This window comes from Marmota monax, unplaced genomic scaffold (assembly GCF_021218885.2).
Source record: "Marmota monax isolate L192 unplaced genomic scaffold, Marmota_monax_Labrador192_F-V1.1 WCK01_AAM20220418_F8-fsc00001, whole genome shotgun sequence".
Lineage (NCBI taxonomy): Eukaryota > Metazoa > Chordata > Mammalia > Rodentia > Sciuridae > Marmota > Marmota monax.
In genome coordinates this window covers 60,603,070-60,673,681 of record NW_026693777.1, presented here as the reverse complement: position 1 = coordinate 60,673,681, position 70,612 = coordinate 60,603,070, and the positions used below count along the sequence as shown (strand labels likewise).

The window sequence follows — 70,612 nt, the reverse complement described above, 5'->3', positions numbered from 1 at the left end:
CCATTTAAACCTAAAGGCACAGTGACCACTCTTAACTGGAAAGTTGCTCACTCTTGTCTCTTTGGTGCCTAATGAGCCTGACATATTTGAGAGAATGCAGCTAGGCCAATGAGGCTGACAGCACAGATGGCAAGCACATTGGAGTGGGTTGTGTAACAGGGTGGTGAGTCCTGCAGATCCTCACGCAGATGGGTCAGATGTCTCTCCCCCCTTGAGGCCCCAAACCTAAATGGATTCCGGGTTCCTTTCAGAATTTTTTCTTTGGAGAATAAAATTCCAATTTAGAAGGGAATACTGAATCTGGAAAAGGATCATTCACCACACAAGAAAGTTGCTTAAAAAATAGTAGTTGACTCTGTGATACACTCTTTTACCAACTTGGTCTTTTTCCCATTCTTTTAAAACTTGGACTCTAGTATAGAGGGAAGAAAACTGAAATTGAATCAAGCAACTGAGCCCAGTTGCCTAAACCTAAAACCCAAACTGCCTTCCCTGAGGGGCTCAAGATCACAGACCTGACCTGAGCTCCTCAGGGGACTTCAGCATTTATTTTATATTTATGTTGTTGGTTAAATGTTCATAGTACATGCTGCAGCCTTCAAAGGGAAACTTGGGAGAGAGAAATTTTCTTAGAGCTTTTTTGAAGTATGTGGTATATTATTGTTTTCTATCATTATAACTCTATGGTGCATTTTTTTTTCTTCTATCCACACATAACTTAGTACCTGTTGACCAATCATTTCTCACTTTCAGTTGAAAGATACTTGCAGCAGTGAAAGAAAAACTTCCCCAACCATTTTTTTTTTAAAGAGACAGAGTCTCCCTGTGTTGCCCAGACTGGCCTCCAACACCTGGATTCAAGCCATTTTCCCACCTCAGCCATACAAGTGCCTGAGACCATAAGCATACTATGTCTGGCTTTTGTTTTGTTTTGCTCTTGCTTTTTTTTTTTTAGGCAAGTGCTCTACCACTGCGCCACGCCCTTGGGATAACCCCTTTCTAAAGGACAAGTACCTGGGGCTGATGTCTTCATTGGAAACTGCAACACACTTGGCTATTCCCTTGCTCCAAAAAGTGCTGTTCTGAGACTCTTGTTGGTATATGTGTTCATTTTCATAGACATGTCATCATCAAAGATTCCATTTCTCCATACATTTTTGAACATTTTCTTCCCTTCCAAACAAATTAACTTTTAGATAGTGTTTTGAATATTTAGTATCTCAAAAATTCTAAAAGTTTGATCAGATTGATAGATTTCTACTTCAAACCTCATACCAGAATAATCAAATTTTCTTGAAACGAAAATTCCTGCTGAGTTCATGGAATAACGTTATCAAGTAAGGGCCTAGTGGTGGCTTTATGTAGCTACCTTTAACCCCAGTTGGACGGTATTCTGTCTTCCTACTAACCTTTGCCCTATTAGTCACCAGCCTTAGCTCAGAATGACCGTTAGCTTTCCTTTGCCTTACCCATGTCCATGCTAGGCAAGTTCTCTACTACTGAGCCACAGTCCTACCCCTTTTTATTTTAAGACAAGATCTCACTAAGTTACCCAGGCTGTCCTCCAACTTGCCTTCCAGGTAGCTATGATTGTGTGTACCCCATACCCAGCCACTGTTAACTTTTCCTCAAAACTCCTATTCAGTCACTAGGATTTGTCTTTGACTTTGAGGGAAATACTTAAGTAAAGGAGTTCCAAAAATGTTCACACAATGGTGGCATAAATCATATCTTTAGGTGCCAATCTTTACTAGTTCTTATACCAAATGGTTTGTTTAAAAATCAACGGTCATACCTCTCTATATTGCCACTCCCTACCCATACATAATAAATTGGTATATGTTACATTTCCTCTTTTATGATTGCACAATGACTTCAAATAATTCAGAGAAACCGGGTGCATTGGCCAAGATGGAGTGGCCTACTTCCTCTCTCTCTAATGATTAACTACCCTAACAGAATTAGTCTCTCTCCTATTGTGCTCCCCTTGCACTCTTGACTTCATTTCCAATACCTTTGTCAAATTATACTCACTTATTTAATTCCATGAGACCTGAAGGGTGAATTGCAGTGTTTTTTCCTATTTTGTACCTGCTGTACAGCCCTGGCAACATTCTGGCCCTTAGTGGAAACTTATTGTTTACTAAATTGAATGAATTTGTCTTAAGACTTCCTTGATTGTTATATTCAGGTAGATCCTAGCAGCTTTTTTAGATACGTGGATGATCAAAACCAACTAACTTCCATCTGTACCAGAATAAGCATTTCCCTCCATATTTCATTAAAAATTTTGTGAAACAATTGATAAATATGGAAGTTCATATAATTGATAATTAAAGAGGAAAATAGGGGATACGAGATATAAGGAATCCTGCTAGGAAATATTTCTTGAGTTAGGCGCATTATTATTTAGCTTTTCTCATGGTTGGTCGGTTTGCTGTAGTGCTGGGGATGGAACCCAGAGCCTTGGCCTTGCTAGGCTGGTATACCACCCCGAGCTACATCCCCAGCCCCCTTTTTTCATTCTTTAACAGTCCTAATAGTTTTTCTGATTCCTTCCTTTTGAGCTGAGAAAGAACCTGAAGATTAGAATTATGTTTTTTGCCCCACCCTTGTTGCTATAGCTGATGAATCATAGAAACCAGAGAAGGGAAAGACCAGTGAAATCATCTGGTTCATCTCCAAATTAGGGAGTGGAACCCTGGGATTTGGGGAAGACTGAACTGGTTTTAAGAGAAAATAGAAAAAATTGCAGCTAGAGCAACCCCATCTGTTTGCCTTTTGCTCCTAGTACAACGGTGAGACCCACCATATTAGAAAGCAGTCAGGGACGCACCCAGGAAACCTAGATGCCTATGTGGTAAGGAGTTAAAATGAGATATGTTGCCTGAGTAATAACAATGGATTATAAATTTTTCAGTGTTTGTTTAATAAAGTTCTATAATATATGAGATTCTGTTTTAGCAGTTATCTTCCAAACTTAAGAGCTAACAAGAAACTTATAAGATTTGGACCAAAACATCCAGTTGTAAAAAGTTCCAGAAGGACTGAGGTTGGGAATATGGATTTTCTCTGTCCTTTTCCCTCTAAATCATAATCTGACAGCATCAATCTTCCTGACCCTCTCTACCACTGTTGTCTTCCCTTCCCCTCCCCTTCCTCCTCCTCCTGTTTTTCTCTTTTGGCATTGTTGTTTGAAGAAGTGGCAGAGATGATTTAGTATCCACACCAGCTATTCCCTCCAACCACGCCTGCATGGAGGCAGAGGACTCCGCCTGTTTACCTTCCAACTCTTGGTTTCTGTATTCTTCTGCAGAGTCTTAGTTTCATTGCCAGTTTTGAATCTGCCCTTGTTCTTTAGACTTTTTTGACAGGTCATAGTGCCCTTCTCTCTTTCCTTGGTATGAAACTTAGCTCTACTCTAATTTCCCATGTCCTCCTGTAGTATCCCTATATCAACTCTGGCCTTGTGGGTTACAAACCTGGGCTCCATCTTTCCCAACACTATCAGAGGGGAGGAATATTTGTACCCCATGGATAGTGGCAGCATAAGTATGTCTTCCTTATACATATGTTATCATGGGTCCACACTATTAAAAATCAAAATTCCTTTGCCGCATTAGGGATATTTAACAGTTATCTGTTATGATTTTAATAACAGTCTGCACAACTTCACTTTACATTGAAGTGATATTTCTTCATCATAGCTATATGTTTGAACAATCTAGGGATCAAAAACATGCTGGGGTCTGATAATCCAAAGAGTCTGAATTAAAGAAAAAAACTTTATATGGATATAAGTCCCCTCAGTATCTGGGGGGACTTGGTTCCAGGGTTTTCCTTCCAGCACAAATACAAAAATCTGAGGATGCTCAAGTCCCTTATATAAAATGACAGTGTGTTCAGATAACTGTGCACATCTTCCTGTGTACTTTGAATCATTAAGCTGTTTATGATATATAATACAATGTGAATTCTATGTAAATAGTTATGCTGTATTATTTAGCGAATAATGACAAGAAAAAAGTCTGCACATGCTAAATACAATTTTTTTTCAAATCTTTTCAATCTGCAGTTGGTAGAATCTGTGGGTATGAAATCCAAGAATGTGGAGGGCTGACTATATCAATTACACAAGGAATATCCTTCCTGATTTGGATAAAAAATGAATATACAGATAAAGAAAGGTCAATTGTATATGATGATAATGATCTATGATCTCCTTGTAAAGAGAGAGACTTTGTTTATATTCAAATTACTTCCATTTAGAAACTGGGCCTTTTCAGTGAATGGATAAAACTTGCTTCTGTTTAGCAGCATTCATCTGCATGACCATGATTACTATGCCTAAATCTATTACATTGGCATATTAAGGATCTAGTTTTAAAACTAAAGGAGAACTTGATGATTTTCTAGTCAAAGTTCCTATTTTCCAGAAAAGAAACAGAACCAGAGGGTTTAGATGATTTGTCCACATACCCCTAATTTGTATAGGATCTAGGACCAGAACCCCACCTTCTTGAGTTTTATGATAATTATCAGATTACCCAGCAACAGGGTTTACTCCAACAAAGTCAGGTCTCAATATGGAGAATTGCTGAGGCAGGAGGATGTCAAATTTGAGGTTACCCTTAGCAACTATTAGGAGCCTCATTGGGCGCAGAGGTTCTAAGGATGAACACAGAGTTCCTAAAACAGTCATAGTACCATGAGATAAAAGACATCATACAAGCAATACAAAGGTTATATGAATAGATGAGTCTATCCCATGCCACCAATTTATTATATTAACTTGCCTAGCAAACATTTTTTCTTCATATATTGTAGATGTAAGCCCCACCTATGTTGTGTAATCATAGATTATGATTAGAAGAATCAAAATCAAATAAGATTTTATAGTAGCTTAAAATTTGTATTTTTATAGTGTTTATCAGTGGAAAGGGATATGATGTCCACCTTTTCCTCTATTTATACATTTTCTTGTTGTTTTCTTAAATATAGATGAAAATGCCATAAAGAAAGATTTGAGTGGGGTGCAATGGCACACACCCATAATCCCATCAGTTTGGAAGGTTGACGTAGGATGATCTCAAATTCAAAGTCAGCCTCAGCATCTTAGCAAGGCCCTAAGCAACTGAGACCCTGTCTCTAAATAAAAAATAAAATGGGCTGGGGTATGGCTCAGTGGTTTTATCCCTGGTTTAAAAAAAGAGAGAGATAGAGATAAAGATTTGAGTTTTTCCCCAAATCTGGTATAGAATGTCAATTTTTTTTTTACTTTTTATCATATTTATTATTGTTATGTGGTGCTACTGAGGATTAAACCCAGTGCCTCACACATGCTAGGCAATTGCTCTACCCCTAAGCTACTGCCCTAGCCCTTCCCAGGCTGTTAAATTTTAATATGAAAAAGCATTCGACAAAGTACAGCATCCCTTTATGTTCAAAACTCTAGAAAAACTAGGGATAACAGGAACATACCTCAATATTGTAAAAGCAATCTATGCTAAGCCTCAGGCTAGCATCATTCTGAATGGAGAAAAATTGAAGGCATTCCCTCTAAAATCTGGAACAAGACAGGGATGCCCTCTCTCTCCACTTCTGTTCAACATAGTTCTCGAAACACTGGCCAGAGCAATTAGACAGACGAAAGAAATTAAAGGCATAAAAATAGGAAAAGAAGAACTTAAATTATCACTATTTGCAGATAACATGATTCTATACCTAGCAGACCCAAAAGGGTCTACAAAGAAACTATTAGAGCTAATAAATGAATTCAGCAAAGTGGCAGGATATAAAATCAACACGCATAAATCAAAGGCATTCCTGTATATCAGTGACAAATCCTCTGAAATGGAAATGAGGACAACCACTCCATTCACAATATCCCCCCAAAAAATAAAATAATTGGGAATCAACCTAACAAAAGAGGTGAAAGACTTATACAATGAAAACTACAGAACCCTAAAGAGAGAAATAGAAGAAGATCTTAGAAGATGGAAAAATATACCCTGTTCATGGATAGGCAGAACTAACATCATCAAAATGGCGATATTACCAAAAGTTCTCTATAGGTTTAATGCAATGCCAATCAAAATCCCAACGGCATTTCTTGTAGAAATAGAGAAAGCAATCATGAAATTCATATGGAAAAATAAAAGACCCAGAATAGCAAAAACAATGCTAAGCAGGAAGTGTGAATCAGGCGGTATAGCGATACCAGACTTCAAACTATACTACAGAGCAATAGTAACAAAAACAGCATGGTCCTGGTACCAAAACAGGCAGGTGGACCAATGGTACAGAATAGAGGACACAGAAACCAATCCACAAAACTACAACTATCTTATATTTGATAAAGGGGCTAAAAGCATGCAATGGAGGAAGGATAGCATCTTCAACAAATGGTGCTGGGAAAACTGGAAATCCATATGCAACAAAATGAAACTGAATCCCTTTCTCTTGTCATGCACAAAAGTTAACTCAAAATGGATCAAGGAGCTTGATATCAAATCAGAGACACGGCGTCTGACAGAAGAAAAATTTGGCTACGGTCTACATTCCAATGGGTCGGGCTCCAAATTCCTCAATAGGACACCCATAGCACAAAAGTTAATAACTAGAATCAACAAATGGGACTCACTCAAACTAAAAAGTTTTTTCTCAGCAAAAGAAACAATAAGAGAGGTAAATAGGGAGCCTACACCCTGGGAACAAATCTTTACTCCTCACACTTCAGATAGAGCCCTAATATCCAGAGTATACAAAGAACTCAAAAAATTAGACAATAAGAGAACAAACAACCCAATCAACAAATGGGCCAAGGACCTGAACAGACACTTCTCAGAGGAGGACATACAGTCAATCAACAAGTACATGAAAAAATGCTCACCATCTCTAGCTGTCAGAGAAATGCAAATCAAAACCACCCTAAGATACCATCTCACTCCAGTAAGATTGGCAGCCATTAGGAAGTCAAACAACAACAAGTGCTGGCAAGGATGTGGGGAAAAGGGTACACTTGTACATTGCTGGTGGGACTGCAAATTGGTGCAGCCAATTTGGAAAGCAGTATGGAGATTTCTTGGAAAGCTGGGAATGGAGCCACCATTTGACCCAGCTATTCCCCTTCTTGGTCTATTCCCTAAAGACCTAAAAAGAGCATGCTACAGGGACACTGCTACATCGATGTTCATAGCAGCACAATTCACAATAGCAAGACTGTGGAACCAACCTAGATGCCCTTCAATAGACGAATGGATAAAAAAAATGTGGCATTTATACACAATGGAGTATTACTCTGCATTAAAAAATGACAAAATCATAGAATTTGCAGGGAAATGGATGGCATTAGAGCAGATTATGCTAAGTGAAGCTAGCCAATCCCTAAAAAACAAATGCCAAATGTCTTCTTTGATATAAGGAGAGTAACTAAGAACAGAGCAGGGACAGAGAGCATGAGAAGAAGATTAACATTAAACAGGGATGAGAGGTGGGAGGGAAAGGGAGAGAGAAGGGAAATTGCATGGAAATGGAAGGAGACCCTCAGGGTTATGCAAAATTACATACAAGAGGAAGTGAGGGGAAAGGGAAAAATAATACAAGGGGGAGAAATGAATGACAGTAGAGGGGGTAGAGAGAGAAGAGGGGAGGGGAGGGGAGGGGAGGGGGGATAGTAGAGGATAGGAAAGGCAGCAGAACACAACAGACACTAGTATGTCAATATGTAAATCAATGGATGTGTAACTGATGTAATTCTGCAATCTGTATATGGGGTAAAAATGGGAGTTCATAACCCACTTGAATCAAAGTGTGAAATATGATATATCAAGAAATTTGTAATGTTTTGAACAACCAACAATAAAAAATTTTAAAAAAATAAAAATATAGCTCTTCCTTTTACTGCAAAAAAAAAAAAATATATATATATATATACACACACACACGTATACATGTAAAATTTAATTGATTTTTTAAAACTATCAAAGTAATTTATGTTCACTGTTAACAAAAGTAAAGCAAAATAGTACATATTAGAAAAGGTGAATTTTGTCCTTTATATATATATATATATATATATATATATACTCCCAAAGCTAATCAGTATCAATTTGGTGTATATTATTCTTTCATACAGTTACATATGTGTGTACATATACATAACTACACTCATACATATGTGTATAAATATTACATAAATAGAATCAAATTAATTGTGGCTTTTTTAAACTCAGACAATATTATGTGGTCTTTAAAGTTTAAAAAATATTTAAAGCACTAAAAAACATATAGTGGACATTTGATAAAGATGAAAACAGTCAAAAGGAAGGTATCTTTTTGTATGTTTTCATACTTACTAAGAGATATTTTATGAAAAATATTGTCCAATTTATGGGATGTATATTGTGCTGCAGAATTAGTCTTTTCTTTCAATTGATAAAAGAGACTTAGCACCTGTATTTACATGCATTTTATGCAAAATTATGTAGAAAATGCTTCTTAAAGAGAAAATGAGAGGGGTTGTGTGTGATGGTGCAAGACTGTAATCTCAGAGACTCAAAAGACTGAAGCAGGAGGATGTCAAATTGGAGGTTAGACTCAGTAACTTAGACCCTGTCTCAAAATAAAAAATGAAAAGGACTGGGGAGGTAGCTCAGTAGTAGAGCACCCCTGGGTTCAATCCCCAGAACAAAAACAACAATAAAAGAAAGCATCCAACAGAGGCTGATAGAGTTTGAAATACTCATCCTTTTACTTGTCAACCTATAAAAATGCGGGGAATGTGCTGAGGTAAGGACCAAGATGCTTCTAGCTCAGGAAGTGTGCAAATATCCCAGTGAGTTGATCTAAGAGTGATCTTGATGGGTGGATATTTGGAGTCAAATCAGTTTCCGTAATGTTTTATAGGTTGGCATTACAACTTAGTATGCCAGCAAGACACAGTTTTGCACTGACATTCAACTCATTCCTTCATTTGTGTCAAAACACACTTGTCTATTACATGTTTTTCAATATCATAGTAGAGATATTCCATAAGCAATTTAGCCTCACTAGTGATCACTTAAAAGTGTTTCAAACTTAAAATGCTGCCATTGACGTCTGTATGCACATATTATGGTCAGGAGAGTTTGCTAGAAATGACATCACTGAATCAAAAGTTATGAGTATTTTAAATACTGATAGACACTACCAAATTGTATTCCCATCAGGAATATGTGAGAATTCCCATTTTGCCCATACTTTCAGCCTTTTAATTTTGACTAGGTGAGTTTGAGCATGAATAAAGGCCAGGTAATATATTTATGGAGATAAATCTGGTTGTAGCAGGTACAGGGTTAGACATTAACACAAAGAGGAAACAACCAAAGGCCTGTCCTCAAGTAGCTCCTGCCTAGCTGCAGAGACCAGAACAAACAAAAATAAAACAACAACAACAACAACAAAAAAAAAAACCCAACCATTGACAAAGCAAAGCTGGGATCATCAGAGAGGGGAGGAGATGATATAAGAATGCCAAGAGAAGCAGATTAGAGCCAAAAGGCCTGAAGTGTTTGGGAAGGCCTTTGCTTGAGAGAAAATAATATCTGCCCTGAGAATGAAAGAATGATGAAAGTTCACCACTGAGGAAAGTAAGCAAGGGCCTCCAGCCATGAAACAGGGAGGAGGACAGCAAGGAGGCAGTAATGTGCTTGGCTAGTTTGAGCCATGACGTGCTGCACGGAGGCATGAAGAGAAAGACATGGGAAATAAGGCTGGTCAGGCAGGTCAGAACCCTACTGGGAAGAGGTTCTGGAGAGGGGTCATATAATCAGAGGAAGATCATTCTGGCTGCCTTGTAGAGGATGAATGGAGGCCAAAAGTGTCTGTTACAGCAGAGGAGGACATTGGTTTCACTACAGATGTTTCTCTGAAAATAGAAATTGTGGTTTGTCCACGCCAAGATCACTCTGTGTGGTTTGGATCATGATACCTGACTTTAACCAGGATTTATGGAGGTCTTCCTATGAGTTCAGCAGGGCAAGATGCTAAAAAGACTTAAAAAGCACCTCTGATATGCCAGGCATTTTTCAGACATTTTTCTAATCGTTAGAGTAATCCTGCCGATGAGAAAACCAAGGTTTCAAAGGTTTCACCTAGCTATGTACCTTTCCTGATACTTCCATAAGTGGCCATTTTTCTGTAAATAAGGGCTTTCTTTATCCAACCTTTTTGTGGATTTTTAAAAACTATCAGTTTAGACTATTCAATGTGATATAATAAATTCCTATCACTATTCATTTGATGATCAAATTATCTCAAAATTTTACCAGTGAGAGTCTTCAAATTGACCATTATGTCTTTTTGATGTCCCCATCAGTTGTTCAAAGCTCACCTGGTATTTTCTTTGCCACAACCCTGGAAACAATCATTTCTCTAAGGAACCCTGGCTCCTTTTACTGGAGAACTAACTGTATTTAGAAATTCAGATCCGGGTAGTGAGTATAATGCATTCTTTTAATTTTTTTTTTACATTTTTTAGTCACAGATGGACACTATTATTTTACAATAATGTGTGAGAAATGGTATTGATATGAATATTACAAAGACTTTATAAAGTTTGCTGGGCATGGTAGTACATGCCTGGAATCCCAGTGACTTGGGAAGCTAAGGCAGGAAGCAAGAACTTCCAAGAATCTTCTGTGCATTGTCCCACTGCAACCTAATATGTGAAATATATAGAGAGAGATTTTAGAAAGAATAATGAATATGAACCTTGGGGCATAGAATTAAAACTCAATAAGATTTAAAAACACCCATGAAGTTTAAGAAAGTTGTATTGGACATGAATATTGGATAGTAGAGTGAAAATAAGATTTATAGAAAATCCACATGTTTTTAAAGATACTTGTATTGATAAAAGAACTGTTAGCTTGGACAGAGAAACAGTTCAAAATGAGTTTTCTAAGCTTTTTAGTTTTTAATGGCATGAAAATAATGACTGAGAGAATTTCTCAGCTACAGGTCATCCTGCTCTTTGTCATTCTAGCAACTCCAGGTGAGACACCAGACAAATGAGTGAAGCTACTTTCAATCAAAAACCAGCATCATGTGGAGCAAAGCCAAGCTGTCCCTAAAGTCCTTCCCAAATTGCAATATCATGAGCAAATATCAGTTAGGTTGTTTATGCTTTAACCACTAAATTTCAGGGAGTAATTTGTTATGTTGTAACTGATACAAGAACCAAGGGTTCATTTACTGAATCCCTGGATGGGACAGGAGACTTATTTGGTCTTTGAGTTTCTTCAAAAATAGGAGTAGAAACCCGGCACAGAGGTGCACATCTATAATCCCAGTGGCTTGGGAGGCTGAGGCAGGAGGATTGTGGGTTCAAAGCCAGCCTCAGCAAAAAACAAGGTGCTAAGCAATTCAGTGAGACCCTATCTCTAAATAAAATACAAAATAGAGCTGGAGATGTTGCTCAGTGGTTGAATTCCCAGTACCAAAAAAAAAAAAAAAAAAAGGAAAAAGAAAGAAAGAAAGAAAAGGGAATGGGGGCAATATAGCTCAGTGATAGAGCACTTGCCTAGAAGCCCTGGGTTCAATCCCCAATAATAAATAAATAAATAAGTTTATCCCCAAGTCCCCTCCTTGCTCTCATATTCTTTGATTCTGTGAATAATTCTGTTCTATAACATTTAGTGAGTGTTCATCATTACTAGCTAGACATGATCAGTGAATCAAAGTCAATTGTTTTGAGGACAAAATGCACAACAACAGACATCATCTGCAGTTTTTCATGTAGAAAGCATTTTCCCGAACAATAGAGAGACAGAAAGAAGGAAGAGACTTCTTGGTTAAAGATTCAAAATTCTTTTATACAGGCAAAACTGGTCTCCCATTCCTTAGAAATAGTGAACCATGACTTCTAACCACTTTATTTTTATAACATCACTGCCAAGTTCTTTAGCATAGATCAAAGTCTTGCTAGTGCACAGATCTATAAGTTTGGATTTGCCAAATGCCCAAGATAAGCAAAAAAAAAAAGAAAGAAATCACTTGGGATATTTTATGACTTTTATATATGATTTGAATTTAGTCTTATCTCTGTAGAGGGTCTCTTACAGCACAAGTGGGAATTAAAAAACTATGGAAATTTAGCAGTCCTCAGCACCCTGTAACAAAAGAAAAAAGGGGTGGGGGGAGGGGGACGGTGAGGGAATGTAGCTCAATGATAAAGCCTCCAGACCATTGGACCTGCCCATGAGAAGTAAGAGAAAGGAGGTTGACTCCCGCCTGCCTGTGTCCTCTTATGTTCCAAAATGTTCCCACCAAATAGACAGATAAACAAGGTTTTTTTTTTTTTTTTTGGTCAAAGTTTAAGAAGTATAAATGTAAATGAGAAATTGTATCAAAAGTGTTTATTTATATTTGTCCTTCTGTTAGGGCTTATGTATATGTTATTCCTAGTGAAAGCACTGGATCACAGGGAGCTCTGGGCTCGGTATTGAGACCCCAGATGAAGTGGACTTCGCAGCTATTTGACTATGTGCAATGAGCACAGCACCAATGTTGGCTTTGCTATCATTCTCCCATTTCCAGGTGTGCAATGATGGCCCAAGTGGAAAGTGAAAGTGGATGTTAAAAATATGTGGAGGATAAAACACAGAAAAATCAAGAGTAGGAGAAAGAGACTCCAGAAGTTAGTGAGGAAGGTGAATTCAAAGACTTGGAGAAAGGTCTTGCAGATGCTTAGCACAGCATTTTTTCTAGTTTGAGGTTTGAATACAGTATTTGCTCAGTCACACATCAGTGTTTTTGCCCACGTTTCCAGTGTGATTTGGCAGCAAAGCAGTTAGTAAAGCTAGAAACAACAAAACCCACAGAGAGAACAGTTTAAGTTAAGAACAGTTGCGAAAAACCCCAGCAGTCATGAAAGGAGGGGAGAAATGTTCTTTCCCGAAACTTGGGTTTCAAAGCTGTGGGCCCCACCCAGCTCAGGACGTCCTGCCACAAGGCCACTACAAGCTGCCCGTTGCGCGGAGTGGGCAGCCAGGTACCAGGAGGAGCAGAGAGGACACAGCACAGCTGTCTCCGGGGAAAGGGCGCCTCCCGAGGTGGGACTGGGACGTGATCCTGGCTCCTGACTTCTGCCTATCCCTTACCCTAACCCCTCCCTCCTGGTACTGGGTTGGGGCCTCCTTGCGCCCTGGTGTTTCACGCAGATAGATTTTGCTGAGCAGGACGGGTGAATCCAGCTAGCTCCAACTAGCGACCAGAGGTTAACTAATATTTGCGGACAGTAATGGGGCGCCGGATGCCAACATCATCCAACCCGGGGAATACAAATTCATGTTTCTTGGAACAATTCTTTTCTCCATTGCTTTGACACCTGAAAGCTCTTTTTTTTTTTTTTTTTTTTTTTAAGTGACTAAAGCAAACCAGAGTCTGCTCATTTATTAACCCAAGCCCAGACTGAGAACTCTACGTGGCACTCAAGAAGTAAAATGAGAAAGAAAGAATCTAAGCCCTTAATGGGCCTCGGGAAAGCCTCGGCGGGGCTTTGACCCAGGGCAGGGAGGTGGGTGTGGGGCCGCTCTGCGCGGCGGGATCCCGGGCTGTTTCTGGGCGCGGCTGCCCTGCGGGCCGGCTGACGGGGGTAGGGTGACTCACCCTGACTCGGGATGGGAGCGGGCAGGGGAGGGGGTACTGGGGTGGGGCGGGGCGGGCCTCGCCTAGAACAGAGAGGATGTGGCGGGTATAAAAGCCCCACCCAGGCCATCCGGCTCCGTTCGGCAATTGGGGACGCTCGCAGCTCTCGGCGCCCGGCCCAGGTAAGCGGGGCGCACCCCGCCCGCCCGCTATGGCCTCCGGCCCGCAGCGCTAGCGGGGCTCGGGGAGGCACGAAAGGAGGAAACCGCCTTGCAATGAGGCTCGGGGGACCCGGACCCTGAGGCCCCGCGGGGCAGGGAATTGGAGGGACTGTCCGCACCCGTTTTTGTGAGGGTGGGGGAGCAGAGGCGAAGAGTCCCGGGCAGGGGAGAGGGGCCCATATGTGTTCAGGCCTGGGGGTGCAGGACAGAGATCGGGAGTCGTGCGTCCCCTTGGAGTCCTCGCAGGAAGCCCAAGCGAGGCCATGCAGGAAGGAGAGCCGAGGGGGCCCCCGCATTCCTGAGGTGCCAGGCGCCGGTGGGGGACAGGGTGTGGCCGTCCGGGAGTCTCCCGCTGCAGGCCGTGGGCATTTCCCTCCAAGTTTAACAAAAGCTTTACGCCTTCCGCAAAGTAAATCCCCAAGTGTTTCCAGTTACTTTCCTTTCAGCTGAAGCGCATTTGTGGAGCTTGAGCAGACGACCAGTAGTAGCCGAGGAAGAGGAGTGGGAGTTTTGAGTTGCCAGCTCACATCGCCAATAAAACAAAACAAAAACCTCAGCTCATTCTTTGTCTAGATTATCGTGTAGGGTGGCGGCTTCGGATTTCACTCCATCTGGGCAGTTTCCTACTTGCTTGAACACATTGGCAATGGGAAGGAAGTGTCCCCCGTGGTCCTGTGGGGAGGGTTGCCTTGACTGTTACTCGATGAGTAACAGTGAGTCAGGGACTGAGGGTAGAGCAAGGGCGTGGCTCCTGAGCCGCAGGTCCCAGTGCTGGCGTGGAGGAATTGGATTCCACGTTTTCTTATCTGTGAAAACGATTTCAGTATGCCTGCACCGAAACAGGGTTGTTGTTGAAGAGTTCAAAACATAAAAATGTAAAGAACACCGAAAACACTAAGTGCCATACAAATGTCAGAAAAGTATCCTTTTTGTAGTAAGATTTGCCGTGTTGAAGCTGTGGGTAAAAGTAGTGGCCACATAGGTGCACTTGGGGTCTTTAGGCGCGACTTTACAAGAACTCTTGGAATCCAAGGGCCTGAGTGTCAGTCACACTCTACTGATGACTTCAGTCCACAGTTGTGGATGCTGCTCTGCCTGTTCTTAGCTTGGTAGTTTGGAATACAGTATTCACTTACACAGGAAAGATTGTTATCGCAGTTGCTTAGGCTCCCAGGCCAGCCCAGAGAAACTTTTATTTATTTATATTTTAAAACATGTACTGTATTTCAGCGCTGCCCTATTTCCCATTGGGGAAGAGGAGGTGGGAGGGTGAGGGTCCATATGTGAGTAGGAAGAGTAACTGAAATATTTTTCAGGTTTTTTTTCTTGGTTTTAAAAATTACATCTTGATTAAATTATTTTAATTGGAAAATTGTGTCTTTGCCACCTCTCCCATTTCCCCTCCCCCTGCTTCTTTCCCCCGAGTGCTGGGGAGTGAACTCAGGGGTGCTGTGTCACTGAGCTACATCCACAGTGGTTTTATTTTCTATTTTGAGAAAGGATCTCTCTAGGTTGCAGTCTGGCCTTGAACTTGTGGTTTTCCTGCCTCAGCCTCTCAAGTTGCTGGGATTACAGGTGTGCACCACTGCATCACCTCTCCATTTTCTTTTCTCCACTGATCTGCTTCCTTGACATGTTAGAATCACCATCCAGGGAATCATCATTCAGGCTTGTTCAGGTTCTGTGGTATTATTTCCTCTTGCCCATTTCAGTGAATGTACTCATACCAGACCAAATTAGAACAGTACTAGGTTAAAAATGGTTGGTGGTCCTAAAATCCTTAGCAATCCAGAGGAGTTAAATTTTTGAAAAAAGAAGAACAAAACCTTGTTAACCTAAATGGATCTGCTATTTTTAGATTTGGAGGCCGTGGAATTAAGGAACCATACTATTCAGGAAAGGTGAAGGAAGATTTTAGATGAAACCAGGACCCCAGAGGTGCCCTGCCCTGGGACATTCCTGCTCGAAGTTTCTAGCCCTCTTCTAAATACACCTATAATCCTTTCAAGGGTTTCTACAAAAGCATCCATTACCTCTGCAGTGGAAGGGTGTGACCACATATGCACATTTTTAAATTTTTCATTTGGAGTTTTATGATTTAGTGACTTGCCTGTTTTAGATGGCCAGCAAATATTGCTGACTCACTGTCTAGATCAGTATTGGCCTGGAGTCTTGATATTTAGCGTCTTGCCTCTTGGAGCTAAGTACCCTATTGATTGACATTAGGCTTACAGTCATGGCCATTCATTTCTGACTAATTTCTGATTTAAGTAGTTTTCCTGGCAAAGTAGATACTCATCTTTAATTGCAATTGATTTGAGGGGTGCTGTGAGTTCTTCCTGCATCTTTGGGTCTAGAATCTATGCTACTGAATTGTCAGCTGTCTTTGTTCTCACTTTTTGCTCTTGCAGGGTATAGGGCCTTCGGAGTCCTTTTTTATTATGGGATGGTGGGTGTGTCATAAAAGGAGTTCCAGGCTCTAGTAGGCAGCTTTAAACATCCTTTTTCCCACAAACTGTGTATTAAGCACCTACAATGCTCCACTCAGTTATAGGCTTTAGGAATACAACAGAGGACAACACACACACACACACACACACACACACATACACACATAGTCCATGCTCAAAAGACTATTGGGGAGAGAAAGAAAAGTGACAAAATAAATGGATTGTATAGATATTAATTGGATTTTAATGTCATCTTTTCCCAAATTAATGTTCATTTTCAAATTTCTGAGCTCTTTCCTCCTTTAATGCATCTTTTCCTAGACCTGAACTTCATATTTTGTTCTCCTCAGGATGTATTGTTTGAAGTGATGGCAACTTAAGCTGCCTTCCTGATCTGATTGTGAGAGTTAAATAGGAATTGGATATTTCTCTATTTTTGCACATGGGAATCATCTTCCTTCATTTTTCCCTGGTGCCACACCCTGTTCCAGTTGTAGGCCACACCAGAGGAAATTCCAGTTCTTAAAAAAAAAAAATTCTTTCCGCCCATTCACTGTCTGGTAGATTTTTCCTTCTTCTATTGCCAGAGGCAGTCCTCTACTTATATTTAGGGGACTGGTCATAAGTAGAGGTTGGGAGATGCCTACACTTGTGATCCTAGGTGGTTTCGTTGGAGATTACTTCCAAATCTGCCTTTTAGGGTACACCCCTGAAGCTTTTAAGCCATTTGAGCTCCACCTTGTTAGAGCACAAGCCCATAGCACACAAACAGTCTGAGTTCTGATCCCAGGTCTGGTGTGGAACACTCTGAGTCTAGGGAGTGGCTGTGACAGAGTCCTTTGTCTATGCCCCTTGTCTCCTCACCACACCCAGACTATATACTCCCAGCTCAGAGGAAATCAGAGTCTTAAGGCCACTTGCGTGTCCTATCTCCTTGCTGCCACCTCGTTTGCTTCATGCCCAAAGGAGGTGAAAGTTACATTCCCAAGCTGTCCTGTGCTAGGATTCAAGCAGCTGCTGTGTACTATCAGTCATCTGCTGGGCTTTGCAAGATTCTCAGACGCTGGAAATTGGTACCCTCAGCTCTGAATATATAAAACTGGACCTGCATTTGAATGTTTAGTCTGAAGGAAAGATAATTGAGATAATTGAGCAGGTATGTTAGAAAAGAGGGAAAAAAATAGACCTTCTGAATTGGAAAGACCCACTGTGTGTAAACCCATCCCAAGATGCAATTGATTCCCTACTGTGTGTCAGTGTGCTCAGACCTTGGAGGATGCACAAATGATTGAGTCAGAAGCCCCATTTGCCAATATAGTTGAAGATCGCCTTCACGAGTTCAACTCTGATGTTTCATAGATCCACAAGGAGCAGCAGGAGTACAAAGCAACAAGGGTGTGTGAAAAGATGACACTGGTTATGATTGTCTGTATCCTAAATTTCATTTGGTTGTTGTCATCCCATCCACATACAGCCCTGGTTGGAGGGAACTTGGAGAAGTGCCTGGACAGTGCTGAGCAAGTTTGGAGGAGAGTTGACAGTCCAGTCTGATTTTTTTTTTTTTTTTTTGTAGGGAGTATGTGTGTAGGAGGTATTTAAGGAAAGGTGGGTGAATTCCAGAGTGTGGAAGATCTTGAATGCTGAAGTTTGAGTTTTTTTCTGTAGGCAGCTGGGCCCTGTTGAAAGAACAATATATGGGCCATAAGACACTGAAATTGAATTGTAAATGTGAAGGACTATATTTCCCAATCCTGACAGCCCTTCATGCCAAGTGACATCATTCTTCTTACCAATCACTTCCTGCCCCCTCCATCCTCATGAGACTGGCAGTGAGAGGCTCTGAGAGAGAGAAGCTGCAATGGGTCTTTGGGTCACAAATATTGAAGCCAGCTCAGGCAGCAAAAGGGACAAGCTAGAGCAAGTGCTGCAGGGGCTTCCTGCTCAGTCTGATCAAGGCTACTGGGCAGAATTCCAAGAATTCTGGGGAATGACTTGGCCTTATGACTCAAGCATTAATCAGGACCGTAAGAGCAAGGAGAAAAGTATGTGCTTCCAGAAGGTTCTATTAAATAAAGATGATTTAGGGGGATGGAGGGTGGAGTACAGTGGGAACTCCCCTTCCCCCTCATTCATGCATTTCGTTGTTTGTTTTAAAATTCGAGTGTGGTCTTGCCTCCTGTAGTGTCCAGGACAGACTGTAGTGTCCAGGACAGGCTTTGGTGGGGAAACCCCACCCTCCACATTCCCACCCCCATGCATTTTTGTTTTAAAAATCTTCTTTTGTGTCATCCTGTTCCTGATTGATTCATCTTGGTTGCTAGGGATCTGTTTTGTGGTAACCCAATAACACTCCACGTTTCAGCTACAAGTGGGTGTGTTTCTGAAACTGCTGGGTTAGACTCAAATTTGCCTCTGTGCACCAGCCCTGTGGAAACACGTTTTTGTTTGTGTGTTTGTCTGAATCAATATTTGGGCTTTCTGGACCTGGTTCTTCTTGGTTCCAGTTAAGTGAAACTTGTACTTAATTTGAAGTGTTGACAAACAAAAGCTTTACTGTTTGTTTCAACATTTTGCAATCTTGTTTTGCTTTTCTTTTGGCGGGGGGTGGGGGGGGGAATTAAAACTACTTAATTTGGAAAAAAAAAAGAACTTTTTTGTTGTAACTATGATTTTGGAGGGAAATAGTAAAGTCCAATAAAACCTGTGGTGTTCTCTTTTAAAGGACATACCCTTAAATTATCTTTAAGGTAGTCTTATGGTAAACAACTTGCTCTTTAATAGCTGTACAAATTTCATTACTGTCCAGTTTTGAGCCCTAAGAACTTATGAGGCAATTAGCAGTCTCATTTATTAATCTTTTCAAAGCCAGAGGAAACTGTGAGTTCCCTTCATTAGGGTGGAGCCCAGTGAGTCTGTTTTCCCACTCCAGTGGTAAATCTTTTCAGACCAGGGTGAGGTGGGCGTGGTTCTTTCAGTAGAGTCTCCTTGTGCCTCTCTGGTTTATTTTCCTAAATAGAAACACTTTCCCTGATAAAGGGCCATTTTAACAATGTTGTCCAAGTACTGAGCCTTCCCTGGGAACAGAAGGCCCTGGTATGCAGAGGTAGGCATCAGCAGATCTCAGCAGATCGATTTGCTTGATATTTCCTTCTTGTTTGCAAGTTGAAACCAGTTGGCCAACTGGGTGAGGTTGAAGTGTTGGGAAGAGTGATTGATGTAGACTGAAATTTTCATGTTCTGGGGAGAAGTGTGCCAGATAGGAGGGCTGGCTCTGCTTTGCATGCATTCATGAATTGTACACAGTGATAAGGAGTTAGTAGAGGTGGAATTATCTCTCATGGCACATTAGATTTCATTTTAATCATATTCACAACAATAGGTACACTAAAGGCAGAGGGATTGTTTTCAGTAAGAAAATCCAGGATCCAGGGCAAGGGTTTTGGTGAACAGGTAAATGCCAGTATTGAGTCCTAATACTTTGATCTTCAGGCCCTCTGGTGTGTTTCTGTGTCCTCGCATAACTTTGCCCCATTCAGGCACTTCTATTTTAGGCTCCCCACAGAGCACCACATTGGACACGACTCCTTTGCAAACCTGCACAATGTTCTCCTGCCACTCTGGGCTGTTCCTCCCCTTCCCATCTCCCTAGGCCTTCCCTATATTTCTCTGGCTGGATCCTCCCATGATGAGTCACCCCTCTTGGGAGGCCTGGGAACCTGGGCCCCCTGGCCTCACCCCTTGAGCCTGAGCTGATCTCATTCTATTCCTTTCATCTTTCTCTCTGTATCTTACTCTTCTAGGAATGAAGAGCCTTTGAAGTGAGGTCTAAAGGACAAGGCCCAGGACTCTAGGTTCTGGCCTCTCCCTCCTCTTCTCTTACTGGTGATCCTGGGCTAGTCTCTTAGGTGTCCACCAGAGGGACAGGAGGCTGAGTCTCATAATTTTGTATGTATTTCTCACTGATTTTAAGGCAGTGCAGGTCCATTGTGTGCTTATTATGGGTTTGTGGATTGATTCCTTGAATATCACCAGTGTTTGTAACCTAGGGCGGCACTGCCAAGACTTTCTGTTTCCAAGGGAAACTTTCTGTTTCCAGCATATGGACACATTCTCACTAGTTAAAGGTACCATATTAAACTAATGTTTTAACATACAGTGTGAGTGGCAAAGCCAACTGTTTTTTCCAGCAACGAAGCAGTGGTACTTGGAGTGATTTTGCATTGCCAGGGGAGTTGATGAAGTGAAGAAGCCAAGGTGAAAATGTGTTTGCCATTAAACTTGCATGGAATTGGAAATATTTATACAGATGGGCACTTGTCTGGACTATTAGCAAGATTCCTGGATATTGCTTTGTGGTCAGTGTGACTTTATGGTTATTGTCACATTTTCATTTTTTATGCAGAATGACGATAAATAATGTCAATGTTACACAAAACAGCAACTCATTGTTTTTAGACTCTTATTTAGCACCTAGAGTGTGCAAAGATATTCTTAAATACGGGTGGGGAATGGGACTCTGAGGGGAGATGAGATAAAACATGCCCCTTACTGCTTTGAATCATACTTAGGTATCTGCCATTTGATATTGCCACACAGAGATGGGGGGGACTCAATATGCCCTGGATGGAGGAGGAAGTAGTATCAAAAATTGTTTCTGGCATTGAAGTCAGGAGAAAGCTATGTAGAGTGGGGGCTGTGGTGACATCATTGGAGCAGTTGCCAAAGCAATGGTGTTGTAAGGAGAGAGGAGGTAAGGTGACCTGGAGGAAGTGAGAACCAATTTGCTGTTGAGGAAAGAAGTCCTGTATTTGGGAAGAGGCAAGGAGCATTTTGGCTTGGCTTTCCTTTCGCAGCGTGGAGGAAGGTGAGGCTGGCTTCTGATGTAATCTCAAAAGGCTGGGTTCTGCTGGAGTAAGAGGAAGCCACAAGGATTGATTCTGAACTGTTTGATAAGATGAAACAGATTTAGTTGATTGTGTCACGGCTGGACGGGGTTGAGATTAGAACAGCACAATTTTAAATGGTGAAACAAAGCACAGTTCACAGGGCTTTAAAACATCCCTGTTATTTGTCGCCTCAAGGTTGTGGCTATGGGAGAAGAGCTGGGCAAATGGAGAGTGTAAAGAAGTGGATCAGATTGTGTTTGATCTGTACAGTGGGGGAGGGGGTGGGGATGCGGGACAAGGTTGGTCATCTGCAAATGCAGTGCTCTGAGCGAGCTGGAAAGACATCTTGAAAGAACAATCCAATGAAAGCTTACTGGGCCTCTGTCATTGAGATTTCCCGAACATCAGAACCAATGTGAGGCTCCACTTTCCTTTTGCTGAGGAGTAGAGGGTTTAATAAATAAGTGGAATTTAATCTACACTTTTTTTGAGAGAGAGAGAGAGAGAGGGGAGAGAGAGAGATTTTTTTTTAATATTTATTTTTTAGTTTTTTGGTGGAGACAACATCTTTGTTTGTATGTGCTGCTGAGGATTGAACCCGGGCAGCACACATGCCAGGCGAGCGCGCTACCACTGAGCCACATCCCCAACCCTTAATCTGCACTTTGTACATAGAAACTGTTCTGCCACTCTAACTTTCTGGTCCTCTGTTTTGTTTTTGTTCTTGTTTGGCATTTTTACTCCTTCGTTGTTTACAGCAGTGGCTAGAATTCTGCCAAGCCTGCTTTGTTAATTATCAGGCTGAAGGATACTATTGAGACCCTCTTCTGAGTCAAGTTGAAGTTGGAGCTTTCTGGCTCCATCAAGGAAGACTCTAGTTTGTCTGTCTTTGCAAGAAATCTCTCAAATTGTGGCTTCATTTGACTTGGCTTCTGCAAAGATTTTTGGATTAAGACTGAACTATGGGTCTCTGGGATCCTCTAGGTCAGTACTACCCAATAGAAGCAGACTGTAAGCTGCTTGTACAATTGGCAAATTTTCTAGTATCCACATTTTTAAAAAGTGAAAGAAACAGGTAAAATTAAATAACATTTTATTTAATGTAGAATATTCAACATGCACCTATAATATATAATCAGTATATAAGGTTTTGCTTTCTTTTTTCTCCATACTAAGTCTTCAAAATCCAGAGTATCCTTTATACTTATGGCATGTGTCAGTTTGGACTGGCCATGTTTCAAATGTTTTGGAGCCACATGAGGCTGGTGGCTAGTATACTAGACTGTTGAGCTATAGAACAAGACTTTAAAAAAATAGTCTTTATTTTTTTTTTTTTAGGGCAGTTTTATATTCACAGCAAAGTTGAGCAAAGAGTGTAGGGAGCTCCCAAATCCATAGTCCCCCTCCTCCCCACAGGCACAGCCTGCCCTCTTTTGGCATCTTACACCACAGTGGTAGGTTTGCTAGAATCAGTGAACCTACACTGATGTGTCGTTAAAACCCAAAGTCCATAGTTTATGTTAGAGTCCACCCTTTGTCTTGTTCCTTCTGTGAGCTGTGACAAATGTAGAGTGGCATGTGTCCGCCATTACAGTGTCTAACAGAATAATTCCATGGCCTTAACAGTTTTCTGCATTCTACCTCTTCATCCCTTCCTTCCCCCAACTCTTGGCGACCACTGATCTTTATACTGTCTCCACAGTTTTAACCTTTTCCAGAACATCATAAAGATGGAATTATAACAGTTGGTGTCTTTTCAGATTGTCTTCTTTCACTTAGTAATAGGCACTTAGAGTTCCTTGATGTCTTCATGGTTCAATAGCTCATTCCTCTAGAACACTGAGTACTATTCCATCTTCAGGATGGCCCACAGTGTGTTTATAGAGCTGAACTTTTTACAAACCAGAACTGTACCCCAGTGCAGAGACACACTGGGGAGAGGAGGCAGTGAGAGGGTTCAGGAGTGGGACAATGGGAATGGCTGTGATTGCCTTCTTCACCTGACTTGAAAAGCTTGTGTGGGCATCAGGAGGGGAGGAGTGGTCTAGGAGAGCTCCGAATGAAAATCTTGCAGAAATACATGGATAACCACAGGTGAATCCTCTCCTCTGTACTCCTCCACTCCCTCCACAGAGGGCCTGGAATCTGCTTAGTCCAAAATGCTCCTGCAAGTTGATCAATGTCTATGTGAAGTGCTCTCTCCAAACTGGTTTTATGAAAATATTTAGACTAAGCAAGCCATTTGAAGAGACTAGAAAGCTGAATTTCCGTGTGCATCATTCCCTTGATCAGAGAATATTAAGTAAAAAAAACCAAAAACAAACAAACAAACAAACAAAAAACCAGAGTAGTAATTGCTGCGACTTAAATGTCATTCCTGCTTATTCCAGGATGCAGCTCTGCTCTGTTTTTATTTTGGAATGATTATGCAGAATGACCTGTCTTGTCTCAGTTGAAATAAATCCACTGCCAATCGAGCACTCCTTGTGGCAGGGGGTGGGTGTATCAATTCCAGGAACTGTCTGACTGCAAAGCCATTTGTTGCTGCCCAATTAAGTGTATTAACTGGAAGAGAAGGATGTCATTGCCACCATTTTGAATCTTAGATACAGGTTTCAATCCTCTATGGCATGAGTTCATGTCAGAAAATCTGTGTTTGTCTTTTTTTAAATAAACAGTTTAATATCTTCTAAGCATCACTGAACTAAGGAAAGAATTGTGGACCTAGTAATTTGGGGCTCCATTTAGGAATAGGCCAACATGGAAATACTATGGGTTTCAGTTCATATCATAGTTTACAGTCCTTTCTCAAAATGTTAAATTACTTGTGAGAAACAGAAAAGTAGTGATGGGTTGACAGCTTGTCACTTTGGATGAGAAGTGAAAGACTCCGCTCTAAGCCCTTTGAACAAGTTGTATTAGCTTATGAATAGATGGTTTTGCATTCACAGGTCACTCTCCCCAGGTTCTGTTTCACTAGAACATGCAATGTCGAGATTGGTCATCCATTCCAAACCTAAGGCATCTCTTTGAAAAAATTGTTCTAATATCTTCAGATGAAATGGTCCAAGAAGTAGAAATTAGTATCATGAATCACTGTGCTTCAGGGGAAAGAAAAGCCTCTTTGTAAGACTTTGTTGTATTTTTTTTTTTTTCCAGTTTCCTTCAAAATGTCTACTGTTCACGAAATCCTGTGCAAGCTCAGCTTGGAGGGTGATGTAAGTATATAATTTTTCACGTTGTGTAATTTTTCAAATTGGGTATCTCTGCAAAATGGTGCTATTTTTTCCTTCTGCATTAAAATCTTTATTGGTATCAACATTAAAGTTGGACAGTATTAGGGAGATTGAGATGACTGGAATTGTATTCTGCCATTCTTATCATATCAATGGTAATCATTGTTATGATGTAAAGGATTTTTTAATGTTATGCTCCAGGATTTTACTCATATTCAGCATAAGCTTCAACCACATCAAAAAACGATTCTGCCACTTTGGGGCTTTTCTTTTTTGGGATACTGGGGATTGAACTCAGGGGCGTTTGACTACTGAGCCACATCCCCAGCCCTATTTTGTATTTTTTGTTTAGAGACAGGGTCTCACTGAGTTGCTTAGGGCCTCGCTTTTTGCTGAGGCTGGCTTTGAACTCAAGATCCTCCTGCCTCAGCCTCCCTAGCCTCTGGGATTACAGGCTTGTGCCACCACACCTACCTATTTTTGGGCTTCTTAAAGTGAAGTTATTCCAGACCTATACTGTTCTCTTTTTTTAAATTCAGCACCTGGGAAGATTTTTCTCCAAAAAACCTGGAGTTTTTTTTTTCTTTTTCTTAATGAAATAATGAAATTATAATTTACCATATTTCACTTTTTGCTTTGGCTATCATGGAGCTCAGAATTTAATTTGACTTTCACAGGAAATGTGTGACTCTGGACTTCTGATACATTTGCTTCTTCCTTTAATCAATATCTTAAAGCTATCTATAACGTGAATAAAAGCACAAACATTTAGAATCTAGTGGTATATACATTATGAAATGTGAGACGTCTAATAATGCAGACATCTTTCAGGCCATCTTGGCAGAATTGCCTTTTATGAAGACTCAGCTCTGACCCTGGTTTTTAGCTATATCCTGGAGACATTTCACAATGTGCTCTCATTTAAATTAAAGTTCAAAGAAGCATTTAAGAGGATAGACAACAACTTGGGTTATGTGGTACAAATCCTCCAGATTGTGGTGCTGGCCATTAACACATTCCAATGAACATGGGCCAAGCCCAGGTTATGTGGAGGGAAAGCCTGTGCAGGGTTGTTCCTTTTGGTGTTTAAAATCTTTCCTCGTCTCGGAACTTGTGCCTGCTGTTGTTGGCCACATCAGCTGGGTGTTAAGGCCCAGACAAGTCCAGGTGTTATGTAATTTGTTTCTCTAATGGATTTGCTCCTTGGATGGTTTTCAGCATCAAGTTTCTTGAGAAGTAGTCTTTGAAGTTACTCCAGAATAACACATTTCTGTGGGCAAAGAATGGGACTGAAATAGAAAATGGCACATATTACCTGAAACCCCAATAATTTAATTTTCAGACAAGTCAATTTGATAAATAATAGGTTCAGTTATCTATTTAATTTTGTTTCTAGAGATACTTTAAAATCATGTAAACCTTTTCCCCACTCACTGTTCTTTGGGACTAAGATGATGTACCTCCTGACAAAAGCTATAGATAAGGTGGCTCAAAGGCCAGGCTACCTGCCTTTCAAATAAATACCTGATGGCACTCTTGATAAATGGGAAGATAATTGTCCTTACATTTCCATCTGCGTTCCTGTAGCTTTCATAGCAAAACCATATGTATTTCAAAAAATGCATACAGTCTTCCCATTTTCCTGCATAGTTGCTCCATTTTTTATTGAGTTAATCTTACAGGAAAGTTTAAGTAGTGAAATTAGATGAAACATGCTTTACTAATCTATTTGTGTTCCAGAATTTTAAATATTAACTGGATTTACTGTTTGTCCAAGATGCTTCTTCCAAGTGTATTTTGTCTAATCCTGAACTTAGTCCTAATGTGTCATGGGAGACCAGTTAAGAGGGTGGCATCTCGGTTGCTCACCTGAGTAACTTCACTTCTGATAAAGTTAACTGGTGCTGGTGTTGGCATGGTTCATGATGCGATGGCTGTGGGTGGAGAGGTAGGCAGGACACCTCTGTGTGTTGATCATTCACGGAAACTGCACCAAGGCCCTGTCATACCATTATGTGGGCAGTGTGTCCTAGGGAGGGGGTGGCAAGGGAATTGTAAGATGGGGAGCCTTGGCGTGGAGGGTGGGGCAGTTGGTGGAGGGCTCTGTGGCCATCAGCTGACCAAAGCCACAACGTCTGTCCTCTTCGTGTGTGCTTTGGGACTAGGTCACATTTCAAAGAAGGAAGGAAATTAAATCCTGGAAAAGGAGAACTGATGGAGGAGCAGGCTATCGTCCTTCCCTCAGTCTGGGGTGGGGTGGGGGTGGGTAGGGAGAGATCTGCCATCCATCAGTTCAGGGAGAGTCATGGGCTTTGAAAAATGTTGGAAAAGGAAGAGGGGATGATGGCTTAAAAGGCAATAAGAAAAAAAATGCTAGGCAGAGTGGTAGGCAGAGCAGACAGTGTGGAGGTGGAGGAGGAACACTGAGATGAAGGAGAGAGAGAAGCAAGAACTTGGCAAGCCAAAGAGGATGTGGGCCGGCTTGCCAGACCACCTTTGTGCCACAGTGGTGTTCAAAGCGTGGGGTGGTAGAGGAAGATGCTTTTCTTGCTTATCTGATAAGAGACTCCTGGGAAGGCATTTTACATTTTCTTTTTAAAGAACTGGGAGCTCAGCAATCTAGGCCCAAAAGACACTCATGTGCCTGTACCAAAAACTTGCAAGACACACTTGTTGTTTGGGCTTATTCATTTTCAGCTTATTTTGAATTTTTGCTAGGTTAGTTTAATGTCTTCTGAGCCTTCCAGAATAAATGCCCATCTCAGGTTCCCAGTTTGGCCTAGTCTACCTTTGAGATCTTACTCCTGGTAAGATGGCAAGTGGAGATACAGACAGCGTATTCTAAACTGGCTAAACCTTTGAGGAGGGAATTCTTATTAGAAAAAATGAACTTTGTTACCCAGTACGTGGTATCACAGCACGACTTTCCTCGATACCTAGTAGAAGAAGGATTTGAATCATTAAAAAAAATAAGAGTAAAAACATCTGTTTTAGGAATTGTTATTTCAGCAGGAGGGTTTTAAATGTGTGTTATTTGAGTGTGTTTGTGTTTTAATCTCAGCAATCTACACCTGCAAGCGCCTATGGGTCCGTCAAAGCCTACACCAACTTCGATGCCGAGCGGGATGCTCTGAACATCGAGACGGCCATCAAGACCAAAGGTAGGCGACGCATTTGTCCTCTCGGCAGGGTCTCACCAAGACATTCTGAGTCGCCTCTTGATTCTCTGCAAACCTGCTCAGCCCGCATCCCCAACTCTGCTCCTTCTTTCCTTCCTTCCCCACTCCCCCTTTTTGGAGAGAAATGCTATGACATGAGGTGATGTTTAACCAAATATTATGATAAAAGGGAAACCCGTTAAGAGTCAGGGCTGGTCCAGGGTGTGTGCTTTGGGCTGGGTGCTTCACTTTGAGTCCCCAGTCCCTTTTTCATAAGGAAGGAGCTTGTCAGGGGTCCCTAAGGGCCTTTCTTGTTCTGATTCCCCTGCCTTTCTTTATAATTGTTGGGAAATTGCTGCAAAGACTTCACAGCTTGGCTCTTAGGTGGATGTAATGAGTGAACAATCCGGGCTTCTTTCTCTCCCTGTGAGGGACACTCATCCTCAGACCTGCAGCTCGGGTTAGAAGGGCTGTCTGACTAAGAGCATGCCCTTGAGTTCCAGGATGAGTAGGAGGGGACCAGGCCATGTAAAAGCCTCCTTTTCGAAACAAAACAAATAAAACACTTAATTGGTTGGAGTTGAGCAAGAACTCTGGTCATCCTGTTGTTTCCTGATCTGCAAAAGTGCATGTTCAGACTTTTCTGCTTATGCTAATGAATGAACCACTGGGGATTGGCCCATTCTGTGAACCCTTCAAAGTAGTAGTTATTGTAGGAATTTTTATGATTCCCCTCCCTGCTTTGGACAAAGCACTTCCTTCTACCATGAGGCTACATGGAAGTGTAGATGAGACCCAGCAGTTAGAGCAGCTGCTGGTCCACAGCCCTGCTAAATAGCCATGTCACATTTCCCTATAAGGAGAGGGTTTTAAGTTACTGACCCATAATTCACAGCAGGAAGACTGCTTCCTCATGGAAGGACTGAGAAACAGCAACCAGGAGGATCTGGGTACCTTGAACTGGGGCGACAGGCATTAGTTAGTGCCCCGTATACTTGCCACTGTGCCTTTCACTATCAGAACTGCCTGATGTTGGAGGATGAATTACATTCGGCTGTTCCTAAGACCCTTGGAGAAACTGGTGACTGTGTTCTGAGAGACAGAAAGAACAGTAGAAAGGGTCATTGATGTCCTGCGGCTCTAACAAGATATAAGGGGGTACATCATCTGCCTCTTCAGCATCCTTTCGTTGTGGGGACACTATGGGATACCCTTACTTAGAGTGGCTTCCAGGACAGGTGAAAGGAGAGTAGTAGGATCCTAATTAGATCTTTAAAAACGTCATCTTCTTTTTGCTTTAAAATTACCCTTCTTGTCAAGAGTCACTAATCAGAAACTTTAAATCTGCAGGGCTACCTCACTATAGTCTGTTCTTGTCACATTGGCACATTGTGGATGAGAGTATGTGCGGTCCTGGGTTCAAGTCCTGCCTCTGCTGCTCACTAGTGATCTAACTGAGCAAACACTGGACTTGCTTAAGAGTCGATTCCTTACTGTAGAACAGCTGAAGCTCCCACCCCCAGGGCTGTTGTGAAATCTGAAGCACTAAGCGTGGTGCCTGACATAGAGAGTGCTCGAGATACACGTTCCTTAAACCTGTGGACAGAAACGCACAAGGCCTGCTTTCCTAACATTCATCCTCTTTCACTGTTGGGTGTGCCTAGGTTCTTGTGGTTTCCCAACTTGCTGTTGCAGAAACACCCTCGAAGTTTAACAGTTAACTCATTTGACAAAGATGGTGCCTTTTTACAAGCTTGGGATAAAGGGTCCTTTTATCCTTGCATGAGAAAGCCTTCAGCCCACTGGAATGTAAGGATTGCGCAAATGAACTCTGGTCACAGCTGAAACTCTCATGTTAATAAAAATACCTTCAGGCCCTTTCTGGGTTACTAGGAAAATACTGTAGTCCTCAGTAGAAATGTCTGGAGGTCTGAGATGTGGATTCCTGCATTCCAGTTTGGTCCGAAGCAGCTGATCATCATCAGTTATTTATTGAATGTTCCTGGTGGGCAGACACTGCCCTTCAGGCACATTCAGCTTAGGTGAGCTTCAGAGTCATTTGGATGGAATGTCCCAGTTTATGGGTGACATAGTTCAGGATGGATATGCTCCACGTTTCTTGGCCTTGGTTCATCCTGGGATTTCAACACTGCTCTGCCTAGCCCTGGGCATGTGTTCTTAGGCATTACCATGATTTGGCACCCAGCTGTTGGGGTCAGATTTTTTTCTTTGTCTTCCTCTATTTTCAGGCATGAAAAACATGATCCTGTAGTCATTCGATAAGTTTTACACTTGTGGTCCAATTTTAGTTTAGGTACCATCTCTCTCTCTCTCTTTTTTTTCCCCCAGATTTAATGTTTAGTAACTTTCATGTAGGACCACTTTTTAATTATTTACTTATTTATTTTTGGTGCCTAGTGGTTTTAGAGAGTAACTGTTTCCTTAAGTCCGTTTAGTCCTTTAGAATAATTCCTATATTGGCAGTAGTTTTTTTTTTTTTTTTTTTAAACCTTAAATCTATCAAGCTACCTGGGAGTCTGAGGAAGGAAAATCACAATTTTGAAGTCAGTCTGGGCAACTTAGTGAAGCACTGTCTCAAAAAGGGCTGGGGACGTAGCCCGGTGGTAAAGTACTTGTCCAGTCCCCAGAACCACACTACACACAAGCATTAGTGACTGATATATAAAATGAATAATTAATTCATTTTCTTTCTTGTCTTTTCAGTAAATTCTCTATTTTCTAGATATTCTCTGACATGTATCATCTTCCAGTGGAAGACAGTAAACTTAATAAAAACTAAAATGATTTTGTTTTCCAGTGCATGGGATGTTACTATTTTGTTTCTTTCTCCTCCCCCTGATGTTTTTTTTAGATAACTAACACCATTTAGAAAATGAGCTAATTGTGATCTTACTGTAATTAAGAAGTTCCTACCACACCTTGACCCACTTCAAACTCTATGTGGTGTTGGCCTTTCCTTAACATCAAAGGGTACAAAGTGTAAAACCTCAAATGCTGATACAACAAACACAAGCCCAAAGACCAAAAGATAAGTATCTGCACCTCCTTCTCTCCTAGATAAGGTAGGCTGTGTGCCTACCACCTGCAGAGCAGGAAGGGACATTTCAGCTCCATCTGATGTTCCCTATCATCTGTGTGCTCTGGGAGGGAGAGCTGGGAGCAGGTCACCTGTGGCAGATTACTTAATGTGTTGCCGTTGAACACAAGGACTGTAAGCAGGAGCAATGCTAGGAGGGGCAGAGTTGCCTGAAAGTCCAGCTCTTACCCTCCCCCCTCCCCAGCCCCGCTGGGTCCCACCTGTGGGCTGTGTTGGCAGCTGTCTTTAATGGGCCCCTCTGCCACACCCAATGCACATTCTTTTTCTAGCTTCATCTTGAGCTCTAGCGGATGCCCCCAACAGATGGGCCTCTGCCTTGGCTCCTGCAGGACTGCGTGCAAGTCCCCCTTCCTCCCACCTCCTGACGCCCACACAGCTGCTGCTCACCTCTCTGCCCTGAGTGCTGCTGGCTGTTCTTCAGGCCTTCTCTGGGGAGGCAGCAGAGTCGTCGGTGATTCCTTGATGTGCTTCTTCTTTCTACTTTACATCCTCCTTTATGGCTCTTGTCACATCATGTTGTCATATTTACCTCTGCATTTGTCTCTCTTTAAGGGCAAGGATTTTATTTCATAAAAACTTTTCAATGCCCAGGCTCTTGGATTATGTGAGATGGTAAAACTTTAACCCCAATAGTAGTCAAAAAGTGTCCATTTACCAGTGCACACAGGTGAATGCGGGTGAGCAGGGACACCTGAGAGAGCAAAGGTTGTTCCAGAGTCTAGATGATATCCAGGAAAGATAATAGTTCCCCAGTGAGCTCGGGTCTGTTTTTAGGGTCTGAATTCCATTCTCGATCCTAAGTCGGCTTTGTTTGTGGTTTGAAAGGATTTGATTGTGTCACCTAAGCCAAAGCATGGTTGTTCTGTGTGTGCTCTGGCTTGAGGTAGACTATGCAATTACTTATGTTAATTCACGTCTAGTTAGAAACTGAGTTAAGCCATGCAAAAGTAGTAATATTGCTTAATTAACAAGAGGTTTCTGAGATTTAATCTGTAGGAGTCTCTTGGTCTACATTGGCCTTGGGTTAAATATATACTGTGGAGTGTACAACACAGCTGTGAATGGTTTACCATATGGGTCCAAATAACTAGAAAGGAAAGTCAGCTAAATTAGAAAAGGATGAATCTAGACTACATAAAATAGGTTGTAATTAGCAGCAGCACAACCCCCGAGTTAGTGTAAGTGCCAATAAACTGGCACAGCTTTGGTCTCTCTGGAAGGGGAGGGTGATGAATTGCTCTATTATTATTGCCACTTTTGAATTTAGCAGTATTTGTGTTCTCCGGAAGGGGTGCAAAAGCGGGTGATTTCCCCCCACCCTTCTCATAAGCACAAATATAGAAGCATAACTGTGGCAAGTTTTTGCACTTATTTTCTTCTTATACTTTCAAAATAGAACTGCTTAAGATTTCCAGCATGGTCAAAAGAGTAACATCCCATGCACTGGAAAGTGAGCCAGCACCTGTATTTTGGGTTTCATCTGCACACCTGGAGCTATTCATTCCTTTAGCTGAGCACAGCAGCGAAGCATATATTCTCTTGAGGGTACCAGGAGGCAGGTTGGCTGGGAAAAGAGCCTTTCACCTGTGAGATCAGGGTGATGAGGAGCCAGACCTAGGAGAGGCAGCCATGGGAGTGAGAGCCCAGTGTGGCCCAGTACCTTCTCTCCTTTTGGAAGGAGCTGCCAGAAGTCCAACCTTCCCCATTACTGAGGCCTTCGTCTTCACGTTCAAATTTACTTTAGACCCAGTTCCCATCTCACAGCAGTGGTGGGAGCCTGAGGCCAGTTTGAATCATATCACCTTTACTCTGTGAGCACAGAGTTCCTTTGTAATGGTATTTGTCTGCATAGCTGTGTAGGTGCCAGACCCAAGCCAGGTGGCTATAACACACAGGGAAAAGAGTCCCCTGGCCTCCTAATTGTTGGCGTCAGCTTTCATTGCTGCCTCTCCTGGCTGCTTTTTCCTTTGTGAGAGCTGTAACCTCTTTTCCCTGCAGAAATCCCAATACTGGCTTCACCCAGGGACTCTGAAAGTAACCAGACTCTTACTGGGGTCAGCACCTCTGAGTAACCCCCAGGTAAGGGCGGGCCTGCTGTGTTCCCTGGCTTCTGCTTTTTTCCCCTTTTCCTTTTCGTGAGAGAGTTAGAGCAGCAGAGCACAGGATGGTGCATGTATTTTATGTGTGTTCCTTCATTTATAATTTGAATCTCTTGCTTTTGTTTTCCTACTGGTCCTGGGAAGCAGACAGGGTTCTTCTAGATCATTCAAGTATCCAATGGAATTACCAAGTAGATGATGTCTTAGCTCCTATCTAAGGAGCTCAGCTGAGGTGGGATCAGAGCAAAATGACAATAGAACACATTTTATTTCTGCACCAAAATTTCTTGGGCACTTAGCTCAACTAGACTTTTCCTGAGTTGGGACTGTGTCCCCGGCTCTGCCAGACTTGGCAGAGGCCCAGGGCTCTCCCATTCTCGTCCTGTCTGGTGTTTGTTTTCTCTCCATCCCTCAGGCAGCTGTCAGAGTTTATCCTGTAACTGGATTATTCATCTATGTGAGCTAATGGCAAAATTGTTCCCCATCTCCTCTATACCCTATATTTTTGTAGACAACCCCTTCCCCAAATTGAATGCACGCAGGAGCCAGAGAATACAGTCGACACGTCGCCATTCATTCACTCAATTAGTCTTTTTTTTTTTAATATTTATTTTTCAGTCGGACACAATAGTTTTATTTTGTTTATTTTTATGTGGTGCTGAGGATTGAACCCAGGGCCTCGAAAGTGCTAGGCAAGCGCTCTACTGCTGAGCCACAACCCCAGCCCTCAACTAGTCTTTTCTGCATCCTGGAAAAATAAGTATTTTTGTCGTCTCTGTCCCAGAGTGAGAATGCTGGGAATAGGGAGGGAGACTGTGCCCCAGGATCTTGCCGGTCTTTGTCCTGTGTGCTTCCCAGAGCGCTCCTGTCACTGCTGCTTATTCAGAGTTCTCTCCTTTTATCTGTTGCCCCTCCTGGTTGGATTCTCTAAGTTCCATTTTGCCAAATGATTGAGAGGGCAGGAATTCCAGGCTTCCTAGCACCAGGGCTGATGGCAGGAAGGTTCTTTTGGGCAATGATGTGTGTGTATTGGGTCAGGGGCTTCTCTATCCTAAAACCACACCAGTAGATGGATGAGTAGCCAGCATAACAAGCTTAGTGCAAAAGATCGCCTCTCTCCACCAAGTTCTTAATGGCTATATCTGGAAGAGAGTGTTCTAGCCCCTCTGTTAAAAAAAACTCAATTGGGTTATTTCTTCAGTAGCTACGCATTGTTACTGCATGTCAAATTATCACCTACAGGTTGCTAACTGTGAGTGCATTTGTATGACTAAATAGTTCTATACATGTACAGACATATTACCATTCCCAGTCCTTTCTTAGGACCTAGATAGAGGAGTGTGATATGAAGAAATATCATAAGTATAATTTCAAAAAGGTACAGACATGACTCATACATATAGGATAAACATATGTTGAGCATTAGCAACGGGGATAATAATCACATCCACTTCATGTGGATGTAAGAAAAATGACAGGATATATGCAAAGCACTTAATACAATGCCTGGCACACAGTAGGTGCACAGGGGAAGGTTGTTGTTCTAATGAGTAAAACATGTTCATGTGAATATATCCTTGGATCTGTGGTCTGCCCTCTTTGTGTGGCATGCCTCTGACCTTAATATAAAGATGATATCTTCCAAAATTTGATACCACTATGCCTAGAAATCTGAGCTGAATCATGATTTCTCCCATGATCTAGATAAGGAGAGGATCTGGGCAATTTTCCTTTACTTTTCAACCCATCACCACCACCCTACGGGCTCCTGAGCTTTTCATCAAACACAAATGAAATCCATTTTCTTTGTGCAGTCAGTGTGTCTCCACAGCTGTGAGTCAGCATCCTGTTCCAAATGGCTGTTGGTTCATTGCCATGAACAATAAAGACACACATTTTCCATGGAGCTGACTTGGGGTTTCTACCCACAGCGAGGAGGAGGAAACTCCAGGAGGCAGATTTTGTGGTTTTTGGACTCAGCCATCATTTTAGACTGCAAGTCTTCTTTGTCTTGAAAAATGTGGTGGGTGACTGAAGACACCCAGGACCCCAAAGTTGGCTGCTTGAGCCCGCTGACAGCGGTGCCTTCCTGTAGCCTTCAATGCAGAATGATTACTTCAGGTCTACTGGCATTTAGAACAGTGACTGACCTTTGGATTCCCCCAACTGGAGTGTTGAAAACGCTGTAGTTAACTGACTAGATTATCTGACTATTTTCTTTCAAGGAGTAGATGCTTTTTAAAAACCTCCTTGTTCTATTTCCCATCAGGAGCCAAATGAGTACATTTGTGTTTTGTTTCCTCACCAGTGTTGCAAAAGCTTAACTTCTATTTGTTTAGTTCTTTTTAAAATTTATTCTTTTTAAATGACATGACATAAATTTATTCATTTACATGACAGTAGAGTGTATTTTGACATATCATACATACGTGGAGGATAACTTCCCGTTCTTGAGGTCGTACATGATGTGGAGCTACACTGGTCGTGTGTTCATATATGAACAAGGAAAGTTACGTCCAATTCATTCTACTGTCTTTTGTTCCCATCCCCCCTTCCTTTCATTCCCCTTTGTCTAATCCAGTGAACTTCTATTCTTCCCTCCTTCATTTTTATTAGTTTTTGAAAAATACATTTTAAAAAGTCTGCCTGGATCCCAGCATTGAGCATGTCATCCTCTACCCTTTGTGGAATTCTCCCCCACATCACTGTTCCCCAGTGTGAGTCTTTGCTTAGAGGACTTCGTGACCACCTGTATCAAACACAGGGGGATGGGATGGAAAAGAAAGCCTTGTTCAGGTTTGTTTCTTCTTCAAGTTTTGCCCCACCCGCCCAGTTTCTGTTAGTCCCTAAATCCTTCTGTCCAGCAAACCCTTTCCTAAGCACTGGAAAATGAGAAGTCAGAAGGTACAGATTCAGAGGCAGAGCCTCTTCTCACAGGTATCTGCAGCTGTGTTCACTGTAGAGCTTTCCCGGCTCCAGGCACTGGCCATGTGCTGTTGGTGGTTGTGCTGAGGTAGCTCGGCGTTCAGCTGCCTCCTTCCTGCATCTTGGGCAGCAGTGGAGAGGAACCATTTGACCCTTGGAGCTTTAACCTGTACCATGTATTTTCCACAAGAGTAAACTGCTTCATCCATTAGGATAGCAGGTCGAGGGGAAGCGGCGGTGTCCTAAAGATAAGATGGTTCAGTCTCACTGGCAGATACACTGTTCTGGTGTTCCAGTGTAGGTCCTGCCTTTAGCAGCATTGACCAGGCAGATGATCCTGGGCTCCATGAATTTTTCCTCTTTCCAGTTCAATTGGAAACATGCATGCAATGGTATGGGAGAAATAGCTGATGTGGGTGGAGTTTTGGGAAGGAGTCTTCCACTTGCTGAAACTCCATTTAGTTTCTTTATGGTTGCTGGCATTAATTAGCATGTGTGTAGTGCATCCGTGATCCCATCTCAGTGGCTGTTTGCTTGGTAAATAATTCAGGTGAATGCATTGGGATGCCTTCAGACTACAGTTGGTGCTGCCTCTTAGGTGAAATTCAGGTTAATCATCAGGGCTTTTATGGGGATTTCCAATAATTGGATTGAATTCCAACTCTGCTGGCTGGTCACTTAACTGTTATACAAAGGCAAAGAACTGTTTCACTGAGAGCAGAGAACTATACAGCAGTCTGTGAACTGAACTCTTCTTCGGTGTTTTTTCTTACCTGGGTTGTTTTGACAAAAACAAGCAATAAAAAGGGAATAACCTAAAATTACAGTCAGCCCCATGCATCATAGAAACAGCTGGTAGAAGTGAAACAAGTCATACACAGGCTGCTTTCCAACAGCCTTCCCACTCTCCTCCCGTAGTTGTCCATCTCTGTCACTGAGTCTCACTCAAGGGGTTGCCTGGGTGTTATTGAAATGCTGCTTCTGGGGTCCTACATTCTAGGTAATCTTAATCAGTAGAGCTCAGATAGGATCTAGGGGATTGTGTTTTTAATAAATATTCCTGGGGATTTCAGTGGTGGCCAGTCAGGGACCACATCTGACACAGACGTACCCTTTGCTTTTGTTTCTGAGAAAATCATGTATTATGGGTCAGTATTCTATGTTCAGGTCAGTGGCTGGTAAGTTGATTTCAGGAAATATTAGAATTGAGGTTAGAGAGTAGAATTGTGTTTCATTGTGATTCTTCATTTTCAGATATGGATAATAAAGTTAAATATAAGGCAAAAATACATTAATAAGAGGATTACACATGTATGTGGGTAGGTGTGCACACCACTAGTCCATTAAGTAGCCTCAATACCAGCTATGTGGGCATATGTCTGTAATCCCAGTGCCTGGAGAGGCTGAGGCAGGAGGATGGCAAGTTTGAGACCAAACTCAGCAACTTATTAAGACTCTCAGTAATTGAGTGAGACCTTGCCTTAAAAGAAAATAAAAAGAATTGGGGATGTAGCTCAGTGGTAAAATTCAATCCACGGTACCAAGGAAGTGAGTAAATGAATGAATGAATGAATAAATAAATAAAATAGCCTTGTAACCTTATTGAGTTTGTGATTAAAACTTCCCAGCCCATTCCTAATGAAAACTAAATATAAATTTAGACATGATTCTGTTCTGTAGTGTGGAGATGGAGGTCATTATTCATGCTCCTTCCTTTGTGTGAGTGTAGACACTGAGATCCAGGGGGACAGGTGTCTACACAAGTAACAGATGCAGAGCTGGGTCCCTGTCTCTGAGCACTGAATTCCTCATCTATAAATAGAAAGAGAAATAGCTGTGCCCACTTGATTGTTTTGAGGATTAAGTAAGATAGCATGTGTTAGGATGTTGGGAGACAGAAAGGGAATTACATGGATATAATTCCTTGTTATTATGCATACTGTGTTTTATTCTAAAGGAAGTATTTAGAATTACATTAGGGATCTCTTGAAGTAATTTGTTGACTCTAGATCAGTAACTGCACATCATTTACTATGTACTTAAAAAATGCTTTTTGTGGTCATAGTCATCTCACCCCTCAGATGATCACTATTCAAATTTTGGTATAAAGGCTTCTAGATATTTTCTTACACATGCACATGAATGTGTAAATGCCTACATAGTATTCCATTATTTGAACAAGAGAACATTTAATCCATCTCTTTTGGACATAGGGGTTTTTCCCCTTTATTTTTTTGATATTGCATACAAAACTGAAATAAGCATCTTTGAAGCTGACTCCATGCAGTGATTGGGTTTCTATGTTTACTTTGCTTCTCTAAAAATCAGAACTAAAGTTATAGATGCTTCAGTTAAGATAGCAACATATTAGTATGAACTCCCTTTGAAATAAGTATGTACATTTTAAAAAGTGTTGTTTTTATACCCAGAAATTCTAACTTCGTGATTTTTGGACTAATACACTTGAGAGTAAAGGTACCACCTCTGTGAGTCTGCTCATTGCTTTTGCCTCAAAATATTACTTTTCTGGCCTCTGTTTCTTTCAGATTCCTCTGGTTCCCTCTGGGTCAAGCTGTTTGCAGTTTGCCAGTGACCTTGTGGGTTTAGCAGTTATGTCCTGTCATCCAGAATTACCTATCCAGTTATGGCAGAGACTTTCCTTTTATTAAACAAAGTTCATAATCACCCAGGAGAGGGACGTTTCGCATTCTGAATCCTTAAAATCATGCTTTCTTAAGTTAAATGGCATGTTAGGAGTATTTCTGATATAGAATTGGAAACTCGGATACCAGAAGGCATTGCTTATCTTTGTAAATACACATGTTCCAATTAAAATAGGTACTAAAATATTTTGGTGGCACTTCAAAACTCCCAATTTAGATTTAATTTAGATTAAAACACTTACTCTTTTTAATAAAGTTATAAAATTGATTATTAAAATTGCCTATTGGAGATTAAAAGCAGCAGAACGTTTATTTTCCTTACAAAACAATTTAGTCTTCAATAAGTCTGATTATATTAATCAATTATGCTATTAAAATACAACTGCCATATTAAATCTGACTCATTTGTCATGACAGTTTCTATAATTATAAAAATTACACCTAGCTGCTTATATAGTCATAATCCTGCAATAAATATAAATAATTGCCTCTATTAATTCATTTTTGCAGTTACTGTCTATTAAATTCCCAGTTACATAGCAATTTGGCGACCTTCACTTAAAATCCTCCTAAATCTTTGTTGTTCCATTTGACTGCCAAAGCTCCACAAATGCACCTCCTACTGTTGATTCCAGAAACCAATTTAGGAATAAAATAGTTTTTAAATACAAATATTTAAAAGGTTCATTTAGGCTTGAGGTTTGAAGCTTTCAAGGAAAAAAGGAAAGAGGTGTACACGTTGGGTAGAGCATGCTGACCAAAGAGAGAAAACTAATCTTGGCGTTCTAGTATTTCAGTTTGAAAAATTCTACTTAAGACCTTTGAACTAAGCCCAAAGTACCAGAATGTACAGCTGAGTAACTATTCACAACTGTTTTTTTTTCATAGGTGTGGATGAGGTCACCATCGTCAACATTTTGACTAACCGCAGCAATGCACAGAGGCAGGATATCGCCTTCGCCTACCAGAGAAGGACCAAAAAGGTATGGGTAATTTCAGGGATGGAGGGCATGCCATGTTGAATTTAATTTCCTTGGCCATTGTGTTTTCTTTTTGTGGATTATGGCTTTCACCAGCTAGGACCTTTGGGAACGCTTGCATGTCCAAGGTTTCCCTCTTACGTCCTTGTAAGGGTTACTCCTCTTGTCCATGTGGGAGCTCATACATAAAGATAACACCCTTTATTCCAACCCTCTCTTACTCCATCTCAGCCTACATGAAAGGAACAGTTCTGGGAAGGGAAAGTTAGGAAGGAACAGAGAATAACAGAGTGCTTACCAGGTGCCAGGCACTGTGTTCAGTTCTCTTGTTTCATCTTTATGACTTCTGATGGCTTCTTGATATGGTGTTTCTAATTTAATTTCAGGACTGTTGCCTCCACTGAGTACTGATGGTAACACATTCCTCTCATTCTTTAAAAAAAAAAAAAAACACCACTCAGATTCTTAAGAGTTTTGCCACAAATGGGCTTCGTTGGTAGTACATCGGGTCTACCAGGCTATCTTCAGCATGCCATGCTCTACTATTTAAAGAATCTTTGTGTGCTTTTTCCCTTCATTTGTCCACTGGTGGTTAAAGAGCAACCAGCACTTGTTCATCCTTTATTTTGTTGCAGTGTTAGGAAATTTTATTTTTAAGGATGTGCTGCTTTATTTTTAACTTCTTGCTATTAAAAGCTTTTGATTTATTCTTGGACAGTGCAGTAAGAGTGGCTTCCTGCAGCTCCTGTTTGACTTAGGGCTTTCACTTATAGCTACAGTAGAGGTGAACTGGAAGGATTCTGGAAGAGAATTTCTGTTTTTGGGATTGACATGACCACCAGGGTCCTGGGAGTTGCAGGTCAAGCCTTTCTGTAGCTCCTTCCTTCACCCTCTGAAACAGTTGGAAAGGACAGAAATAGGAAAGCAGCTGGCTTCTTTCATCTCATATGCATTACAATTCTTCTTCCACTAGATTTATATTAATCTTCTATGGTGAAGCATGGAGGGGAGTGTTTTATTTCTGCACTTTCCCCAAAGGATTTATGAGCGAGCAGAGCCAAGTTTCTGTTGGAACAGAAGGTCCACCACTTTGGACAGTAGACAAATAATTGCTCATTCAGCTGTTACTTACATAGTGGGGTCTTGGAACACACTAGTGTATACACAAACATAGAGGCCCCAGTCTCGATTTCAAATTAGGTAGGTGGAGAATAAAGCCCCCATGTACCCTGTTGGAAGGAATGTATTACCAGAATTGTGGTGGGGTTGTTGCTATGTGATGGGGACAGCTCACTGTCCTGCTGATTCTTAAGGACTCACAGCCTTGGGCCAGGGAGAATCTTCTTTCACAGAAAGAGAGAGCCTCTGAAGGAAATCTCAGAAGCAGAGCCATCTGAGTTGTTTGCAGAGTTCTGTGGGGAGATGGACCGAGGCTGCCCAGGTGGTGAGCTTGAAGACCCAGGCGCAGCCAGCAGATGTGGAGATAAGCTGGAGTGGAGAGAGGACTGATTTTCTGTTTCTTTCATGTTTAAGCAGATGCCAGGTGTGAGGTGTTCCTATATCAAGAATGGTTTTATTTATCATTTTTGGAATTTTTGCTAAGTGCAGAGCCTTGTGGTGAACATTAGAAGAAACAGGAAGTTGTATGCCCATGAGGAGTTCAGAATAGACCTGGAAGAAGTCAAATAGGTGCCCAAATGCTATTCGAGGTCTGAGCAGAGAATGGGTAGTGGGGAGTGTCAAAGGTAGGCTAAGTTTGGAATCACCTAACCTCAACGTTCCAAATTGGAAAACTGGTGTTATAATTAGGAGGTGGTGCTTTGAAAATCTAAGTGTGTTCTTAGCACATGGGGAAGCTGGAAAACGTAGGCGGCCAAAGCATTGGGCCTGATGATTTCTCAGATCCATGTCAATTCTAATCATCTTGACATGGATGAATTATTTGAGAAGATAATCTCTGAAGCGGGCTGCACATCACCTGCAGAGCTTGCAGGTTACCTCCACGGGCTGAACATCATCGATTTTGAGGCCACCATTGGAAAGCAGGCAGGAAAGAAAGTAGGGAGAAAAAAAGGATAATAATAAAAAGAAAGAGGATTAAAATGGTAGAGCTAGCCATGACCCACTGCCCATGGTTTGTAGAATATTTAATCCCTGAGGAAGCATCTTTAAAAGCCATATTGAATTAGGTGCTGCCTCAGACCTCTGACTTAAAATAACGCGTTCTTGGTGACACACAATCGAGAAACAATACACAGCAGGCAAGTGAAGGGGAGTCTGGGGGGTTTAGTTCCCATCAACACCATCCTGATTCAGTAGGGACAAGTTGGTGTTTCCTCAGTAGCAGTTAAAGCGTTTTGTACAGGGAAGCTTCATAACCCCACTGCTGCCACGTTGGGGTCTGTGGTTCTTCTGGAGGTTTTCAGGCACCCCCCCCCCCCCCCGTAACAGCTGCAGGCAGACCTTCTGTTGTAGGATCTCAGCAGATCCCGAGGACTCTCTCGCCAGGAGGCTGTCCTCTCTAACTACCTCCTTCCTGGCAGAGGCCTCACACCAGAACCTGCCTTGTCTTCCACGGGGTATTGTGATGCCTTCATGCTCAGAGTTCGTTTCTTTTTCTTTGTTTATTTTTTGTGTGTTGTGTGTTTTTTGTCGTAATCATGAACCCATTAAATGAGCAGAACCCATTAAATGGGCACCTCTGTGACATAAACATGCATGTGTCCCTAATGCCCTCTCCTGCCCTCCCCTCTCATTTTGAAGCTTTCTGAGGAATTGCTTGCCATTCTAGTTTCCTTTTCATGATTAGGAGACGGCAAAATCAGCTTGGGTTTTAATGGGTGCAAAACCTGATAGCTAGGGTTCTGGGTCTGACAAAGGGAATGCGGTAGAGGGAGTTTGACCTAGGACTCCAGAGTGGTCAGAGTCCTCTTACTTTTGTTTTTCTCTCCAGTTTTAAAATGAATATTGGTTACCATGTTTGCTATGTGATTGCTGTTTTTCTAAAGGAACTTGCATCAGCACTGAAATCAGCCTTATCTGGCCACCTGGAGACTGTGATTTTGGGCCTATTGAAGACACCTGCTCAGTATGATGCTTCGGAGCTGAAAGCTTCCATGAAGGTAAACACGTGTGAAATGTTATCTCTGTCAAATCTGCCATTAATATTTGTGAATTACAGCTATTTGAGTGTAATTAGGTGATTTTCAGTTTTGTTGAATTCTCATTTGGATTTTTTTTTTTTAATGAACTGAAGCTATAAGTTTCAGGATTTGTACCAAAAATATTTCATTTACTTTTTTTAAGACTGCAAAGAAATTTCATGATGCTGAGAAGTCAGTTACCAGCTGCTACGACTTGGCACCTGGGCGATTGGAATGCCATTTGGGAAAACTACTTCCTTGATTACACTTCCTCCTTAAGAAAGATATGTTGTGATATTAAGGAGAAAGAAGAACTCGTAGCTTTTGTTAAGCAGAGCTTGCAAATTCTGCCTGTGCATTTGTGAGCGTTTCTTCCTCTGCCCTTCTCCCTGTCATATCCCATTGTTTGTTTCAAATTCCAACAAAATCAGAACAGCATAGTACACATGAGGGGTGATTTCAGAATGTGAAGGGTGTCTGTGTTTAGTTCAAAGTCTTTCAGGGATGTTATATCTCTCATGTTTTTCAAAGTTATCTCGAACTTGTAATTTTAGGTAAATTAGCAAAAATTCTAGGTTGTAACCCCTCTGAATTTTGTGTATCCCTAAAGTACCAAATATTTAAGTGTAATGGATGCATAAACGTATGCAACAGCAAAGTCCATGACCCTTTTCAGTGTGTGCTTGCATGCAACTCTTTGAGTAATCTGCTACTGCCCCCTGCTGGTACAACTGGGAAAAGCCTCCGTAGCTGGGGATTGCCTTAGTTCTCCGATATTTTATCCTAAGTCTGTATTTTCTGTGATGCCACTGTTTCTGAATTATGAACTGAGCTAGAAGCCTGCCAGCCAAGCTAATGTCCCAGTTCAGTTGTCATCCTTTCCCCAGAGAGCACCTCAGGATGAGGCTGCTTCACACGCATTTCCAGGTCCCTGGGACTTCATAGCTCAGGGCTGCTTCAAGATCTGTTGTTAAATCCCTTTCTTTCAGTTCTTCATGAAGAACTGAAAGCTCAAGCTACTCTTTGTTTATGTGGACTTGCTCTGAGTTTTTTCAGCCGTTTATACTGCAGGAAAGGTATAATCAAGAATGATGATGTGCTAACAACACTTAATGAAATGGCTTGATAAGACAGCACTCCTGCAACCAAGGCTTTGGACCTTTGGAGCCATGTTGGCCTCTCCAAGGTTTCTGCTGATCTTCAACACTCAGATCAGATTATCATATTTTCATCAAGAATCTATTTAGTTGTGATTTCCTGTGATTTTACTAGGACCTATTACTAGGTTTTAGTGACTTGAAACAGACCTGTCTGAGCTATCAGTCACTGTTGTAATCTATGTAATTGGACCCCATGAAGGGTGCTTTAACTGCTAAATCTTTGACCCTGTGCCAGTTCTTCCATTAGCTATCATAGTTGAGTACCCTTCTGAAATCCATAAAGCTTGAAGTGATATTAACTGAACTATTCTTTTTTAAAATAAATAAATAAATAAGTCTGTTTTGACTTCTGGCGATACCAGTAACAGTATCTGCCATATGTTATAGGAGAAATTGCCCTTGTGATAGGAATCCTGGGCAATCTAGGGAAACTTTGGGCCAAGTTATGGAAATTACCAAGGTCACCTTCAAATGTAGAGATCAAAACACTTGAAATTTCTTAGATAGTAACACTGGCATATCATTGGTGGGAGGAAACAAACCTTTCATTACTCACCTATCTTTCCTTTCTAAAGTGTCGGGGTATAGCATTTCTTTCAACACATGAGTTGCTTTTAGACTGTATTTCAATCATCCTTGAAACTGCCCCTCCCTATAATATTCAAAGATCCTCAGTAGTCATTTCACAGCATCTATGTACAATGTGGTGTGGACCTTTTGCTAACAAGGGAAGGATTCTTGGCTTTGCTGGAACCTCTACACATCATGATAAAAGCCCTGGAGGAAGAGCCATTGGCTCAAAGATTAGATTAAGAATAAAATTCAAAATTAACCATTCACCTGAGGCTTAGCTTAGATTATACATACTACTTTTTCAAGGGCATATAAACCCTAATAAGTTTAATTAATAGCTGACACATTTTTCGTGTGGATAAGTAAGTTTCTTATTGTATTAACACCTTATAATTGATTTACATTTTAAACAGTTGTAATTCTACTTAGTTCAAAGTGATATTTCCATATTCGGAAAGACAAGTATTAGAGAATCCTGATTATTAAATCTTGACTTTGATCATGAAGCCAGCTTTGAAATACATGTTTCATTGAGTCCTTTCAAGCTATCTGGCACACTCAAAATTGTATATATTAAATTTGAATTCATCACTCATCAAATTCTTATTCCTTAATAAAGTGTTGGTGTCGAGGTTTATTTGGCACTTCATTATTTCCTTTTGCTTCTCTAAAATGCCCGAAGAGTGCATAATAATCAAGCAAAAATGGAAGTACAAGAATGAAATTTTTAACATTAACCCAATTTTACATTTCAAAGAAGAGAAGTTAAAAATTTTATCTTAACTGTACCTTTCTCTGGCAAGAAGGACTTATTCTAATTTACCATTGGTGTCCACAAATGACAACATCAAATTTCTATGTTCCTTTATTTTAGATTAGTGAGAAGGGTTGTTAATGAAGATAGTTCTTTCCCATTTATTAAAGTTGTGAGTGGTTATGGTAGAAATTAAAAAGTAAAGAAAACTAGGAAGAAGAAAGAGTTATTTTTTCAACCTGTCATCAAAGGACAACTATTTTTAACATTCCCACACATTTAAAAGTAATTTTAACATAGTTGAACTCAAACATGCCACTCATGCCATCTTGTGCTCTGGGGAGGTATTTTTTAAAGGAATAGAAAAATGCCATTGTTTTGTTGAAGACTATAGTACAGATTGCTGAGTAGGCATGTGGAAAGGAAAATGCCAACAGACCCAATCCATGTTTGAAGTTTACCTGATAGAGATGAGCGAAGGAGGCCATTGATGAGGAAGATGGCTGATGACTGTGCTTCTTGGTTCACAGGGGCTGGGAACTGACGAGGACTCTCTCATCGAGATCATCTGCTCAAGAACCAACCAGGAGCTCCAGGAAATTAACAGAGTCTACAAGGAAAGTGAGTAGCCCTGTTTCTGTGATCCATCCTCTCAGCTGAGTTTCTATGACTCCCTCATGGCCACCCCAGTCAGTGTTTGGGAGGGGGAGCTGGGATTGTGAACACATAGCAGGAGCTGCCATGTTGGCCTTCCCGGTGAGGCTGGACATGGTCCTGGCCCCTGTCCTCCACCTCCTTGTTGCCCATGTTTTTAGCTTTTTTTTTTTTTTTTTTTGGTATCAGGGATTGAACTCAGAGGCACTCAACCACTCAGCCACATCCCCAGCTCTATTTTGTATTTTATTTAGAGACAGGGTCTCACTGAGTTGCTTAGCACCTTGCTAAGGCTGGCTTTGAACTCATGATCCTCCTGCCTCACACACCCCCGCCCCCACCAGCCACTGGGATTACAGGCATGCACCACTGTGCCTGGCTGCTTGTGGTTTTTTTTGTTCATTTGTTTGTTTTGTTATATATATATATATATATATATATATATATATATATATATATATATTTTTTGTTTGTTTGTAGCTGTAGATGGACAGCATGCCTTTATTTTAATTGCTGTTTTTTGTATAGAGCGCTAAGGATCAAACCCAATGCCTCACCCATGCTAGGCAAGCACTCTGCCACTGAGCCCCAGTCACAGCCCAACTGTTTTGTTTTGTTTTAAAATATTTTTAGTTGTAGGTGGACACAATACTTTTTTATTTATTTTTATGTGGTGCTGAGGATCGAACCCAGTGTCTCACATGTGTTAGGCAAGCACTGTACCACTGAACCACAACCTCAGCCTCCTGTATTGATTATTACATTTTACTAGAACTTTTGCAAAAGGATAAATAGGAGGGAAAGGGTAGAAAAAAATTATTTCTAAAAAAGATCTGATAGGGAGAAGAAAGTACTATATACATATGTCATGTATTGAGTACTATCTATTCTGTGCTCAAAAGGCTACCAGCTCTGGACTATGGATCACTCACGACTTACTGCAAGAGACCCATGAACCTCATAGCAATCTGGGAGGCAGTGTGTAAATTAAACAACACAGCCTACCTTGCTACTGTATTTCAGTATGGGTACTATTTTGAATAATGAAATAAATCTATTTAAAAGTATTATTTGATTTTTACTGGTTTTTGCCATGGTGCATTTTCTCAATTCATGGATAATAAAGTACAAGGGTGTGAACGTGTGTATGTTGCCCTACAAATATTTTGTTGTTTGAAAATGAGTATTCGTAATTGAGACGGTTGAGAGCCAGTATTTTAACTATAAAAGAGTTCCCTGATCAAAGTGAGTGCCGAGGAACCCTGGCTTGATTTAGACCTGTTTATCCCTTGTCCCTGGTGACTCCAGCTCTGATGTTATGGGGGCCAATATCATTCTTGAGAGTGTGCCCCCAGTTTGGGTTTCAGAAGCACAGGCGCCTCCTGCCGACACAGCTGTTCCTGCTTTTGAGGCTTAGTCGCTGTGGGGGGTTATTGGGGTGGGTGGCTGGTTGGCTGTGTAGGCAGAAAGCATCACACTAGATGTGTTGTTTTCCAAGTGTACAAGACTGATCTGGAGAAGGACATTGTCTCCGACACTTCTGGTGACTTCCGCAAGCTGATGGTTGCCCTCGCAAAGGTGGGTTTCTGGGTTTATTTGACCGGCCTTGCTTCCTCCCAAGGCAAGTCACATACCTCATTTTATACTTGAGAACAAATTAACTAAATCCTCTGTGCCTGCATCAGAAATTCTGCTGCATTTCCGACAGTGGGTTTGCACCGTCGCTGCCGAGTTGTCATTTTTGGATAATAGGATTTCTTATCCTGAGAAACCGCATGGACAACTGGACTTTGGGGGCCAGAGGAGGAATAGGCAGTTCTCAAGTTCTGGCCTGGATTTATGTGCCAAGTGTCTCCATGTGACTTAGGGAAGGTCACTTTGCCTCTATCTGTGGCCGCACAGGACTCATTGGGAAGTGACCCTCTGTATCTCTCACTTCCCACTTCTTAATGAGAGCATTTGTCCCTGCAGTCCTTTGTCTGGGGTGGGGCTCTCTTTGTGGAACTGATTGCTAATGATGACACATTAACATGGATGAAAGGTGCTTCCCCTGTGACTATTAAGTTCTTGCCCTGTGCCACTTAATGCCTGCGTCAGGGGAGAAGGAAATTCTGTTCTCTGGGAACCCTGATGGCAAATGACTGATCAGCGTGTTACACCCTGGCCCACTCCCATCTCTATTATTACGACAACTCCCCTGCTCTCTTCATCTGTCACCAGCCTGTGCACTGCTACCCTCAGATCATTATGAAATTCACTTTCACATTTTATCCCCTGATCAGAACCTGTTTCTGTTGCATCAAATTCAGACTCCCAGCTGCCCTCACCCTGGGCCTCTCCGCCTCCGTCCTCGTCACTGGGATTCTCTCTAACTCTGCTCTGTCCCCACCTGTGCTGTCCCTCTTATGGGGAATGGCTTCCCGCCTCCTTTCACTCGTCACTCAGGGTTCAGCCTTAGCCACACCCCATTATCCCCAGACCTGCTGACTCTGCTTTCTGAAGAGTTCTCCTTTCTTTTGCATTTCTGGTCATCTGAGTGCCCGAGAGTATTGTCTTACCCTGTGTTCCATACTTCATTCTCCATCCGATTGCAAGGTCCCTGAAGGAAAGAATTAAATGTCTTCAGCTCTTCTTGGGGGAGGCGGATCCTGTAAGGTGCACAGCCAGGCCTGGGTTCTGAGGGGGCCGAGGATGGCGAGGAGCGCAGACTTTTCACCTCCCTGGACTGCCTCACCCTCCTTGGTCTTGTCTGGACTCAAAGTGAAAAGAAAAAGTATAAGTGGGTGTTCGTATAGTAAATTAAATAGTTGGGGGAAAAACAGTTTCAGTTTTAAAATACACAAAGGAATAGATTTGATGTTCTTATTTTTCCCCCTAGGGTAGAAGAGCAGAGGATGGCTCTGTCATTGATTACGAACTGATTGACCAAGATGCCCGGGTAAGTACCAAGCTCTATGGTTTAAATTCGTATTTTTTTTATAAATCTCTGGAGAGTCTGTATAATCATCTGTTTTCTGTGTAACTGATTATCTCAAAACTTAGGGATGTGAAACAACAAACAGTTATTATCTCTCAGTTTCCGTGGGTTAAGAATTGGGGAGTGGCTTGGCCAGGTGGCTTAGGCTCAGGGTCTCTTGTGAAGTTGCAGATGAAATGTTGGCCACGGCTGTGATTGCCGGGGGGTCTCACAGGCTCAGAGGGATCTCTTCTTAGACTGCCCGCCCTTGTGGTTATTGGCAGGAGGCCTTAGCATCTCCCCACTGGGCTCTCTCCAGGGTTGCTCGAGTGTCCTCACAACATGCAGCTGGCTTTCTCCTGAGTGAGTGATCCAAGAGCCAGGAGGAAGCCCCAGTGCCTTTGATAACCCAGTCTCAGGAGTCACACACTGTCCCTCTGTCATAGTTTTTTCATTAAAAGTAAGTTCCTGAGTCTAGCTTACAGTCACTAGGTGGAGAATTTGCTTCCACCTGTGGAAGAGAGGAACTTGAAAGAATCTGTGGCCATGTTTTAAACCCACAGCAGTCTGAGAATGAGAGTTTCTCCTTCACTTTCTGAGGGGATTATTTTTTAGGATGTATTTCCTTTAATGCTGGTATTAATTAGCAGATCACTAGTTGACTCACTCACCCTCATTCAGGCTTTGCTTGTCTGGAAGCACCAGCTTCTGCCGGGTGGGATGTGGCCGTGCACACCAACAGAGTGAGCGCTTGGGGAAGCAGACGGTGGTAAAGGCACAGCCAGGGATGGGGAGGCTTTCTGCTCTGCTGTGGTGGGAGCAGAGGAGAGCTACAGAGGTCTGTCCTCTTTTCTGGCTGAAAAGAACTTTGCCATAATCACTGAGAACTATTCGTGAAGCTGATGTAGATTCCTCTAAACTGTATGCTAGATCTAGAGGGTCAACTGTTAGCTCAAAGTGTGCCATAAAAGTTATAGAAAAAAAATTAATTTGAATTCATTTTAGTTTTAAAATTCAGAATATGCTGGGTAGCATATTTAGCAAGAGGTGGAGAGGGGTTTTAAATCAGTAATAGAAATTGGGTTTTGCAGATGATGGAGAATCAATGAATGAGTCTCTCTCCGTATAGAAGCCTTTCTTCCTCACCTTCAGCCATTCTTACCTTTACTTATGGCCCTTAAATTTTCCTGGAAGCTGAAAAATGAGATTGGAATGGCTCCTTTTCTGCTCCATTATTTACTGAGTTTCTTGGATGGGGCTGCCTTCTTTTAGTAGAATCTCTCAGTCCCTCTTAATATGAAAAGCTCTCAGCCTTTCCCTTCATGTTCAAGGAAGGTGTACAGCACCAGCCTCATGAACAATCTGCATTCTTACTTTGTGTCTGTCTGTGCCTAATGAAGATGGCTATAAGACTCTTGACCTAAATGGTACATTTTTGGTCAAGTCTGTAAGGGCACCCTTTCTCATTTGGCATTTTGAACGTGCAGCTCTTTGGATATTTTTATATGACATTTCTCTTGACCTTTTTTTGGATCATATAGTTAACTTTTCCTTGTTGGCTTTGCTTGTAGGATCTCTATGATGCTGGAGTGAAGAGGAAAGGAACCGATGTTCCCAAGTGGATCAGCATCATGACTGAGCGGAGTGTGTGCCATCTCCAGAAAGGTGGGTGCTGTGCTGAGGAGGTCTTGTCACCCTAGGGCTCTGAGCTGGGCTGGGTGGTGTCCATCCTGGGGCTCAGGTCTGCAAGAATAAGACTCACTCTCTGCTTGGCCCTCCCATAGGCTCTCTGGTTTTCTTTCACCAAATCCATTTGCCTTTCTCTGTCATTCTGGAGCCTTCTCTCTCCCAAATGTCATCATATTTGGCACTGAGTTTGCTTCTCTTCCTTGTTTGAGGAACATTTTATCTTGACATATTTGTTGAAACAAGGGCTTGGCTGGGTGCTTTGTATTCTTTCTCAAGGCTTCCAGATAGAAAGGGTTCCACTCACGGGAGATGGACATGCTACAATCTGTGACCTGGGTCATGCCATTCGGGACAGGTGCATGACCTGCTGCTCTGAAGTAGACTGGTGCAGTGCTGGCTCTGGTCCACAATGGCAACCTCTAGCTGCCCAAGACACTACCTATGATCAACCTCATTCTTTCTTTATTGTGGTGCCTAGCCATGTGGGTGACCATTGCAGCACTGACCAGTGGCTCTGACATAATGATGATTTGTGGCATTTCCTTAGTATTTGATAGGTATAAGAGCTACAGCCCTTATGACATGTTGGAGAGCATCAAGAAGGAGGTCAAAGGAGACCTGGAAAATGCTTTCCTGAACTTGGGTAAGCAATCAACCCTAGTGGACACCAACTTTCAGAGAACAGTATGGAATCAGAAGGAATGAATGGCCATCCTCTTAACTCAAGTGGATGTGGGAAGAGTGGTGTCTAGATGTAATTTGAATAGTTTTGTAATCTTAATTCTTAAGCGTAAAGATGCAAAACTGAAGAACAGCTTCACTTGGTAGAACAGAGTTGGCAGGAAGAATAAGGCAAGAGAAGAGGGGGCTGTGGTGGAGAAATTCACATGCATGCTTGGGTTTCTGCAGCCCTCAGAGTGCCCTGGTTGAAAACCACAGCGGAGCTTAGTAGTTCAGAGGATTGCAGTTTCCCTTAACCTTTTGCATCCTGCAGCCCACATCTGCTGCATCAGGTCATTTCTGGTTGGTGCCCTGGGGTCAGGGCATCATTTCCTCCTGGAGAAGGTGAGATGAGCACTGTACCTCTGATGCCCTTTCTTTTCTCCACAGTTCAGTGCATTCAGAACAAGCCCCTGTACTTTGCTGATCGGCTGTACGACTCCATGAAGGTAAGGGCAACTGGCCAAGAAGCCCATGTTCCCATGTGATTCGTATTTTATGCCCTAAACTAAATCTCCTTGACTGGTGGATGGAGGGAGGGACCCCAGTGTCTGGAAGCAAGAACACACTAGTCAGCTCTGGTTACATTTGACAGGTGAGAAAAGCACAAGTCCTTCCTCTCTGAACTACTTGAACATGTGTTTGGGTTCAGGGAGAAAATAAGTGCCCCTGGAGGGAGGAAGTGCTAAGGGGTGGTGCTGTCTGGTTCTTGCAGGTGGTGTGGTTCAGTAATTTCCTGCTGTTACCCCCAGAGGAAAGACAGGCGAGGACAGGAGTAGTAGTGAGCACCCTCTATGCCATAGCCATTGTGCCCCTTACCTCCTTGACTGAAACCCTGCAAGGTTTATATGCTTTAAAGATGAGGGGACTGGAGCTCATGGAGCCTCAGTCTGCTTGAAGTTTTGCAGCAGATCTGCACCTGTCTGACTCCAAAGCCAGCTCTGCGAGTCTCCGTGAACTAACCATCTCTTCCCATAGACCCATCCCATTTTTCATTCCTTGGACATGCCACATGGACATGCCTCCAGGCCTTTGCTGCTTCTCCCTGGAGCACCTTCCTTGTCCATGTTGCTTCTCTGCCATTTCTACTTGAGTTCCATGTCAGATGTGACCCTTTCCTTGATGTTCTCAGCCTGAGGCTCTGGAAGTACACTCAGGGGTCCTTACTGTCTCTACCATTCGCATTGGCATAGAACCATGAGAAAGATGTGTGGCAAGTCCTCTCTAAGCCCCCGAGAGGCAGCAACCTTTTGTCATGTACATAAGGGTTCAGGCTTCTTGGGCTGAGCTTTGTAAGAATAGGTGCTCCATAGACATTTATTGAATGGACGAGTAAGGTTTGTGCTGATTAAATCTTGGTGTGTTTGGAATTCCAAGATGATCTTTGTTTCTTGAGGAAAAAGTTCCACAATTGTGTTTTCAATCTCTCAGGCAGCCTCAAGAAGCAGGAGTGTGCCAGAAAACATATTAGATGCTTTTTAAGTGATAACATTGTCGGGGGATTTAACTTGGAATATCAATTTGACTTTCAGGGCAAAGGGACTCGTGATAAGGTTCTGATTAGAATCATGGTGTCCCGCAGTGAAGTGGACATGTTGAAAATTAGGTCTGAATTCAAGAGAAAGTACGGCAAGTCCCTGTACTACTACATCCAGGTAAGGCCCCTGGTGTTAGGTTGGCCCTGCCTGGCCATCCAAAGGGCTTGGGGTCCCCAGGCAGCTAGCCAATTTTTTCTGTTTTCTAAGTCTCTGGGGAAGAAATGTTGGTCACCAAATATCAGGAATTCACTTTGAGAGGTACCCTTTATGATTTGTCCTGGATTCCGTAGAAACAGGCCAGTATTTTATATTTCCCATGTCTGTTACTCTACAATGATAATGGTGTTTATCAGGATGATCCTACAAGAGTTGGTGACATCCTGAAGAAACTCTGAACACCAATTAAAGTTTGTATTCTGTTGTATTTCTACAAAAATATTTCTTGAAAAATTGTTAGAAAATCATGACAGCATTTAGTTACTTAGAACTCCTGTCTCTTCATTCAATTTGGTCTCTGTCCATTTTAGAGTGATGGAACATTGGTATAAAGTGATTGCATTCATAGTGGTGCCACTGTGCCTAGATCAGACAAGCTTGGAAAATCCCTTTTTAAAAGATTCTGAAATTTCTAAAGGCGTGTATATGGTTACTAAGGATATATTTGGAGGTGGGTTCGGTCAACCTAGGCTTCTTAGGGCATGTGTTTAAAATTGATGGACCAGTTAGATTCTTGGTAATTGTTTCCTCACCTCACTAGCACATTTCCTTGTAACTTAAGAGGCCATGACATAGCAGTGAGGAGGAAAGGTCTCCAGTTCTCTGTGGAAGGGTGGGGGAACAAGAGGCACAGGGAACTATTTTCAGGACCTCACTGCAGGCAGAGCTACAACTCTTCTCTGCCCTTGGGATTGTATTTGGAAATCTCCCAAGCATGTTTTCCAGCCACACTCCCAGGGGGCCTGACAGAGCTGTGGCCCTCTAGTGTCTGCATGCAGGAAGAACCTGCAGAATCCTTCTTGGGTCATGGAAGAGACTCACCTGTGCTCCAGGGCTGCTTGCAGGTTTCTGTGGAGTTGGGTCTTTTTCCTGATACAGCATTTCTCTTTTCTCCATGGCCACTTGTAGCAAGACACCAAGGGCGACTACCAGAAGGCACTGCTGTACCTGTGCGGTGGAGATGACTGAAGCGCGGCAGGGTGAAGCGCCCAGAAACGGCGTCCCCTGTGCTCCCACCTAACCTTCTAGAGGATCAGCTTGCGACTAACAGACCCGTCTCCTCCCTGTGAAGATAATGTCTGCCTTGCCCCCGCCCCCTTACTTTAGTTGCCTAAGCGTTGCCTGGCTTTCCCACCCATCCTCTCCTTTAAGCCAAAGAAAAGAACATTCCAAGGATTTGGAAGTGAAGTCTATGATGTGAAACACTTTGCCACTTGTGTATTGTGTCGTGAATAAACCGAGTTTTTACTTTAGAAACAAACACTTTGTTGGCCTTGCTTTCCATTTAATGGTTTAAAAATCACGCATGCTTAGGATCCTGTTGTTTAATGGGTGAGCCTGTCCCTAAAGGAAGAGGGAGAACTGGGCCGTCTGATTCAGTAGACACGATCCAGATGTGGCTCTTTAAGTATAAGTGAATTTAAATCATACAAAATTAAAAATTTAGTTCTTCTTTCATGCTATCCACATATCAAATGCCTTGTATCCACCTGTGGTGAACAGGTCATATACTGGATTTTGCCTGGGGAGAGCATTTCCATTATAACAGAACCTTCTGTAAGCAGCACTTTCTGCCCTGGAGATGGGAGGACCTGTGGAGGGAATACCCCCAAGTGACTCCTCACCTGCTCAGCTTTTTATAGGTAAATTAGGTGAAAACAAGTATCTTGGTGGCATCAAACTGGGGAGAAAATGGGGAGGTGGATTCTGCTTAGCAAATATTGTTAACATTTCTAGACATCAAAATAAATAATATCCTGCCCCCACTTCAAGAACTCAGTGCCAGTAGGTTTGGCTACAGCCTTCCTGTAAAGGGCTAGCAAGTGAATTGAGAGCACAGAAAGGAAGCTAATGTCTTTGAGTGGGTGGGCTGGGAAAGATGAAGTGAGAAGGAGGCATATCAGCTGTGCCCTAAAATCTCACATGAAGTTTTAGAGCTGGGAGGAAGCTCTCCATGCGGGTTCTTAAGGTTCAGATAATGGATAATTATCATTCCTATGACTGGGACACCTTCCAAAAGGTACAGTGACCACCTAGAGGGAAGACCATGGTTACCTCTCACTGTTCTCCCCTTCCAGCCAGTGGCCTTCTCTACAGTCAGTGGTGTCTGGTATGTCCTTGCACAAATAGTCTGCATACTATGCGTGTATGTGTATATGTGTCTACCGATGCTTAGGAATGTGAAGGTGCTATTTGTAAGCTGCTAACCCAGGACCCTGCAGACTTCTTTTCTGAGTACTTTTCTGAGTAGAGTAAGACTGGGGGAAGTGGTGACACCTCCCACGCCCTTCCACATCAGAGGATGCTGAGTCTACTGCTAAATCTTGGTACCTGGCTGAGGTAGAGCAAGCTCAGCAGTCTGCAGGGACTAGGCAGGTAATGGAAATATGTGAAATGGGCTAGACGGACAGAAGTGGGGAGTCTAGAGAGGTGGAGGATGCCTGCCCCACTTAAGGCATCCAAATTCAATTAAAACAACAGCAGCAACTGTGTCTCCCAAACCAAATAACTGTGAGCTGATTGGTTGGTTATTGTAACCCCTTTGGCAAACTTTGGATGGAGTGTGGCCCATGAAGTATCTCTTAGGCCACTGAGATTTTCTTCTAAAACCAGGTTATGCAAACATAAGGTGTTTTATCAAATATGACCTCCAGTGCCTGTTAGAATTGATGCCCCAGATCCAAGATGTACTCTTCCTTGTGCTTGAGGCAGAGTTCAAGGAACTGCATAGGAAGAGGACCTTTCTGTTTAACCTTAAATTCTCATGTTGAATTCAGAATGGATAGGGCCGGGAGAGGCTGTCGGAGCAATGTTACAGCATTTAGGTTTTCTTTCACCCAAACAACATATTTCAGGCTACAAAGGAAATAGTTGAAAGAGAAGGTAAGGTGCTGTGGTGGGGGGGAAGGCTGGTCTGGTTGGCTCAGACCCTCTGTCAGGTGTGAGGGAAAATCCAAAAGGCAGGCTGCACAGGGCAGGGTCTTAGAGATCTGCTCCAAACACGCCTACTGTCTCTCCTCTGTGTGGAGCCATAGATGTCTGTCTAGTGTTTTCCAAAAATGACAGTGAGGGCACAAGGAAATTTGGTCTCATTTTCTTCTGGATTCCAGCCTGTCCTCTGTCAAGTTTTCCAAGCCATTTCTCGAAATAAAGACAACCATCTGGAGATCTGAATATTCTCCCATCCAATTTTACTTTGCAAAGAGATGGGAAAGGGCACCAGGCAGGCTTTCACGTTTTGTGAGCTGATAATAATAAAAAGTTTGACTTTATTCTTTGAGGAATAAGACAGTGAATGTGCTTCCCAGCTGTGCAAACTTGTTACACTATGACACTGTGAACAAGAACATGACATTTCCCCCCGACCCAGGTAGGGGCTGAGCAAGGCTGTGTGCCCAATTTGACAATTCCTTCACTTCATAGTCCACGTGTACATTTTCTCCCCTGAAGTGGTAAAGCGCACAATCTGAGCAGCCGTTTGTGATAGCCCTCTGTTGGGACCCCTGGCATGCGTCAAACAGTTTGTTAGGTATTTTTCCAGAGTTGGCTTCCCAATTAAAAAGTAAGAAGACGAATCTTATTTGGAAACTCATGGATGAACTCCTCAAGGTTCCCCACCCATTTTACTAGGCTATGGGCAAATGACTATGTATATGAATCTTCCCCTGGAGGTGAAGTTCCCCTGGTGTAAATTATTAGTAAAGATAGATAAGGCAGGGAAAACCAGGCTCCCAAAGTAGCTGCATTTAGCAAGAAAAATGATTTGAGGACAGAAATCTTTTAAATCAATTTTTAGTCTCTAAATGACTCCAATCTCCAGGCTTCTCCCTGCGTTTTGACAAATGGCTTTGGCTTCTTATCCACATCAGTTTATTTGACCTCCTTTTTCCATCAACTACCAAAATGAAAACTCCACTGCAAGAGAGAGAGAGAGAAGGAGCAATTCTGAACATCCCTTAGCAATGAGGCAGAACATGCTATAGCCATCAAGTTCTAGTTGTTCATTCTATTTATTGAAAAAAGCCTGTAGCCTGATTTCTTTTATGCGAGTACATTTGAGCAAGCAAAGTTTATAGAGATGACTTATCTCATTACATTAGAAGAGTGATTTGCTATCTCAGCATCTATAAGCAATTTTAACAGACATTTCTGGCTGAAGAAAAGCTTTTGTAAATATATGCGAAAGACACGATTTCATCAAGCATTAAATTGGAGGTGCCCTGGAAAAATATTACATTTGTGCATTCAATTAGCTTGATTGTGGCTGAATTTTGTCCACTGAAGGCAGCATTTCTGCAGAAAAACAGAAGCATTCCCTATGTCAGCAGGTTTCCCGAAACAGAAAAGCACACTTTCCCCCTTGCACATCCTCTTTTGCATTTGTGCTGCTCCGAGCTCTGTGCTCCTAATCAGGCCACTCAGTCCGGTTCATGATGGAGAGTGAGGAGAGAGTGAACTAGGCGCCTCTTTCTTCAGCCTTGTAGAAATCCAAACCCAACCATCCCAGTTCAAACAGCCTGCTTCCAGTCTGAAAGCTAGACAAGCTCTGGGCAAAATTGGAACGTGGTCAAGAATGGACCTAAGTCCCCCAAATGTCCCTCCTGTTATCTCTCTCTCCTTTAGGGATTGTAGGATGTTGTCTAAAATTGAGTGCAGCTGCTGGCCCATAGACCTTTCCCGGAGGTAAGTATATAGGACCCACCTTTCTTCCATCCTCGGATGAAAGCTTTGTTCTCCAGTTACTGGGATGAGAGGAGTTAGTAAGTAGAGACTGGAGGGCTGCAAGAGGGTATGGACCCCAAAGCCATAGTGAAGAGATGAGCCAGGTATACTTGCCCACCACTTAATGACAGAGACACATTCCAAGAACTGCATCACCTGGTGAGTTTGTTATGGTGTCAACATCATAGGGCACACTTACACAAACTAAGACGGCTATGATATCACTAGGTAATATAATCTATGGGACCACTGTTATGTATGTGGCCCACCACTGAACAAAATGTTAGTATGGGGTATGTGACTGTGTTTAGGATAGTCAAATTGGAACTTTTCTAGCGATAATCCACTGTAGCCCAAGGCTATTATATATTTGCTTTCAGGTAAATTTCTAAAATCAAATAGTTAAATTCAAGAAACAATAAGATTTGGGAATTGAAAAAAAATGTTTGAAAGAAGTTTTATGTTACTATATCAGTGAGGTTGCTGGATTTCAAATTTTACCATGGATTCTTGAATTTTAGAGAATCATCTTGTCTTAAAGGGCGACAATTTGTCCTAACAGGTATGAATTCACACATGACTAGGAAGATTTGGATGGGGAATATTAAGTGCTATTTTATTTTTTGGTACCAGGGATTGAACTCAAGGACACTTAACTCCAGCCCTTTATGTTTTTCATTTTGAGACAGGGTTTTGCTAAGTTGCTGAGGCTGGCCTTCAACTTGAGATACTTCTGCCTCAACTTCCCAAGTTGCTGGAATTATAGGCATGTGCCACCATGCTGACTTTAGGAAGATTTTTTTTTCTTTTTCTTTCTTCTGTTTTCTTTTTTGGTACCAGGGATTGAACACAGCGATAGTTAATCACTGACTCACATCTCCAGCCCTTATTTATTAATTTATTTTGAGATAGGGTCTTGTTAAGCTCTGTGTAGAGCCTTGCTAAATTGCTGAGACTGGCCTTGACCGTTCCATCCTCTTCCTTAGCCTCCCAAGTTGCTGGAATTACAGACATGTGCCACTGTGCTTAGGAAGATTTTTTTTTTCTTTTATTGACATTGGAGATTGAACCCAGGGGCACTTAACTGCTAAGCTACATCTCCAGAAACCTTGCAGTTGTCTCCTAGATGAGGATCAGCCACTCAGCACCCCGCAAGTGCCATGGTTTCCTCTGTCACCGCCCTTCTGGCTGCACATGGTCAGGCTGCTTTCTTCTTACTCCCCCTATCCCCAGTGTTTAACTCAGTGACCAGCATACAGTTAGCATGCCTACTGGGTTGATGAATAAGTCAACAAATGAGCAAATGAACAACTAAGGCAAAACATTACCTGCATTAACTCCAGACTTTAAAAATCTTTAAAAACTGGGTGCTGAGGTGCACACCTGTAATCCTACTGGCTTAGGAAGCTGAGGCAGGAGGATAGCAAGTTCAAGGTCAGTCTCAGTAACTTATCAAGACCCTAAGCAACTCATTGAGACCCTGTCTCTAAATAAATGTAAAAAGGTCTGGGGATGTGGCTTAGTGGTTAAATGCCCCTAGGTTTAATCTCCAGTATCAAAAAAAGAAAACAATATCTTCCTAAGCATAGTGGCACATACCTGTAATTCCAGCAACTTGGGAGGCCAAGGCAGGAGGATCAAAAGTTCAAGGTCAGCCTCAGTAATTTAGCAACTTAAAACAGGATCTTTTTTTTCTTTGTGTATATATATAGTTGTAGGTGGATACAATGCCTTTATTTTTATTTATTGATTTTTATGTGGTGCTGAGGATTGAACCCAATGCCTCACCCATGCTAGGGGAACACTCTACCATTGAGCCCCAGCCCCAGCCCCAGCCCCAGCCCCAAGCAGAATCTTTTTTGGTATTTGTTTTTTTAATAAGAGGAATAGGTAATCATTGAGGAAAGTTGGAAAATACAGATAAATATGAAGGAGAATACTTGCATCATTGGGAGCCCCAACTGGAACAGATCACTGATCCTGTATTTGGCAGGATGATCTGTTTGAGAAGCAGCTCGTGTTGCCTTGACAGTGAGCGCATCCGGAAAGAACCAGTGGCAGTTTTCCCTCCTCCCCTTTCCCTGCCGGGTGGCCTGGACTGTAGGCAGTGATAGTTAGTCTTCCCTGGCCCTGTGGAGGAGCCAAGGTGGCTTCGGGGTTTTCAAAATCTAGTTCAAGAGGATGTAGTGCTAGGTTGTCTCAAAGGGAGAAGGCTCTGGGGTGAAAGGGAGAAGTGGTAGCCTATTCCTGGGGCAGCTGGATTTCCAGAGGTGTGCTGTCCAGGCGATGGGGAATGGTGCCTGGCCCTCATGCTGTACCCAAGTGTCCTGGCTTCTGAGAGGGAAACTGGGTGTTTGTAGGGAAACAAATACCACTTAGTGTCGAGCCCCTCTGGAAAAGCCTTAGTGACTGGGTGTGGAGAGCAGGCAGAGGAGCCCCACCCTGTGTTCAAACCTACTTCCCGGTCTCAGTCTGATTCCACACCACTTCTTTCTCTGACGACCAGAACAGCCCACGTTCCGTGACGGAGAGCTTCATTGTGTGTGTACATTCTGACCTTTTCTTTTTTGACATTCTGTGGTCTATATAACATTTGTTCCAGGTATAATCACTATTCTAGACACAGCAGGGCCTCAAAATTTAGATCTAATTCTGTGCTTTGAAGAGCCTAAATTAACCAAATATTGTACAAAAGGAGGAAACGGGTTCTTAGCAGAGAAAGCAAGGGAAACAAAATGAAGGACACACTGGATATTGCACTCCAAGCTGCTGGGAGAACAAAGAAACCACAGAAAATGGTTTCTGAGCATAGATAAAACTTGCTGGCTTTTTTGGGGGGCAGTTGCCAGTTCTGTTTCACCAGCAGGTTTCCATGTAGCTGTCATCTGGCTGCTAACAGTAACATAAACAGGTAAAATAAGGAAGGTTCTCCTTGCTCCTGGCCTCTGGATTGTTTGTTTCTCCCCCTGGCTGAGGCATTGCTATGATTCCTGTGTTGGGGAGGCTGGGTGCCCTCTTGATTGACAGACGGTGGAGCCTTGTGGGAGGTTTTAAGGCTGGATCCCGTCCCTCAATGGTTTGAGTCTCACCATGTGATCTCTCTCCCATGCACTCTTGCCATCATGGTGCCATCCACCATGAGGTGATGCAGCCAAGGGGAATCTCTCCAGGTCCAGTGCTCTACTATTTGGACCTTCAGTCTCCAAAATTGTGAGCTAAATAAACCTCTTTTCTTTATAAGTACCCACCTCAGGTGTTTTGTTATAGGGATGAAAAATGGACTAATACAGGCCTCCAATCCACAAACAGGAATTCAGGCCTCGCCCTCCCTGAGTTGGCCATCTACTTTGGGCTAGGATGAGACATGTAAGCGGCTGTGCTTCCTGTGGCTTCTGGTACTCTGTTGGTTTCCTTACTACTCTGGGAAGCAGTGAGCTGAGTCTGGGGCTTGCCAGACATTTTGTCCCCAGCACTGGGCCCACTCTGATCACCTTGGCCCTATGGGGGCTGAGATTGTGATAATCTGCCTTCTGTCCTGGTCACTGACCTCATCTCCCAGCTACCCTGAAGCCTTTATCATCCTCTCCCCATGTCCTGGAGCTCTGTCTGCAACTTCCTGTCATTGTCTGCTTAGTTCATCTTGGATGAGGTACTTTCAAGATATTATATAGTGATATTCCAGCTTAGCTTCTAGAAGTTTCTGAGGGTTCCCCCTCAGAGATGAACTACATCAATCATTCATTCCCCACCAAATAAAGAGCACAAAGTTGAAGGTGCCCTGTGGTTAGGCTGCTGAGCTGCATGAGCCTGGATCCAGCTCTGGGACTGTCAGTCCCTGGTTAGAGGTCCACAGGATGGTTAGGTGACTGTCCCTGGGTTGGATTTGCCCCCCATAGAGGCCTGTATCCCTGAACTAATGGTGAGTCTGGGAATTTCCTGTAGCTGAATCCTTTCTCTAGAGTCTCCCTAGTATGTGAACCCTCTGAGCCTGCTTCCCTGAGAATAATAGTATTTCCCCTCTAGGGTTATTGTGAGGATTAAATGAACAATACATGTAATATCCCTGACATATTTCTTGGTATAGAGGAAGCACTTAATAAATCCAATAAATTAACATATAATCAGATAGATGCTGTATCAATAAGTCATTCTGTACAATATCATTGAAGAATTGGCTTTCCTGGGCCTGGGGGAGATTCTTCCTGCCGTGTGGTATTTGCCCTTGGGAGTGTCCACAGGGCATTGGAAAATCGTGTCAGGGTTCCGGGGAGGCTTGTCCTTCTTCTATGGCCTATTTCCTCTAGGGATTTGGCCTCCTTGGTTCTCTTGGATGTGCCCCTGCCTCCTTGTCTGTCAGTGAATCACCAGGCCTCATCTGAGAGCCATCAGGGAGATGTGCAGAATATTTGGGTCTTAGGTAGCGTGTGTGTGTGTCCTTGAGCCTCCTATATAGCACATCGTTTGTCATTTTGGCAGGAAGGTTTCTTTCCTTCCTTCCTTCCTTTCTTTTTTTTTTTAAGTTTCCAACAACTTTAGACCTTATCAAGTTGATAAATATATGCAGACTGATGATGGATAGGAAATAATGCTCCATGATGGCAAATCCTTCCTGTTCTTGAAAATCATTTAAATTCCTGTTCCTTGAGGGAGAGGATTTAAGGGTTCACTTCTTGGAACCATGTGGCTATGACTCTACCATTAAATGATGATAGTAAAAACTGTAGGAAATGTCGAGCCAACTAGATGCAAGGGAGTTTGAGTCCAACAAGATCAGGACACACTGGCAAGGTTAGGAAGCCTGGGCTATGTGGTTCCTGTTCCATATGAACCTATTAGCTAGCACCATTAGTCAACTTCCAGGTGCTTCTCTTATTCTTTGGGTATGTCTCTTCTGTGATCCATTAAACATTTATTCTATAAATCAAGAGCAGTTTCACTAATAAAAATTTATAATCATACATATTATTATTGTACACAAAAACACATGTGTACAATATTTTAAGGAAGCATCAGTACAGTAATGGGCTTTTCTCACTCCTTCTAACACCTGTCCTTCCCTCCTTTCCTGGAATCTGGTCTTGCTGAGGCCAGGCTGTGGGAGGAAGCCTTTTACCATGAGCCTCAAGGTGCAGATGGGCACAGATCCCCTTCTAACTTAATACACGAGGAGGTTTGCTGGTGGGAATTGGCCTTCTCAAGGCCTGGGATTGGATTGTCTCTGAGTCTTCTCTATTTTTTTCCTTTGTTCCCAGAACTTGAACCCAGAACAGAGATGGAGCAGAGATTGCCTGCTTCATCTGTGTTAGAGAAGAGATGTGCCAGCCATTAGGATAAAAAGGAAGGGGAGGGAGGAAGCAGAAGAAAGGGCAGGGTGACGGAAGGAGGAGGGAAAGAGTGCAGAGAGTTGGGAGGAGGGCACCTTTCACAGGGCTGGCCCTAGGACATACACAGAGCCAGAGTTCAAAGACCCCTGTCTGGGCTGTATTACCTGAGCTGAGCCCAGGGCCAGATGGAGAGGATTAGAGAAGAAACTCCCAAATTCCTCTTACCAGAATGACTTCCTATTGGTAGGAATGTATTTCTTGGACCCAAAGCAAATGACAGTTTGGATATTTTTCTGGAGCTGATTTTTAGAGCTTATTTAGTTAAGGATAAGAATTTACCATTCTCTCTTTTACCACTTTAAAAGATTCAATGTAGGGATTTTATACATTCTGTTTTTCTATTTAAATCTATTTATTGCCCAGACATTTGTTCTGTCGTCATGGCCACACTATGCTAGACATAGATTATGACATCAAATTCCTATAGTCAGCTGGTCAAGGAAGTAGATAGCATGAGTCCCTTTGATTCATGTGCGACCTGAGGCTCTGTGGGGCTAAATGTCTTTCCTAAGTCACACAGCTTGTAAGATGTGGAACACAAATCTTTTACTCCAACACCTCTGCCAGAGTAGATGCATTGGAGTTGTGTAAAAATGGAAGAAAAATTTATCCATTAATTTTGTGTTTATGCAAGTAGGAAAAAAAAAAACTATCAACATTTTAAAAACTAAACTTTTAATTTTATTTATTTTTTTTTATTTTTATTTTTTTTTATTGTTGGTTGTTCAAAACATTACATAGTTCTTGATATATCATCTTTCACACTTTGCTTCAAGTGAGTTATGAACTCCCATTTTTAGCCCATATACAGATTGCAGAATCACATCAATTACACATCCATTGATTTACATATTGCCATACTAGTGTCTGTTGTGTTCTGCTGCCTTTCCTATCCTCTACTATCCCCCCTCCCCTCCCCTCCCCGAGTACTACCAGCAGAGTAGAACACTTAGAAGATAGAACATCAGACAATGAAGACAAAGTATTTCAACTTGAAAAGAACATAGACAGCTCAGCAAGACTGTTAAGAAACCATGAGCAGAACATCCAAGAAATATGGGATAACATTAAGAGACCAAACTTAAGAGTCATTGGGATACAGGAAGGTATAGAACTCCATACCAAAGGAATGAGCAATTTATTTAATGAAATAATACGAGAAAACTTCCCAGACTTGAAGAATGAGACAGAATCCCAAATTCTAGAAGCCTACAGGACGCCGAATGTGCAAAATTATAAGAGATCCACACCTAGACACATTATAATGAAGATGCCCAACATACAGAATAAGGAGAGAATTTTAAACTTTTAATTTTAGAATAGTTCTAGAATTACAAAATTGCTTTCAAAATAGTAAAGAGTACATATATTTCCCACTCCCTGTTTCCCTTATTGTTAACATCTTATATGAGCATGACATGTTTGTGGCAGTTAACAAACCAATGTTGATCCATTACTATTAGCTCAAATCCATCATTGTTCAGATTTCCTCAGGGTTTGCCTTGTTGGTTTTCTGTCCTGGGGTCTTGTCTGAGACGGCATACTACCTGTAGTTGTCAAGGTCTCCTGGAGTTCCTCTTGGCAACGACAGTTTCTCAGGCTTTCCTTGTTTTTAATGACCTTGACATTTTAAGAATTACTGGTCAGATATTTTGTAGAATTCCCCTCAGTTGGGATGTGTCTGACATTTTCCTCAGGATTCAACTGGGGTAATGAATTTTTAGAGGAAAATGACAGAGGTGAAATGCCATTTTCACTATCTCCCCTCCAGGGTCACCCTATCAGTGTGACTCGCCAGTGTAGAAGTTAATGCTGACTTCCTGGCTGAGGTCATGTGTGTCCGGTTTCTTTGCTCTCCCCCACCCCTTTCCACGCTGTCCCCCTTGGACAGATGTCACTATGCAGCAGCCCACACTTAAGGAGGGGAGTTGCTCTCTATTTCTCTAAGGGTAAAGCATCACACAAATTATTTGGAATTTCAGAGGATTTATTTTTTCTTATTTATTTATGTAGTCATTTATTGATGTCAATATGAACTCACAGTTATTATTTATTTATTTTATGCTCTGGGTTATAACCCAACCCTGCTCAAATTGTTTTAGCTTTGGACATTGGAAGCTATTTCCGTCTGTTCCTGTGTCTCTTTGGCATAGACGCAGACAATCTTTTGAACCCTTCTTTCTTTCTGGTACTACAAGAGGCTCCAGGTTCATCTGGCATATTTCTTGCCTCAGTTAAAGATTCTGTTATTTCTCGGAGCAGCTCTGGTTCCTTTCATTGGACAGTGGTGTCAGAAACTGAGATCTGGGCACAAGAGTGCTCCTTGCTGCTGGGCTGCCATTGCTTCCAGGCTTTCTCCTCCGAAAGAGCCAGGAAATATATATGTGTGCACTGTGCTGTGTGTGAACTATGTCTGTAAATATTTCTTTTTTCTTTTTTTAGTACTGGGGATTGAACTCAGGGGCACCCAATCACTGAGCCACATCCCCAGCCAGACAGGGTCTCACTGAGTTGCTTAGTGCCTTGCTTTTGCTGAAGCTGGCTTTGAATTTGCGATCCTCCTGCTTCAGCCTCCTGAGCTACTGGAATTACAGGCGTGCGCCACCACATCCAGCTAAATATTTCTATAGAATCTGTATCTACGTGGAGTGAAGCAGTTCATGCTGATCTCTCCAATTCCATTAGTACATGGATCATTCTAGCCTCCTTCCTTTGTCTCTCTGTACAGTCCAGCTCCAGTAGTGAGAAACCTTGTTCCTGCCATCTGCCGTCTATTTACTTAGTTGTTCACTTCCAGTGTACATGTGTAGCACTATCAGAATTGTTTGCTCTGCCTTAGGGAAAACTTTATCAACTGGAATTCAGTACTGCACGCAGTTTCCTTTTCTGTAGTGTTGCAGATTCCAGTCATTTCCAAAGTTCCTTAGTTGGGCACCATTTGCCCCCACTGAGGTTATTTCACACATTGGTAGTACAAATAGGTTTTCTTTTTTTTTTTTTAATTTTTTATTGTGGGTTGTTCAAAACATTACAAATTTCTTGACATATCATATTCCACACTTTGATTCTAGTGGGTTATGAACTCCCACCTTCACCCCATACACAGATTGCAGATTCACATCAGTTACACATCCATTGATTTACAAATTGCCATACTAGTGTCTGTTGTGCTCCGCTGCCTTTCACAAATAGGTTTTCTTCGTCACATTTTGCATTCTATTCTGAGTCCTCTGACTTCCTAAAAATTTTTTAAAGTTGTGTTTAATGTATGGTATCATATAGAAGTTTCACCATCTCCAAAATCCACAGTGCTTTAACTACTCCATTTTGCCCCTCCAATTTCTGGCAACTGCTGATCTGTTTACCAACTTTACTTTTCCTAAAATGTCATAAAATTGCAATACGTGTACAGTATGTAGGTTTTTCAGACTGGTTTCTTTCATGTAGCAGTATGCACTCAAGATTCATCTGTGTTGTTCAGCAGATGTACCGGTGTTGTGGTTTGGCTAAGTACCCCTCAAAGGCCAGTGTGTTCAAGGCTTGACCCCCAGCCCTGTGATGCTTTGGGGACATGGTGGAAACTTGAAGAGGTGGGGCCCAGTTGGAAGTCTTCCTGTCATGTGGACGTGTCCTTGGAAGGGTTCCTGGGGTGTTGGCCTCTCCTCTTTTCATTCTTTGGCTTCCAGGCTGCCATGAGGTAGGCAGTTTGCTTTGCTGTGAGCTTTTGCTGTGATGTGCTGCTTACCATAGGCCCCCAAAGGATTGGGCCAACCAATGGTGAACTGCAACCTCCAAAACTGTGAGCCAAAAGAAACCCTTCCTCTTTCTAAGTTGATTGTCTCAGGAAAACAGACTAATACAGTTGGCCCACCCATTTACCTATTGTTTATGAACATATCATTTCAAGTTTGCAGATGATTATGAATAAAACTGTTATAAATATTTTATAATAAAACTGTTTATAAAAAAATTTTTTTTTGAGACAGGGTCTTGCTAAGTTGTCCAGGCTGGCCTCAAATTTGCAATCATCCTGCCTCAGTCTTCTGAGTGTCTATTCTGATCTTTTCCATCTTTTTTATTCTGTTGTTTTGAAGTGTTGAATTTCAAGAGTTCTTTCATATTTTGGATCTAAGTCCTTTAGCAGGTATGTGTTCTGCAAATATTTTCTTCCATCCTGTGGCTTTCCTTTTCATTCTCTTGACTGTTTTTTATGGAGCAGACATTTTTAATTTTAGTAATGTCCAACTTAACGATTTTTTTTCTATTTTGGACTTTGTTATTGATGTATTTAAAAAGTCTACACTAAATCTAAGGTCATGTAGATCTTTCCCTTAGTTTTCTTCAAGAAGTTTTATGGTTTTTGTTTTCCATCTAGGCTTATGATCCATTCTGAATTGATTTTTGTTTGAAGTCTGAGGTCTTTGTCTAGCGTTCTCTTTTTGAGTCTGGCCATCAAATTTTTCTAGCACCACTTGTTGAAAAGTCAACATTCATTTTTTTCTTTTATTAGCAAAGTATATCTGTCCAGTTTGTGGCATTCAAGTGCGATGAAACCAGGTTTGAGAACTCCAGCCCCAATGAGGGAGGCTTTTTTATAAATCTCCATGTACTACTCTCTTTTCAGCCATTTTCCCACTGGATCAGATACCTTTTGCCTTCTAAGGAGAAGTAAGCAAAAATGTTATTCCAGTGGTGCAGGGACCAACTGCTGTGGTAGGCAGAGGGCACAGTAAAGCCCTTCAGGTGGGCAATTTATGAAGGCAGAGGCTAAATTTGGAGAGCCTCTGCTTCAGCCCTAATGATGGAAAACTCTGAATGTGGGAGCCTGATTGATATACCTTTGAATCTAGATTTACCTTTTAGAAAAACATGGACTCTAGTGGTACACACACACACACACACACACACACAAACACACATACTGCCTTTCTCCCGAGAAAAAAGTACCATCAACTTCCCTTAGCAGAACCTTGGAGGAGCCTGGCAGGAGCCGTCCCTTATCACACAGCTCATCTTTGGGGAGTCAGGGGCAGTTTTTATAACTGTGATGCCAGTTACAACATTACACATGCTGGTATATTAAATCATCTATATATTTCATGATTCTTTTTATTCTGAGACTGTGAAAATCCCTTTAAAAAGTGATTTAAAAATAAAGAAGAGTGCCATCTTGTGGGGATACTGACAACTACTATAGCCACATCAGATCTGTTTAGGGGTCCATTAACTCAAGACACCTGTTTGGTGTATGTACACATTTGTATGTAAAATATCAGCTGAAGGCTTTAGAGCAACTGATAAAGGGCTTTTCTTGAATTTTTTTTTTACCTATATTGAATAACTCTATGGGCTTTTATTTTCATAAATGACTAAAAGTTATCTTCTAATAATCATAAAATCAGTCATTGTGGGATACTAACACTGGCAGTTATAATTTAAAAATCACATTAACAGTTCCCTTAAATACTCTAATTCCACTTGTATAAGAATTTTGGTTGACAAGCCTATAATGCAAGAGCACATATGGGATGGGAATTCTAGAAATTTCCAGGGAGGATGCTAGTGTGGTATGGAGGTTGGTTGTGGTTTGCGAATGGTATCAGTTTTGTCTTAAAGAGTAAGGTTATCATTTGTTTTTTTGTTTTTTTTTTAATTTTTTATTGTTGGCTGTTCAAAACATTACATAGTTCTTGATATATCATATTTCACAATTTGATTCAAGTGGGTTATGAGCTCCCATTTTTACCCCATATACAGATTGCAGAATCACATCAGTTACACATCCATTGATTTACATATTGCCATACTAGTGTCTGTTGTATTCTGCTGCCTTTCCTATCCTCTACTATCCCCCCTCCCCTCCCCTCCCCTCCCCTCCCCTCTTCTCTCTCTGCTCCCTCTACTGACATTCGTTTGTTTAGCATTATAAGCAAAGATGATCAGCAGCAGGACAGAAGTTGTAGTAGGACTGTTGGGGTGACTGAGCCAGGTTGTGGACGATTGGCCAATGTGGGGAACTGGGTGCCAGAAAGCTTTTGGGCTGGATGGAGCCAAGGTGGATGGGCCGAGCTAGCTCCAGCTGAAACTGCCTCTTAATCCCAGGTTTGCTGCTTTCTCTCGTGAAGCCTTGGATAAGCCCCTACCTATGCAATTGCACTTTGGGTTTATTAAATCGGTAGAATGACAAGTTTAAAACCTTTAATCTCCAGGGTCCTTTCAACAACTAACATTTGACACAGAGAAGTCTTCATTTATCACTCTTTCTTAACCCAGACTTTCTAGTGAAAAGCAGGAATTTCCACAAAAATCCTTATTTTTATCGAATGTTCTAGGTGGAGTTTTCTGAGGCATAAAAGTAGCTTCAGAAGACTACCTGGTATCCTGTCTTCCACGGCAACAAATTACAGAAACATGAACATAATGACTCCCTCTCATATTTCTTCCTCACTTTTGATTCTTACACCCCTCTGGGAAAGGGTATCAGAGAAAAGTCATACTTGCTTCCACTCAGGGACTGAGGCTGCAGGGGCCCTTCTCCTCTAGGGACATATGTTCTCTTTGCAGATGGGTGTACTCAACATCATGCCATTGGGTGACAGTATCCAGCCCACCTGTAACTTCACATCAATGCCACACTGTTGGTATCTGACCGTGGTGCTGGTGCTAGGCAAAGAAACCACCCTACCTTGACCAGTGGAAGGATGTTTGGGGAGTGGTGTCACTGCCCAAGGAAGCCTTTCTCTGTCCTCTAATCACTAAGGAACATTGCCTTGCATGCTTGAGTGATTTTTGCCTATGTATTTCATGTATATTTAAGAACTATTATACATTCTTGTTTGCTTTAGTGAATGCATTTCAAGGTGTTTTGGAGAAGAGGTGAGGATCCAAAAAGTCAACAAAAAACTAGAAATTTCAACCCCGAATTGCAACTTGTCTGTCAAAATTGCACCACTGTGATTTTGTCGAATAGCCTTTAAAAAAAATTGTGCAAAGGAGGTTGTGTTAGTGACATTGGATCACAAGAGGGCGCTCCAACAAAACACCTCACAGCTCAAAAATCTGCCTCTCCCTCCTCAAACATTTACACATTGCAATTTCTGGCTGTTTTTTACAATATAAAGCTTAACGTCACAAATATTGTCTCAAACTTTATGAAATTTTTTAGAAGGTTGGGAGCCTGTACAGTAAATCCTGATCCCAAGTTAAACTACTTTTCTACAAAATGAGTAAAGACTTTTAAAACACTTTCTTACTTTACAACGGAACAAAACAATACAAACTCAAAGTACATTGAGAACAATTCCATTTTCAAACTAGAGTGTTTATGGATTAGCTTCATAAGAATTCTCAGTCTAGAAATATGATTAAAAGCCCTATTCTCCAATCCAGACATGACTATCGGAGAAGATGCTATGTTACCTCTTGCCCAGGTATAGATAATTGAAACAGAAATTGGGTGAAAATCTGTGATGGTCTCTGAAGTAAATGAAAATACCCGAACCAAATTTCCCTAGTAGTCAGATAATGCTTGCGGGCATAATTGGCAACAATGAAGGCCCTTCACATTTAAACGATTTTTACTGATAATAAAATAATTAGAATAATTTATGTGCATCTGTGCTATTATCAACATGGCTTAGCTTAAAGGAGATTCGGCTGGTTATTCACGGGTATTAAGAGGGTCTCCCCTCCCACCTTCTCCAATGACATGTTTCTACCCAGGCAGCACTTCTAAATT

At 42.0% G+C, this 70,612-nt stretch overlaps 1 protein-coding gene and 2 long non-coding RNA genes across 3 annotated transcripts; 1 reads left to right on the top strand and 2 right to left on the bottom strand.

Annotated features, from left to right (window-relative positions):
- Positions 1-13,711: 13,711 nt before the first annotated feature.
- On the top strand, positions 13,712-54,029 carry Anxa2 (annexin A2). The gene is made up of 13 exons (XM_046461420.2): positions 13,712-13,811; positions 24,346-24,404; positions 27,484-27,583; positions 39,274-39,368; positions 42,374-42,487; positions 45,526-45,616; positions 47,148-47,227; positions 48,528-48,587; positions 50,177-50,270; positions 50,842-50,937; positions 51,405-51,463; positions 52,547-52,669; positions 53,678-54,029. Exons 2-13 carry the CDS (start codon positions 24,357-24,359, stop codon positions 53,735-53,737), a joined length of 1,020 nt encoding a protein of 339 aa, XP_046317376.1. The 5' UTR covers positions 13,712-13,811; positions 24,346-24,356; the 3' UTR covers positions 53,738-54,029.
- On the bottom strand, positions 25,407-27,360 carry LOC131424838 (uncharacterized). The gene is made up of 3 exons (XR_009228407.1): positions 27,322-27,360; positions 26,292-26,451; positions 25,407-25,711 (listed from the first exon to the last, which is right to left on the bottom strand). It is a non-coding gene; the product is annotated as an uncharacterized LOC131424838 (long non-coding RNA).
- Positions 33,397-45,600, bottom strand: LOC124104459 (uncharacterized). Its single transcript, XR_006855436.2, has 3 exons — positions 45,457-45,600; positions 39,664-39,797; positions 33,397-36,495 (listed from the first exon to the last, which is right to left on the bottom strand). It is a non-coding gene; the product is annotated as an uncharacterized LOC124104459 (long non-coding RNA).
- Positions 54,030-70,612: the final 16,583 nt, after the last annotated feature.

What these genes read in the sequence shown, in the direction of transcription:
- Anxa2 (XM_046461420.2), top strand. Translation starts at nt 24,357, where the DNA reads ATGTCTACTGTTCACGAAATCCTGTGCAAGCTCAGCTTGGAGGGTGAT. An exon ending in TGATGGTTGCCCTCGCAAAG is followed by an intron (nt 47,228 to 48,527) that starts GTGGGTTTCTGG and finishes TTTTCCCCCTAG; the next exon opens with GGTAGAAGAGCAGAGGATGG. An exon ending in CCCTGTACTACTACATCCAG is followed by an intron (nt 52,670 to 53,677) that starts GTAAGGCCCCTG and finishes GGCCACTTGTAG; the next exon opens with CAAGACACCAAGGGCGACTA.